This window comes from Mustelus asterias, chromosome 5 (assembly GCF_964213995.1).
Source record: "Mustelus asterias chromosome 5, sMusAst1.hap1.1, whole genome shotgun sequence".
In the NCBI taxonomy this organism is placed as follows: Eukaryota; Metazoa; Chordata; class Chondrichthyes; order Carcharhiniformes; family Triakidae; genus Mustelus; species Mustelus asterias.
In genome coordinates this window covers 94,431,548-94,503,636 of record NC_135805.1, presented here as the reverse complement: position 1 = coordinate 94,503,636, position 72,089 = coordinate 94,431,548, and the positions used below count along the sequence as shown (strand labels likewise).

Sequence of the window (72,089 nt, the reverse complement as noted above, 5' to 3'; positions counted from 1 at the left end):
CTTGCATGCCACACAATGGCATACCCCAGTCCAACGCCGGCATCTCCACGGCATGTTACAGTGCAGGTTCCACCCATTTTAAGGTACTTTAGATACAACCCTTTCTAACATCAGGCTTATCCTAAAGACAGTACAAAATATATGCCTCCTTCCAAGGGGTACACATCATGATTAGCAGCAGAAATGTCTGTGAGTTAGAAGGTGGTGGGTTCAAGATACACTCCAGAAGCTTGCCCACAAATATCAAGGCTGACGCTCAAGTGCAGTACTGAGGGAGTGCTGCATGGTTGGTGGTGGTGTCTTTCAGAAGAGGTGTTAAACCAAGGCCCCAGCTGCTCTCTCAAGCAGATGTAAAAGACCCCTTGGCATTATTCCAAAGAAGAGCTTTATTTTCTGTGTCTAGTCTCTACGCATTCTTTCCGAGCTTTAGTTGGGAAATCAGAAACTCTTCGTACGAGGTGTAATATTCCGCTGCTCTATAATGCACTGTGTTAGAATATCAATATCTGACAGATGATTTCTCAAGTTCAAAGGGAAATCTCACCAGCTGACCCTAAATACAGCAAAATTGTGATTGTACTACGAACAACTTTCCATCATTAAAATAAATGGGCAGCTCAGCTACAAGTTTGGTGGGTGAGGTTGCCCATCAACAACTATTATCTTGGAAAATCACCTCACCATTAACTTCTAGCTTAAGTGGGCTTTCTTTTACAATTCAATGGCAATTAATAATTATGTACATACTTCATTTTGGTCCGAATCCTAAACAGTGCTACTCATTAGAGGCATATGGCATGCACCAAACAAATCATAGAAGATAAAATGCTGTTACTATTTTTTTCATTTTGACATCAAGGTGCTGAACTAATATGTTAAAGAAGAAATGCACTGGGTTGTTTTGTTGTAGTAATTCTTATGTCACATGAGATAAAGGAAAATATATCTGAATTGTTAATCTGAGGAAGACACTAGCAAGGCTGTGCACTTTGTACACATGCTTCCCTTCAGATAGAAGCCAGTGCTTAACTGACATCTTAGTAGATCCATTTGAAGTTGTGCTAAATAGAGATGTCCCAGAAATTGCTTAATAACTTCAGCATTCTCTGCAGGTATTTGCATGAGTGAAGGAGCAAAATTATAGCTCCTCCTCTGATCCCTATAACCTATCTGTATTTATAATCATCCATATAGCCTTTTTCTTGACCTGACCATAGCCATAACAATGATTTTCACATCAGATTACCTGTATCTCAAAAATTAGCCAGTCAATGAGATCAGAAGAATCAGCCTGCATTCTTTTTTAACACCTCAGTTGGTAGTGATATCTTATGTATATTCCTAAAAACAATTTTCTTTCCGTCATTGTCGGAGGGATTTGTACAGCTGGCAAAATATCTCATCAAAAATATGCAAGAGCTGAGATGTTCAAGTAGTGGTTCCCCAAAATTTGAATATGATTTTACATCTGTTCTGAAAAATCAATTTTTATATATAGATGATGTTGAATTGTGATTGAAAATCTGTTCAACAAGATTGAAATTACTACAAATTTCAGTAAAACATATGATCTAAAAAGAAATAAAGAAATTTGTTTAATTGTGTTTTAGATTAATTGCATTACAAGAAGTCCAGATACTGGAGCAGGCTTCTGGAAATTTACACAGAGCCCATACTGTGTGGTGGATGTGCATATGTTATTTCGTGAATGACGTAAACATGTAAATGCACTGACCCACCTTGATTCTACAGTGGGCAAGAAGACGAAGCATTTAATCTGATGGCATGTGGTAGGTGTAGCACTCTCTACTTATCAACAGTACCACCAACTGTGGGATAACCACACAGCTATCGTGAACACCATGACAAGAAGCTGTATGAAACTGTGGTTTCACAGTAACATTGGAAGGCATTGAAAAGATTTCACAGCCACAAAAATACCACAACTCAATAAAGCAGATGGGATGCATTCTGCTCCATACATTTCCCTCAGGGAATAACTGTTAATGATTGAGTCAGAAAATAGAATGGCGATGTGTTTCCACAGGGAGTTCTCTGGTTTGTCAGCCATAATGTTAGTGAGAAGGCTGCAGAAGCTCTTTCTTAGAGGTTTTTGTAACTTTTCTGCCTCAATTACGACGGACAAGAAGGGGAAATCCCATAGAAATTCATCCCCAATGTCATATTTAAAACAGTCAAAAGAAGTGTTAGCATCGAGAATGTGATTTTCCTAATGTATGACAATTGCCAACAAATGGAAAGTAAAGATATTTGACCCGATCACAATCACAATTTTACAAACTCCACACAGTCATCTGAAGCCGGAATTGAACTTGGGTTGCTGGCGCTGTGAGGCAGCAGTGCTAACCACTGTGCCACCATTGCCTCCAAGGCGGTCTCATTTTTATTCACAATACCTTATATGGAGCCTTTGATTAATGCTTTATAAACTTAATTAAATAACATCCATTGACACTCTCTTATCAACCATGTTTGTTACCTCATCAAAATATTTATTAGGTTCAAGAGGCACAACTTAATAGATAGTAACTTGACCCTAACTGAAGTTAAAATAAGAGACCAAATTTCTTAGTCTTACACTTCTAAAATAGTGGAGCAATATTGACAGTTTTCCACTCCAGGGGACAATTCCTGAATGAAGAGACTTTGGAAGAACATGATAAATGCATTAACAATTTCCTCACCTACTTCTTTTAACACCTTCGGGTGGAGATCATCAGATCTTGGGAATTAAATCCAACTTCAATAACATTAGTTTCTGCATCATCATGTTTTTACTTAACATTGAATCTAGTTTGTGATTTATCTTAGTGTTCCTTACTTCTCTGGCATTTTATCCACATCCTTTACAATGAAGACTGATCGAAGTAACTATATAGTAAGTCTGCCATTTCCAGATTTCAATTACAATACAGGATCACCTGCATCTGTCATCAGGGGACCCACATTATTTTCAGCCACCCACTTTCTGTTAATACATTTGTAAAAAAAAACCTTTAGTGGTGTGCTTCATGTACTTTGACATTTTTTACTCATATTTTTTGTAGCACTTACCACATTCTTAATATCCCTTTGCTGTTCTTTATAGTTCCTCCAGTCCAGGGATCCCTACTATTTCTTACCTTAGTATATGCCCTTCTTTTAGATATCTCATTTCTCTTGTTGACTGAGGTTGTTTAATTGCACAATGAAGGTTCTTGCTCCTTAGGGGTGTGTATAGGTCTTGTATTCTACCAAGTATATTTTGAAATATTTCCATTGTTCATCTGTAATTTTATCAGTTGTAGTTCTGTTCAGTACATCATTGTCAATTTCTACCTCAATCCTCCAACTTAATTCTTCCTTTATACATTTAAAACCTTGGTTCATATTGTAGGAGGATGGAAATATGTTTGGGATAAAGACTTGGGGGGGGGGGGGGGGGGGCGGTGGGGTTGGTATATAGACTAAAGGGTTAACATCAGAAGCATACATGATGTGAATGTAATAAAGATGTCAGATCAAATGACTGAAATGTAAGAGAGATCTGGAAGGAGGAGAAACTCCAATCTCATGCAGAAATACAAATGTGCAAATACTTGCTGCAAATAAAGAGTAATGGCTTTAATAAACTACAGACTCAAGCAGCAGATTTTGGGAGAATAGATAATCCCCAAATCCCCATTTAGACTCCTACCAGACAACAAAAAACATGACTCATCCATCTTCATCTCACACCTATTTCTTCCATATCTAAGGGATGCTTCTAACTCCGCTGTTTCAATCATGGTAATGACCTCCATTCTCTCTATGTAGGTTATCAACATCAGTAAGGGCACTGCTACCGCACAGCACCAGGGACCTAGGTTTGATTCCCGACTTGGGTCACTGTCTATGTGGAGTTTGATGTGGAGATGCCGGCGTTGGACTGGGGTAAACACAGTAAGAAGTTTAACAACACCAGGTTAAAGTCCAACAGGTTTATTTGGTAGCAAAAGCCACACAAGCTTTCGAAGCTCTAAGCCCCTTCTTCAGGTGAGTGGGAATTCTGTTCACAAACAGAACTTATAAAGACACAGACTCAATTTACATGAATAATTGTTGGAATGCGAATACTTACAACTAATCAAGTCTTTAAGAAACAAAACAAAACATTGTTTTGTTTCTTAAAGACTTGATTAGTTGTAAGTATTCGCATTCCAACCATTATTCATGTAAATTGAGTCTGTGTCTTTATAAGCTCTGTTTGTGAACAGAATTCCCACTCACCTGAAGAAGGGGCTTAGAGCTTCGAAAGCTTGTGTGGCTTTTGCTACCAAATAAACCTGTTGGACTTTAACCTGGTGTTGTTAAACTTCTTACTATGTGGAGTTTGCACATTGTCCCTGTGTCTGCGTGAGTTTCCTTTGGGTGCTCCAGTTTCCTCCCATAGTTTGAAAGACATGCTGTTTAGGTGCATTGGCCATACTAAATTCTCCCTCAGTGTACCCAAACAGATGCCGGAGTGCAGTGACTAGGGGATTTTCACAATGACTTCATTGCAGTGTTAATGTAAGCCTACTTGTGACACTAATAAATAAACCTAAAGAATCTTAAAATAGAGATGCAAAGAGGTATAAGTTCAGAGTCAATCTAAACTTCCATCTCAGTTTCTGCTAAGTTCCAAAAAATGTGCTTTCTCTTCTTTTTGTCATTACCCTCACTGAAATCTAAATTTTCTATTTTATCTTAAAGGAATTAGAGTCATAGAGTCATAGAGATTTACAGCATGGAAACAGGCCCTTCGGCCCAACTTGTCCATGCCGCCCTTTTTTTTAAAAACCCCTAAGCTAATCCCAATTGCCCGCATTTGGCCCATTTCCCTCTATACCCATCGTACCCATGTAACTATCTAAATGTTTTTTAAAAGATAAAATTGTACCCACCTCTACTACTACCTCTGGCAGCTTGTTCCAGACACTCACCACCCTCTGAGTGAAAAATTTGCCCCTCTGGACACTTTTGTATCTCTCCCCTCTCACCTTAAACCTATGCCCTCTAGTTTTAGACTCCCCTACCTTTGGGAAAAGATATTGACTATCTACCTTGTCTATGCCCCTCATTATTTCATAGACTTCTATAAGGTCACCCCTCAGTTTCCTACGCTCCAGAAAGAAAAGTCCCAGTCTATTCAGCCTCTCCTTATAACTCAATCCATCAAGTCCCGGTAGCATCCTAGTAAATCTTTTCTGCACTCTTTCTAGTTTAATAATATCCTTTCTATAATAGGGTGACCAGAATTGCACACAGTATTCCAAGTGTGGCCTTACCAATGTCTTGTACAACTTCAACAAGACGTCCCAACTCCTGTTTTCAATGTTCTGACCGATGAAACCAAGCATGCCTAATGCCTTCTTCACCACTATGTCCACCTGTGACTCCACTTTCAAGGAGCTATGAACATGTACCCCTAGATCTCTTTGTTCTGTAACTCTCCCCAATGCCCTACTATTAACTGAGTAAGTCCTGCCCTGGTTCAATCTACCAAAATGCATCACCTCGCATTTGTCTACGTTAAACTCCATCTGCCATTCGTCAGCCCACTGGCCTAATTGATCAAGATCCCGTTGCAATTGGAGATAACTTTCTTCACTGTCCACTATGCCACCAATCTTGGTGTCATCTGCAAACTTATTAACCATGCCTCCTATATTCTCATCCAAATCATTAATGTAAATGACAAATAACAGTGGGCCCAGCACTGATCCCTGAGGCACACCGCTGGTCACAGGCCTCCAGTTTGAAAAACAATCCTCTACAACCACCCTCTGGCTTCTGTCAAGAAGCCAATTTTGTATCCAATTAGATACCTCACCCTGGATCCCGTGAGATTTAACTTTATGCAACAACCTACCATGCGGTGCCTTGTCAAAGGCCTTGCTAAAGTCCATGTAGACAACATCAACTGCACTGCCCTCATCTACCTTCTTGGTTACCCCTTCAAAAAATTCAATTAAATTTGTGAGACATGATTTTCCACTCACAAAGCCATGCTGACTGTCCCTAATCAGTCCTTGCATCTCTAAATGCCTGTAGATCCTGTCTCTCAATATACCTTCCAACAATTTACCCACCACAGATGTGAGGCTCACTGGCCTGTAGTTCCCAGGCTTTTCCCTGCAGCCCTTTTTAAACAAAGGCACAACATTTGCCACTCTCCAATCTTCAGGCACCTCACCCGTGACTATTTCTCTCAATTTCCACTTGTAGAGAAGAGCATGACCTGGGACCATTAATATGATAGCCACCAAGAAATCCAGTAGGGAATTCAGAAGTAACTTCTTTACCCAAGAGTGGTGAGAATGTGGAACTCGGATTGGTTGAGGCGAATACATTAGATGTGTTTAAGCAGAGGCCAGACAAGCATATGAAAGAAATGGGAATAGAGGGTTATGATAATAAATTCAGATGAAAAGTATAGGAAAAGGCTTGAATCCACTGCCAAAACGGACTGGTTGGGTTGAATGGCCTGTTTCTGTGGTGTTTATCCTATATCATAAAATCACAGAATCTCTCCAGTGCAGAGGAAGGCCATTTGGCCCATCGAGCCTGCACAGACAACAATCCCACCCACGTGCTATCCCTGTAATACTATATACTTACCCTGCTAATCCTCATGACATTAAGAGGCAAGTTACCATGGCCAATCAACCTAACCCGCACATCTTTGGACTGTGGGAGGAAACCGGGGCACCTGGAGGAAACCCACACAGACACAAACTCTGCACCATCAACCAAGGCCGGAATTAAATCTGTTTAAGTTTTTTTTTATCACCTAGAAACTGAAAAACTTCTCACCTACTTCAGTCTTTCCTTTGTAGTACAAGCTTCAAGCTTTTAAAACCTAAATTTCTTGCCACTCAAATCACTACTTACAGATCTGTTTTTTTCTCAACTTCAGTGGTGCCTGCACCACACGTTCCGACACTTCATGAAAGAAAGAAACGTGGATTTAACACCTTATCACATCGTTTGCGGCTTCTGCTTAACATCTTGTCTGAAGGATTGCACCTTTGATAATGCAGTACTTCCTTGGCACTGCACTTGGAATGTTAGCTTAGATAATTTCCACAAGACCTGGTATTCATCTTAAATCTGACACAGAGATGAGTGTGGTTCCGACTACCTTCAATACAATCCCTTAAAAACCATTTTCTCCCCTAAACGAAAACAAATTACAGTGATTCTTAAATCTTTTTCATATGACAATGAAAATAGTAATAAAAATGGTTCATGCAACCAAAAAGCATCTTGGGAAACTTGTGCAAGAAACAGCAGAGCAAACAGGGGCATGTTTGGTGACTGACGTGTACACCATTGTTTTTTCTGATTGCTGTTCCAGATATCCTTTCTGGAAAGGATATTGGTTTTCCTTAGCAACATCAAACAGTAAGTGATAAACTTCCACTGCTCTCTTTGCTGTTGTTAGTGTTACTCCTTCCTCTTTCTTCCTTACATCTGTATATTTGTAAAACCGCTTTGTTGTTTCCAAAGTATAATTCAACAGTGTTCCAGAAACCCAAGTTTAAAAATAACATCTGTGCAGTTTTTGTTCAATATAAAAAAGTTACAAATTCATACTTAATATCCCCAAATAAGGACATGAGCTTATTTCTGAAAAAAATATATGCAATCTTGTGCAATTAGCTTTTTTTAAGATTTTATTCTTCCATTCCAGAAGTTAGAATTGTATTCATTGGAGTTTAAAAGAGTAAGAAGGGATCTCTTAGAAACTTAAAATTCCAACAGGGATAGACAAGGTAGATTCAGAGAGAATGTTCCCGATGGTGAGGGAGTCCAGAACTAGGGGTTTGAGCACAGTAAGAAGTCTCACAACCGCAGGTTAAAGTCCAACTGGTTTATTTAGAATCACGAGCTTTTGGAGTGCTGCTCCTTCATCAAGTGAGTGGAGAGTCCAGTTGGACTTTAACATGGTGTTGTGAGACTTCTTACTGTGCCCACCCCAGTTCAACGCCGACATCTCCACATCATAGGGGTTTGAGGTTAAGGGGTAAACCTTTTAGGACTGAGATGAGAAGAAATTTCTTCACCCAGAGAGTGATGAATCTGGAATTCTCTATCGCAGAAAGTAGTTGAGGCCAAAACATTGTGTGATTTCAAGAAGAAATTAGATATAGCTCTTGGGGTTAAAGGGATCAAGGGATATGGGAGGAAAGGCAGGATCAAGATATTGATTTTGATGAATGACGGAATAGGCTCGAATGGCCTACCCCTGCTTCTATTTTCTGTGTTTCTAAGTATTTTTCCCGCATAAACTTTCTTCCTTTCTCTCTTGGTTCTTTGCTGGGGCCCATAGTACTGTTACTGGTTACTTAAATACCTTATTCCTCCATGCATGTTTGACATCTGATTTTTGACTTTTTCAGCAGGTTATTTGGTCTCAGGGGGTCACGCGGGTCACATTCAATTCTATTCTCATCCAAACCACCCCACCCCTCCCACCCCCCCCCCCCCCCCCCACTTTCAGAAAGAAACCTTGGGTAATTTTTCCCTCCATGACCAAGGGACACTAAGATTAATTGTAGCACTTCGCATGTTATCCCATTTCAGATTAACTAATCAAGGATTGAACCTGAGAGTTTTCTTATCCATATTGCTCAACTAACTTTTCACTAGTTAAACTGGCTGAATGGTCAGGGGCATCTACAGAGATTATTTTAGAATTAAGAGAGCAAGGTGAAATGTGGGCCATTTTCAAGAATCAACAGTGTAAAAATATAGGCAAAAGAATCAAGTGATTCCAATTTTAAAAGCCTGAAAATGGTAGGAGAAAGGAAAGACCATGGAAATTAAGGAGTTCAGCAATATGAATTCTGAGGAAGAATGAGTTGGAGATAAACACTGAAAGATTAATATTTCTACAAGGCAATAAGGAGATAAGACAGAGCAAGATTAGGGATGATGGCGCATAGGGAACCCTGAAGGAAATGATAGACACAAGTTCTATCATGGCGGCACGGTAGCACAGTGGTTAGCACTGCTGCTTCACAGCTCCAGGGACCTGGGTTCGATTCCCGGCTTGGGTCACTGTCTGTGTGGAGTTTGCACATTCTCCTCGTGTCTGCGTGGGTTTCCTCCGGGTGCTCCGGTTTCCTCCCACAGTCCAAAGATGTGCGGGTTAGGTTGATTGGCCATGCTACAAATTGCTCTTAGTGCCCTGAGATGCGTAGGTTGGAGGGATTAGTGGGTAGATATGGGGATAGGGCCTGGGTGGGATTGTGGTCGGTGCAGACTCGATGGGCCGAATGGCTTCTTTCTGTACTGTAGGGTTTCTATGATTTCTATGATTTCAAAGGCACAAAGCAAAATAGCAGTGATAAAATAATACTTTTAGAATATTAATTTGCGGAATGTGGGCATCTCTGCCTAGGCCATCCCTAATTGCCCCTGAGAAGGTGGTAGTGAGCTGCCTTGTTGAACAGCTGCAGTGGTGTAGGTGCATCCACAGTGCTGTTAGAGAGGGAGTTCCAGGATTTTGACCCAGTGACAGTAAAGCAATGGCCATATATTTCCAAGTCAGGATGGTGTGTGGCTGGGAGGGGAACTTTCGGGTGGTGGTTTTCCCATGTGTCTGAGAAATGGAGAAATGAGAAAGCTTGTGATTATAGAAAAGTTAGTGACTATGAGGATGATTTTCACAGTACTTTAGATTCCACCTTGTTCACCTTGGAGATTGCTAGCATCAGAACATGCTGCCAAAACTTTCCTCCTCATGTTGTAAGGACATTTGACTTTGAAGTACATTGGTGAACAAATTTTACACTTTGGTGATGGTAGTGATCCCACATTAAACTAGAGACATTTCAGCATCAAATCAAGTTGCTTATGCTCATTTGGCCAACCTACAGAGCAGGTTGACATAATAACATTTGAGCCATTATTATTGTGATCATAGTCCTATATGCTCTGTCTGAAGATGCCTCCTCCTGAGCCACTTTCTTGCAGTGTTTGCTTGCCATTACCTTCCACTCTCAGGGCAGGGAAAGGAGATTGGTACCAAGTCTACGTCAGTCAGAGCAGGAATCCAACCTCGCTGCTGTTGACATTATCCTGGATCACACACTAGCCATCTAACCAACTGAGCTAACCACCCCCCACAACCTAGATTGCTTCCCCCAAAGTTAACACTGGAATCTAATGTAGCCCCAATCTGAATTAAGTAACATCCTTCCTATTCCCCCTCATTCCCTCGGCAAACCACAGCTACCACCACCCTGAATCAACCTGAATGTTAGAGGAGACCTAACGGTCAACTGAAAAATATTTGGTGCCAAGAAGGTTGCTGAAATTTGAAGCCTGCGTAACAGGATATCATTTCCAGATTGATTTGTTTCCAAAGTATTGGCACTGAGGGTTCAATTCCTCGCTTGTTCCTCATTCATCATCATCGCTCACCAACAAAACTGTCATTGCGAACTAGCCCCCACATCGACTGTCTCTGACGGCCTTGTTCAAACAAGGATTTTATTGACTTAATTCGGCTCCCCTTTGCCAAAGTTCATCTAGGATCTTCCAGGAACATTGCACCGATTATATACAACAGCATGGATAATTATGCATTTTGCATCAGGATAAAAAACAGATTAAAAAATGAGTAGCACCAGAGCTTGCAAAAATGCTGTCACTCCCATGACTACTTCACCTGATCCCTAGATCTAGTATCTCTAATGTCTCTTTATTATATATTTACTTACATTTAATGTGGAAACTCAGTAGTTGCTCTTCCTCAGTTTCTTTACAGAATGTTTAAGAAGTTAGTGAGAAACAATGACTGACTAGGACTGATACGAGGAGAAATTTCTTCACCCAGTGAGTGGTAACCCTATGGAATTTGCTACCATTACAACCACAGAATGCAGTTGAGGCCAAAACATTTGTTTTCAAGAAGCAGTTAGATATAGCTCATGGGGCGAAAGAGATCAGGGATATGGGGAAAGGTGGGGTCAGGCTATTGAGTTGAATGATCAGCCATGATCATAATGAATGGCCTATTCCTGCTCCTATTGTCTATGTTTCTACGTTTCCATCTCAGTTATAGAACTGGCTAATTCGATGTTCACAAGGATTTATATTTTGTTTCTCTTGGTGCATGTTAATTGTTGCTCTGACTCAGATTATGCTTGCCATAATTTGTATAAATTACTCCCAAATGAATTGTTGCTGTTAGACACCTCTCTATAAGAATTAAATGTCAAAACTTCAGAAGCGAAAGTGGTGACTGCAGACAAATACTGCAGTTAATATGTTCAGACTAAAGTGGTAATTTTCTCCGCAGGTAAATAGTCATAATTTAGATGGCAGTCACAGAAACCTCAGGAAAATGACATTCATGTTGTGTTCTGGAGTTCTCATGGCTCTCAAGTCAAACTTACAGTTTTGATGAGTGGGAAAACTCCAAAGAATTTAATGCCCTTTAAACTAAAATTTGACACCATCCTGGAGGATATAAACTGTATTCCACAGTTAATTGTAATTTCTGACTTTGCATGAAGGCTGGATGCTGCATTTATTAGCAAGTCGTTCTCTCATTACTAAAACGGAAAGATCTTTGTTGTCAATGGGCCCTAAATAAAATGGTTTGCAGTTTGTAAATCTAAACCTACTGTCTAATTGGTGCAGATAAATAACAGAGAATGGTGCTAATTTAACAGCAATTAGCACTGATGTGACAATCTCATTAAAAAGGATCACCAGAACTGCATGAATTCCTGATTTGTTGGGTGGAAAAAAACACATGTTTGACGGCTGCTTTGTACTGAATTAAGATATAAACGAAAATACATTGCAAATAAAATTCAAAGGCATTGTCTTTAAAAATTTCCTTTGAAATGCCATTCCTGAGTAATTATAATGAGGATCCTAAAGACACAAAAGGCATTTAAAGTTAAACTTTTGAAGAGTTGTCACGTTTGAAACATCTATTTATTAGACAAATAACTGTTGAAAAAAAATTAATGTTTTCAATTATTTACATTTTACTTCTTTCTAAATGTATAAGAGACTGAAATCCTGTAGTCTAAATGGATCAAATTCTTTCTGATTTTATTGATCCATTGTGAATTTGATCTCTTCAGAGATTACGCATCATTCATTGTTGAATGTTATTAAATACCAAAGGGTGAATAAGATGGGTGCCTATGTCAGATGTCCATTTACACAATGAGTGATACAAAAAGACAAGAAGCTGTTGAAACATGCAACAGTGGAATGGAGATTTCATTGTCTAAATTTCCCACATGCCAAACTGCCAAGTTTAGATTAGAACATTTGAGCTGTAATAGTCTACTTCTCATGTGCCAATGAAGAAAAATCAAACATAAGTCACCTCTGTGTTCACTGTGTGTGACTCTAAATTGTTGGATATAGAGATCAAGAGCAAAGTACTGCCAACACTGGAATTCTGAAGTACAAACATTCTGACTCAAGTGAAGCATAAACAGTGGTATGGACTGGTTGAATCAAATAACCAGTTCCTGTGCCATATCCTTCTATGTAATCCTATGTACTCAGGAGATCTGATGTGGAGATGCCGGCGTTGGACTGGGGTAAGCACAGATATTCACTCCATCTGACGAAGGAGCTGTGCTCCGAAAGCTTATGGTATTTGCTACCAAATAAACCTGTTGGACTTTAACCTGGTGTTGTGAGACTTCTTACTCAGGAGATCTGGCAGCATCTGTGGAGAGAGAAACAGGGATAATGGGCTGAATTTTACCAGCCCTTCGTGGATGGGCTGGGAGGTAGAAAAGCTGAAAAAAATTATGTGGAAAGATATTAGGGGGCACGCCTGACATCTTCCCACTGTCATGCCATTTAGGTAGGCCTGCCTACCCAAAGCCTAATTGAACCACTTAGGTGTCCTATTTAAAGCCTCACCGTGTCTTTGCTTGCATTTGAGAAGCCCAATGCTTGGGCAAACAGCTGTTCTTTGACCCACAAAGCAACCCCCAATAACAACAATGGTTGTCACCCTATGGCAACAGTGCCACCTGTCCTCAGCAATCACACAACCTCCTTGCTGGGGCCTGGCCACCTGGCCCTGGCTTACCCAGATTCCACTTACTGATTTCAAGGAAACAAAGCCATTGTTGTACCCTTCTCCTCCAGGCGTAGTTCCTGCAATGGGCACTTTTCCTGGTGGTATTGCTGAATTGCTGAGGCTGCTGGTGGTCTTATTTTCTATGTTTATAAAGGATATGGGGGGGAACGTAGGATCAGGCTATTGAGTGGGATGATGAGCCTTGATCATAATCAATGGCGGAGCAGGCTCAAAGAGCTGAATGGCCTCCTCCTCCTATGTTTCTATGTTTCCATTGTCCTCTGATTGGCCAATTGGCTCCTGCCTCCAAAACATGACTGAGGGTCCCCCAAAATGGCATCATTCCCCATAACCCCCCGCCCCCCCCCCCCCCCCCGCCCCCCGCCTCCCGCCTCCCGCCTCTTCTACTTTCAGCCTTAGTGGTGGGGCTTCTCTTTCCTCTGTAGAATCAATGTTTCAGGGTGCTGGTTCTTCAATAGAACGGGCCATCAAGCAGAGATTTGTCTCCTCAACTGCACGCTCTCGGGTCCATCCCTCAAAGGTGCAAATGTGCTGTCATTCCCCTCCGTCCTCTCCCAGTCATCTGCACAAAGTTTATCTATATCTGTCTCTTGTTGCCCCATTTAAAAAGGTCTGTCTGTTTGGCTCTCTCTTTCTCCCTTTACATTCCCAAATAGTAATTATGCTTGTCTGGCTCACAAAGAGATATATTTTACCTTTGACTATTGAAGCAAAATGATTATGATTAAAGGGAGATTAAATTAATGCAGTTAGATTTTTCACCCTGTTTTCAAATTACTTGTCATAAATAAATCATAACTGTTTCCTCTACCTCTCATCTAGTTCATCACTGAGCTCACTTGTTTAATTTAAGTTGCCATGACAAACTGTTTCCTGCTAAGAATTAAGAGTTTTTGTAATCATTGTGGGTTTAGATCCTATCCAGGGGTATTCTGGGGTTTATAATGTATTAAGAAATTCCAATGAACTCTGTGATGGCTCAGTGGGTAAATTCATTGTCAAAATGGGACAGATGCACACAGACCTGGAAAATCCCTGGTTAGATAACAGGCTTATGCTGAATTAGATGATCTCAGCTAAGGCAATAAGGGAGGTGCTACATTATCCTCTCTTAAATCCCTTGGATAGACAGGAAAAACCATCTGGAATTCCTGCTCCAAATTACTTACTGACAACTCCTAATGGATAGTAGATGATGACAGGGTTGAATTTAATGTTAATCTTCCAAGTTGGCAGATAGACTATCAACACGCTTTCAGATTTCTTGACCATATTGGGAGTTCCACTGCTCACTTTGCAAGATCACCACAGCCAGAAAATTATATGTAGTGTCTGGCCAAATTTCCAATTGAAAGCAAAATCAGCATATTACCCCTACTGACTAGTCAGACACACATCAAGATTGACCATTTGGAAAGCTGCCATCTGTAGAACTGTACCCCAACATGAGCCAATGCCCTCAGAAAGAAGAGAGGAGAAAAAACATTGACAGCATTCAGCAAGCTTTGCCAGAATTCTCAGAGACAAGACTATTTCAATAAATCCTGTTGTTTTTATACAGAGTAAATCCAGTGACTATATTAATGCAATGTACAAACCACAAGGAGAAGTGTTTATAGAGATTTTTTAAAATGACAACACGTACATCATGAAAGATTGTAATGGCTCCAGAGCTCAGCTGTGCATCAAAGTATCACATAATGTTCAGGGGAGGGGTGATGTAGTATCAACATGATGTTCAATCTAAACATTTGTATTCACGGCTGTAGAAGAGCAATAGATTTTATGAGTCACAACACAGGGAATTGCATTGCTTAAGGAAAGCCTTGCAGACCAAAGGCAGAGTTGGGGATGGGTGTGGGGGGAGGCCAAAAATCAACAGTCTCTATCATGCATTTTTGCCATAACCTCAGCAGGAGCATTGTGTTAGGGCTGTAAATTGGGAATGGGCCCAAATACTTGAAACTTTCTGTATTGGCCAGTTGGAGCCTCCATTTACCACAAATCAAGTTTTTTTTAAAGTTTAAAGTTTATTTATTAGTGTCACAAGTGGGCTTACATTAACACCGCAATGACGTTACTGTGAAAATCCCCTAGTCACCGCATTCCGTGCCTGTTCGGGTACAGTGAGGGAGAATTTAGCACGGCCAATGTACCTAACCAGCATGTCGTTTGCACTGTGGGAGGAAACCGAAGCATCCGGAGGAAACCCACACAGACATGGGGAGAACTTGCAGACTCTGCACAGACAGTGACCAAGCCAAGAATTGAACCCGGGTCCCTGGTGCTCTGAGGCAGCAGCGCTAACCACTGTGCCACCATGCCGCCTACTGTCAAGTGGGAGAATGGGGGTGGGGACTAACTCCCAACCCACAACCCCACCCCCAGAACCTCTTAAGATTCCAACACAGTATCAATGATAGAAACATAAAGATAGGAGCAGGACGAGGCCATTTGGCAATAGAAGAGCAATAGGTGCTCCACCATTCATTACAATCATGGCAGTTCATCCAACTCAATAACCTAATCCTGCTTTTTCCCCATAACCTTTGATCCAATTCACCCCAAGTGCTATAGCCAGCCGCCTCTTGAATACATTCAATGTTTAGGCATCAACTACTTCCTGTGGTAATGAATTCCACAGGCTCACCACTCTTTGGATGAAGAAATGTCTCCTCACCTCCGTCCTAAATGGTCTACCCTGAATCCTCAGACCGTGACCCCTGGTTCTGGACTCCCCCACCATCGGGAATATCCTCCCTGCATCTACCCTGTCTAGCCCTGTTAGAATTTTATAAATCTCTATGAGATCCCCCCTCATTCGTCTGAACTCCAGCGAAAACAATCCTAACCTAGTCAATCTCTCCTCATATATCAGTCCCACCATCCCCGGAATCAGCCTGGTAAACCTTCATTGCACTCCCTTGAGAGCAAGAACATCCTTCCTCAGAAAAGGAGACCAAAACTGCACACAATACTCTAGATGCGGCCTCACCAAGGCCCTGTATAATTGTAACAACACATCCGTGCTCCTGTACTCGAAACCTCTTGCAATGAAGACCAACATGCCATTTGCCTTCTTTACTGCTTGCTGCACCTGCATGCTTACCTTCAGTGATTGGTGCACAAGGACACCCAGGTCCCACTGCACACTCCCCTCTCCCAATTTACAGCCATTCAGGTAGTAATCTGCCTTCTTGTTTTTGCTTCCAAAGCAATTTATCCAAATTATACTGCATCGAATGGTATCCAGTTATTGAGCGACAGCTCTGGGTCCTACTGTTCGTTTATTCTATCATGGGATCTGTGAGTCACTGGAAAAGGCCAGCATTTGTTGCACATCCCTAATTACCCTTAAGAAGGTGGTAGTGAGCTGCCTTCTTGAACCACTGCAGTCCATTTGGTGCAGATGCACCCAAAGTGTTATTGGGAAGAAAGTTCTGGAGATTTGTCCTGACATCAGTGAAGGGACGGTGAGATAGTTTCAGACTTGGATGGAAACTTGTAGGTGGTGGTGTTCACATGAAACTTCTGCCCTTGTCCTTCCAGGTGATAGAGATCACGGGTTTGGAAGGTGCTGTCAAAGTACCTTTGATGGGTTGCTGCAGTGCATGTTGCATATCGTACATACTGCTGCTACAATGGATCAGTGGTGAAGGGAGTGAATGTTTAAGGTGGTGGATTGGATGTCAAACAAGCAGGCTGCTTTGTCTGGATTGCGTTAAGCTTCTTGCTTGTTGTTGGAGCCATATTCATCCATGCAAGGGGAGAGTATGTCATCATACTATAGAAGCAATACCAGCATTTTCTGTTTTATTTCAGACTTCCAGCATCCACAGTATTTTGTTTTTATTTTAGTATTCCATCACACTCCTGGTTTAAAACATGCAGACGGTGGACAGACTTTGGAGAGCCAAGAGGTTAGTTGCTCACTGCAGAATTTCCAGCCTCTCACCTACTCTTGTAGTCATGGTATTTATATGATTAATCCAGTTATGTTTCTGGTTATTGGTAACCCCCAGGATGTTAATGGTAATGCCATTGAATGTCAAGCAGAGATATTTAGATTCTCTCTGCCTGGTACTTCTGTGGTGCAAGTGTTACTGGATGTTTGGCTAGGTTAGGATACTGAACTCCAAAAGATAATGCAAACTTTTGAACCATACTTAGGCCTGTTAATAAAGGGTGCCAAAGGAACATGACTTGCTCTTTTTGAGAAGGGTCACATATAATTCCTACCCCTTCTGGAAAGGCAGGCTTCCAATGCAATTTGCAGCTTCTGTGAAAGGTGGGTTTTAAAGTCAGACCTCTAATGCAGTAGGTATCTGTTGGTACATGCAAATGCATGACTTCCCACTGATCCTGAAAACTCTTGCAAGACAAGAAATAAACACCACTCCTCAACAATATTCTAGTGTAAACTAGGATATCAGTTCCATAATGTACACAGAACTGTACATTTCCCCATATACTGTATATATTTTATATTATGTGACACTCTTATTACAGTGTTCAGGAAAAAATAGTAAAAGATAAATTCACTACCATGTACACATCATTCAAATAACAGATATCAGTGAATTTAAGATGGTAGTTTAATTGGTAGATTAACATAAACCATCTGAGCTTTTATCTAATGGTTCCCGACGTTGTCCAACATTTTTTAGTTGGATTACTGTCTTGTATTTCACAAATAATATGAGTAGGTACGGCAAGAATAATTCTCTATCACAAAATTACATTAAAATATCTCAAAGGAAGATCATTTATCCTATTTGACTTCAATGGTCCACAAAACCCTTCCAACAGCTTCCCATTGCCATATCCAATAGTTTCTTAAATAATTCCAAATTTTTATCTTGCATTAACTTTATCTAGAAGTGAATTTCAAAGTATTGATCACTCTTCATAAGAAGAGAACTGCCTGCTCATCTGAATTTGCTTTTTGTTGAGTTGAGTCTCCTTATCCTACGCTTCCAATTTAAATTCAAATAATTTTCCCATCCTAACATTTCCATTACTATGAGAGTTAGGGGAAGTGACTGAAAACTTCGTCAAAATAAGGAAGTAATTGAAAGTATACAAAAAAATGGGATTGGTGGAATACTTTGGAGTGTTGTGGAGGTAGCCAAAAGCTCTGCCACCAGTGGTGGAACAAATTGAAGAGGGTGGATTGTGAAAGAGACCAGAATTGGAAGACCAAAGGGTTTGGGAAAGGATACAAGGCTGTAAGGCGTTGTCAAGAAACTTTGAAAAATAATGATTTAAAGTCAATGTAGGTCAGTGAGGACAGAAATGATTGACAGGTGAGCTTGGATATTGGTAGCTGAATTTCAAACAAATTGAAGTTTATGAGGGAATAGTCAATGGGAGGCCTGCAAGGACATAAGAGAAATCGCAATGTTATGTGACAAAAGCAGAATGAGTTTCAGCATGGGTAGGGGCAATATTGCAGAAGTAAATGTTAGCCACCTTGATAATGTATAGAATGTGTATTTCAAAACGTTTAATTCCATCTAAGCAGGTGATTGGATAGGGGGATGGCAAGAAAATTGAATTATGACAAACTTCAGTTTCCTCATCATAAGTTGGGAGAACATCTTGCTCATCCATAAAATGATTTCAGACTGGTGGACGTGGTGCACAGAGTTGGTTCTGGAGGCAAGGAACTGGTAGATGGATAAGACTGGGTGACATCAGATCAGATATGGAAGCTGACTCTGCAGCTACAGCTGATGTCACTAGGGCACAGCATGAAGTAGATAGGTAGGAAAAGATAGATCTTTGGTGCACCCAGAGATGATGATACAGGTCTGATAGTGCTCTGACTGTGTTGGAGAAGTAGAAACAAAATTTTACAAGCGTAGTTTATCTGGCTGGATAACTGAAAGAAATTGACATGATTGACTGCATTGAACGATACAGAGTGGTTGAAGCGAAAAAAAGTGATAAAGCATGAATGAAGAAGACAGATCAAAGCAATCTCCATGTTGAAAAGCTAAATTGAAGGGAATTAAACATTGAATTTTAGAAGAGATGGTCTGTGATCCTCTATACAATAGTCTTCTACTTTGGGATCATCTACATATTTACCACTTTGCACTAAGTTCCTGAATCTAATTCAAGGGTATGAGAGACATGTGCACACAATATTCAAATAGTGCATTTTAGGGAGAGACTTAGAACTCCTTAGGTGGTCCCTCAGGATTGAAGTTGATAAGCTTCCACTCTGGATTGATGAGTTCTTAAATGGCTGATAAGTTCAATGAATGATTGGCAGACTTTGCCAGGGCAGTATTAGCATCTCCCCGATGATTTTTTAAAAATTCTTTCATGGGGGCATCATTGGCAAGACCAGCATTTGTTACCCAGCCCTAATTTCCCCTGAACTGAATGATTTGCTAGAGTCAACCAAATTGTTGTGTGTTTGGAGTCACATGTGAGCCAGGCCACACAAGGATGGCAATTTCCTTCCCTAAGAGACCTTTGTGAACCAGGTGGGTTTTACGACAATCTCTGATAGTTTCACGATCACCATTATTAAAAATAGTTTTCAATTCCAGATTTTATCAATTGAGTTTGAACCCCTGCTCCCAGAACACTACCCTGGACCTCTGGCTTACTAGTCCAGTAACATTACCACTATGACACCATATCACTACTACTTGCTAAAAACTGTGGGGTCGATTTTACATTTGCTGCCTGGAATTAAATCTGCCATTGTGGTTCAGCTTTCTATAACAGATGGTTGATATGCAATACCAATGTCACAGCCAGATGGCAAGATGAAAATCTAGCTCAGTATATAACTGTGCTCACATGATTAGAACGTTCTAGTTTTGATTCATGGTTTGTGTGGAGTTGTTAATTGTTCCAGACAATTTACAGAACAAAGGTGCTGATTTTCATCACTCAACAATAATTTAATACTGTCGCTAAGTACAGTGAGATCTAAATCCATAACAGGGAATGTGGCACATCAGAATGAACAGGTCCAGGGGCTATTTTAAATTAGTTCTTGGACTACATCATCATCAACCCGCTGGTGCCAATAAGGTATCCCAATGCAGTTCACCAGCCTAGGTCTTATTAATCTTTAACTGTTTTAGATGAAAGCCAAAACATGAGAGTCTGTGAGGCAGGGGAAGAAATTGAGAGAATGCAGGTGAAGATTAGCAGCACCCGCAGCATTAATACAGAGGTAAGAGCACACTGAAAAGGACGTACGCTCTAACAAGTTCAACAATTGATGGAACAGACTGTACTTCAGGCAACCGCCATTGCCATCTAAATAAACTGTGCCAAATTCAGCAATGGCCCAGGCACAAATTAAGTGTGGGTTTTCCCACTGCTAAATCATAGTTGTGTTAATTATATGCTCATAAAATAAACACAATCATGCTGAATTTAGACTCCACTCCTCTAATAGTTCAGCCAGAATATCATTGTCTGTTGTTATACTAAATGAGTCGAGATGAAAATCCTAAATTCAATCCTTGCTACATGCTCACTCAGCTGGGGCGGTGGGTAGCTGATTTCAAATTTCCAGCATGCATAGTATTTTGGTGGGTGGGTGTACTCCATTTGGACCGTGAGACTCAAAAGGATAGGGTAGGTTAAAATAAAAATCAGCAAAGGCTCCCTACTTTTGATCAACATCTACACCTATGGAACAATGCGAGTTATTGGAAATGACAGAAAGGGAACGACAATTCCAGCTTGTGTCCTGAGCTAAAATTTGATCTCTGCTACATTTAAAGTACACGTCAATGATTCCAATCCAACTTGCCTTTGCAAGGGGGCAAAGGGGCAGCACTTAGGGGGGAGTGCACCTTGGGGAATTACAACAAGCAGCCATTTTAAATGGATTTAAAAGTACAAGCTGTGTGGCCACGATTTCCCAGTGCTGGTTCCTGATAACACTCTGCCTCATGCACAGAAACAACTCTATGAGGGGTGGCTTTTTGGAAAACATTCCAGAGAACACCAGCTGCCTGGTATAAATATCTGAGCAAGAACTATTAATCTGGGAGGAAAGCAGAAAAACGCCATTCATTGAGTTTTCCTACACAGGTCTGCCACAGATTAATGAAATATGGATAAGGTAACAAGCAAATACAGTCCAATTGACCAGTTCATTGCTTTGCAAGTTGATATGAAGAGATTAGATAAAGCAGGTCCAATTTTAAAAAGTGAGATTTATCAATTTGAACAAAATCCTATCACCCTTTATCCAGAAAATACAAAGTGCTGAACATAAAGCAGTGTTGTAACTCCTTTTTGCGGTAAGAGATGGAGACCCAGTATATGTCACAATGTGAGCTGTGTATGCACCCCCTCCCCCCACCGAGTAGAACTTCAGTCATCTACCATAGATGGACAGCATAGGGACCCAACAAGGGAGGAGGAAAGAATTGTAGAAAAAAGAGATGCAGTCCAAATTTAATTGTTTGATTTTTATTCTTCAAAGCGCCCCTGAAGGTACCTACCATTCATAATGGAGGTCACAGATAGACAATCTGCTCGTTTGACCTACCTGCGGGATGCATAAGAGCTTGGGGTGATTAAAATGTTCTGTCTCTCGAGAGGCGGAAACCTCTGGCTTTCATTCAGTACATCATCCCAAGCATATGGCCAGATGAGAAATGAGATTTGTAAATGAATGTTATGGATTAAAATTAATAACTTTCATACAAATTTGCATTGTTTTTCCAGGGTTTCTTCCAAAGTTACCAAGGATGATACCAGCAGCAATTGACTCATTTAATAGGAAAATATTTTCTCCCATTAGAGTGTTGTGATATATTTCAAGCAAGATTAAGAACCATGCATTTATAATGCCTTATGCATCCCTTGGTACCTCACCCATAATTGTTTTGAAGTAAGTGACTCATGTACACAAACACAAGGTGACCTCCAAATCAGTAATTACTTAGGCAATAGGTTCATGAAGATATTTTGATGTTCAAGGATTGCACTCATGTACTGAATGCAGCTTCATTTTTGATTTACCCAGTAAGCCTCAATTACAGCCCAGTAAACTTTTGCAGAGGCTGACAGACCTGTTGCGTATTTCTAAAATTTTCAGTTGACCAGAATTTCAGAGGTTTAGTTTCCATCGTGCTCTGTCAGAGGGTCAGTTGTTCAATAGAGACATGGATATATTGAATTGCTACAGTGCAGGAGGCTACATTTGGAGGTGGTAACTAAGTGTGTTGATGAAGGTAGGGCAGTTGATGTCATATACATGGATTTTAGTAAGGCGTTTGATAAGGTCCCCCATGGTCGGCTTATGAAGGAAGTGAGGAGGTGTGGGATAGAGGGAAAGTTGGCCGATTGGATAGGTAACTGGCTGTCTGATCGAAGACAGAGGGTGGTGGTGGATGGAAAATTTTCGGATTGGAGGCAGGTTGCTAGCGGAGTGCCACAGGGATCAGTGTTTGGTGGGGGCTGAAGGGTGCATCAGTAAATTTGCTGATGACACCAAGATTGGTGGAGTAGTGGATGAGGTGGAGGGCTGTTGTAGGCTGCAAAGAGACATAGATAGGATACAAAGCTGGGCTGGAAAATGGCAGATGGAGTTTAACCCTGATAAATGTGAGGTGATTCATTTTGGTAGGACAAATTTAAATGTGGATTACAGGGTCAAAGGTAGGGTTCTGAAGACTCTGGAGGAACAGAGATCTTGGGGCCCATATCCACAGATCTCAGGGTCCATATCCACAGATCTCTAAAGGTTGCCACTCAAGTGGATAGAGCTGTGAAGACGGCCTATAGTGTGTTAGCTTTTATTAACAGGGGGTTGGAGTTTAAGAGCCGTGGGGTTATGCTGCAACTGTACAGGACCTTGGTGAGACCACATTTGGAATATTGTGTGCAGTTCTGGTCACCTCACTATAAGGAGGATGTGGAAGCGCTGGAAGGAGTGCAGAGGAGATTTACCAGGATGCTGCCTGGTTTGGAGGGTAGGTCTTATGAGGAAAGGTTGAGGGAGCTAGGGCTGTTCTCTCTGGAGCGGAGGAGGTTGAGGGGAGACTTAGAGGTTTATAAAATGATGAAGGGGATAGATAGAGTGAACGTTCAAAGACTATTTCCTCGGGTGGATGGAGCTATTACAAGGGGGCATAACTATAGGGTTCATGGTGGGAGATATAGGAAGGATATCAGAGGTAGGTTCTTTACGCAGAGAGTGGTTGGGGTGTGGAATGGACTGCCTGCAGTGATAGTGGAGTCAGACACTTTTAGGAACATTTAAGCGGTTATTGGATAGGCACATGGAGCACACCAGGATGATAGGGAATGGGATAGCTTGATCTTGGTTTCAGATAAAGCTCGGCACAACATTGTGGGCCGAAGGGCCTGTTCTGTTCTATGTTCTACTAAGCCCAACAACAACCTCATCTAGGCCCCATCCCCATAACCTCATTAATCCCTCTAATCTATGCATCCTGAGACACTAAGGGGCAATTTAGCATAGCCAATGCACCTAACCTGCACATCTTTGGACTGAGAGGAAACCACCGTGCTGCCCTATTTTTCTAATAGCACCATCTGACCTGTACATCAAGTCAGTATGGCTCAAAGAGGAAAACTAAAAAATATTGACGTGCAACATTTAAATTGGTATTAAAAGGAACAGTTAAAATTTTATTAACAAACCCAATTCTCTTCAAAAACCATATTCCCCCTTGAGAATAAGGGTTCAAACAGCAGGAAGTCTCAATTTTCATGTGGCATAGACATTAGTGGAACAGCATACATGGAAATAAAGAACTGGCGAAGCAATAGTCTAACTTACTGAATGGCAACACACAGCTCCCACACAATGCTATTACTGAGTACTCCTGTCAGTCGTGATCTTTTGTTCAAAAAAATCCATGAATGGGGCAGTCAGTCACAGACTGCATGTGTAAAATAGATGTAGTTATTCTGTTCAGTGTGGGAGAATTTGTAAGGATTCCAATCGGCTGTCACAACTTTTGGCAAAATAGCCATTGGAATAACCAGAAAAAAAAAATAGAATGTGCTGTTCTGCCCCAGTCACAGACAAGAATGCCACATGGGAAAAACAAATCACCCCCACTTTGGAATCAAAAATACTTTTTCAGGAAGGATGTGACTGATTAAAAAAAACAGCACTGGACCTCTGTTTAATCATGAGCAGCATCTCAGATGATTCAATGCCTCCTCACTCCATACCTATTATCTGCACTTCCAGGCAATAAAAGATCAGGAACTTTTCAACACTGTCTGCTACTTCTGAGTATGGTTACACCAAATGAAGCTGAAACTGGGAAGTCCCTGTGAATAGGCCATTGGATGTTAATTAATTTACCCGTCATTTTGGCAGAAGAATGCAGTCCAACTGCTGGTCAGTGTAAAAGTTTAGCAACAGAATTAGTTTCCTCAAGGCTACTGTTTTTAGTCTTCGCAGTGTATTGCACGTTATCCAAACTATATTTTCCAGCACAGATATCAGTCAGATTCCTGTATTTGAAGCAGATAGCACTGTAAATGTTAAATCAAGATATTTCAATGCATCGATGAACACATTAATTGAAAAGGGCAAGGCTAATAAACTTAATCGAAAGACAAGCCATGTTGTGTGTGTGTGTATACGTACACACACTTACAGGACAGTTACACGGTTCACTATGAAACCTGTAGGCATTAGGACCCAGCGAGTGCTCGGCAGAAAACTTGACCGCACCCATTCCTTCACAAAGACTGATTCAGTTCGCAAAAAAAAACTCATTGCTATCAATTTGGGGGTACGGAAGTTGAAGAAAACCAGCGCATTACAGCCCTTAGTTAAAAATAATTAACCACTTCATTAAAATCCCGGAACAGCGCGCAGATTCAGACACCCGGTGTAAAGTTACTTCTGAAAAAAAATACTCCACATTTTGCCAGTCAAGAAATATAAACAACTAGAAAAAAAATACAAAGTGGGAGTCCAATTTGATTATATTTAATACCTTTTTTCGTGAAAACGAGTTTTTTTTAAACACAGCTTACAATTCAGTATATAATCTTGTAAACAAACGTACGCCTTGGCGTCAACTCCAAGCTTCGCCATTTTTTTCCTTGTTGGGTTTCTTTTTTTCTTTTAAAACTGAGACAATGAGTAACCTCAGTACCACTTGGGAGACGTATCAAAAATAGCAATGCACTTTTAAGCCTCTTTTAGAGAACAGTATACAGATTTTTTCCGAAAAAAAAGTGTTATTTTCCAATTTACCTCCCTAAAAAGTATCCCCAAAGCTTTTTTGGGAGGGGGGCTGCGATGCCAGAGCAATATTTGCTTTAAAAAAGTTATGTATGACGATGAGTAGTTAAGTCAGTCACTCACTGTGTGTGGGTAGGGAGGAGGAGGAGAAACAATTTGGAGATGTGTCCCACCAGTGTGTCCCAGAGGTAAATACCTCAAATGTGCTCCTTGCAGTAGTCTCGATGCGACTTTCCCTGGGGTGAAGTCAGCGGGCAGCCCCCCCCCCCCCCCCGTAAATCATCCTCCCGCCACAGGATCATCCCATGCAGCTTCCTCCCGTGTACCAGGTGCAGCTAGGAAGCAAACTTGGGGAAAAGGGAAGGGGAAAAAACAACAAAAAAGTCCTGATCGCAGTTGAAAACAAAAAGTAATGCTCAGTTTGTGTGGGTTTTTTTCAAATAAAGTCATGGGAACACTCCCTTCCAAACCAGCCCCAGGCTTGCCGCATTACAATAGGTGAACCCCTCCTCTCTCAGGGGGTCACTAGTCCAGTCCCTTCGGCACTCAGTCAATATGATGCCATGTGAAAAGCTTATCTTCCTTCAAGTTCGTAGATCTGTCAAGTGATCGATCGGCCCTCGCCAAATAAAACAATCCCTCCCCCCCTCCCCACTCCCCCCATCGTCAGTGTTTTATGTTTTCCCCCCAATGTGTCCGCTTCTCCTCTACACAAAGAGAGATAGTTCTCGGCTTCAGTTGCTTTTAGTAGCAATAATAATAAATAAAGACGGGGGGGCATCATAAGACGGTGCAGCAGTTAGTGCAGCCACTGCTGGGTCGGGCTCTCTTCTGCAGGGCTGCCCGGGTGGCGGTCTCGAACACCTCCCGCACCCCCTCCTTGGTCTTGGCCGAGCACTCTAGGTAGTCGTAGGCTCCGATGCGGACGGCCATGGCGCGGCCATCCTCGGTCTTCACCGGCTCCTGCTTCATGCGGGCCAGCTCGTTCCGCACATTCTCGTCGTTCCGCAGGTCCTTCTTGTTGGCCACCAGGATGATGGGCACGTTGGGGCAGAAGTGCTTGACCTCGGGCACCCACTTCTCCGGGATGTTCTCCAGCGAGTCCGGGCTGTCCACCGAGAAGCACATCAGGATGACATCCGTGTCCGGGTAGGACAGGGGCCGCAGCCGGTCGTAGTCCTCCTGGCCCGCCGTGTCCCAGAGCGCCAGCTCCACCTGCTTCCCGTCCACCTCGATGTCGGCCACGTAGTTCTCAAACACGGTGGGCACATAGACCTCGGGGAACTCGTCCTTGCTGAAGACGATCAGCAGGCAGGTCTTTCCGCAAGCCCCGTCTCCCACCACCACGAGCTTCTTCCTGATAGCAGCCATGGCTCCGGACAGCTTCCCCCTCCTGAACTTCTCTCTACTCTAGCTTAAGCAAAAAAAACAATAGAACCGGAGACTCCCTGCGCCCAGTTAAAAGTACAAAACAGAGGGGCTCTCTTTCTACATCCGTCTTTCATTCACTCAATGTCCGGGTTGCGGCTCCTCCGCCGCTTTTTAAAGGGGCAGCGCTTTCTCCTAAATATAGCAATCCAATGGTAGGCTCCTGGTTGAGCTCATCGGCTGCAAGCGCCCACTGATTGGAGGCGGGCGACTGGGAAGTGCAATCGATTAGTCAGCTCGCAGGCAGGAGGAGATCTCAGCTAAAACAGCCTTTCATGTATGTCCCCCCTCAGTAAGGAAACTTTTTACAGGGGGTGACCAGCGTTTTTACATCCAAATAGACGGATGTTAATTATTAAAACAGGTTTCCGCAATGCCCACATGTTTGCTTCTCTGTTTCGTCCTGCTTTGTGTAAACGGTATTGAGTCACCCAGCCGTAAAGCACACCCGAAGCTGAAAGCCAATGTGGGCATTTTATTACACACGGGGTCGGGCGGGGGTCACTAGTTTGCACAGCATGGCAGCAATTATTCTTCCAACTCCACGACTCCAACCGCAGATGATCCAACCTAAGCTTAAATAATTTCGATCTGCTTACACTTGTGTGAAACGTTGCTGTAATGTTGAGCAGAATTTGAAATAGCAACAAAGGACGATTATCAATTGCCCTTAAATGAGAAGATTGAAAACATGCACTCATCTTCCCACCCTATTCCAAATTAATGGGAGTTATTTTCTCCGAATGGAAAATTCTCTAACGAAGTTGTATAAAACGCGTTCACAATTTAGTCGGGAGTGCTGAGTGGATTCAGTCACCGCATGCCTAAATTGATTGCGTTTCAACTAAATAGATTTATTAATTTGTTTTCCCAATCAAATTAGTATTCTTTTTCGATTATCATTCCCCTTCCTCCCTTATTATAGAGTCATAGTCATAGAGGTTTACAGCATGGAAACAGGCCCTTCTGCCCAACTTGTCCAAGCTGCCCTTTTTTTTAACCACTCAGCTCGTCTCAATTTCCCACACTTCATCCATATCCCTCTATACCTATTTTACCCATGTAACTGTCTAAATGCTTTTTAAAAGACAAAATTGTACCCGCTTCTACTAACGTCTCTGGCAGCTCATTCCAGGCACTCATCATCACCCTCTGTGTGAAAAAATTGCCCCTCTGGACCTTTTTGTATCTCTCTCCTCTCACCTTAAACTTATGTCCTCTAGTTTTAGATTCCCCTACCTTTGGGAAAAGATGTTGACTGTTATCTATGCCCCTCATTATTTTATAGACCTCAATAAGCCTCCTACCCTCCAGTGAAAAAAAAGTTCCAGTCTAAACAGCCTCTCCTTGTAAAACAGTCTGGGTCTTCACAGCCCTGGGCTATCTGTGGATTCAATCATGTAAAACCAATTTTCTGCAAACTTGATGTTTTCTTCTGGACATCAGTAAAACTGGAGGTGGAGCTAGGAATTTGGGTGTTAAGTACTAAATTATGATTTATAGGGCCATGAGTATGACAGTGTCTGTTCTGGTAAGACAGTGGAATTTTCCTCTCATGTATACCACAAATGATTTCAATTTCAGAGAATTTCAAAACACAATTGACATTGCTTGATTTGCATAATGTTTGATAATTTTGTTGGTCCCATTTCTTTAAATAATTAAAGTTTCACTGACTTAGAAATAAAAAAATCTCTAAACTAATCTCTTAAAATCAGCTCTGATGAAGGGTGATCCAGATTCAAAACGTTCTCTCTCCATAGATGCTGTCAGACCTGCTGAGATTCTCCAGAATTTTCCATTTTTGTCTTACAATCACTTGTAGTTTTTAAAGTGCATTTGCAGTTTTAAAATACTGTGCAACTATTTCTGATTCAGTTGTCTGTAACTGAGACCTGATATTGTACCTCAGCAGTTTATTCAGATACATAGGGGTAGTCAAAACAGTTCAAGGGCAGGATGATGAGTCTTTCTTTCAAGAAAAAGGTTCAACAATCCTTACTTTGTCAAGAAACACAAGCACAATGGCAAAAGTCATGTGAAAATACACAACCATTCCTTATGCATCATAATTAAGAGAAAATGTCATACAACATTACTGTGCCTCCTTCAGCACAAACTTTTGCCAATTTATGAAATGCAGCTCCTTTAAGCAGTACATTGCTTAAGGCCTTATGTTTTTAAACACACGAGCAAGGAGGTATAATCATTTCCTTGCATGGTGAAAAGAAGCTCAGATCTGAACTTGTCAGTTAAATAGTCACAGGAAAGAATAGGACACATCTATTGGAAACTATTTATGCTGATCTGTACATTGAAAACCCCTTATTACAAGATGTATAGAACGTAACGTATAGTTTGCCCACCATTTCTCTCACCATGATAATCGCCCAAAGCTACAACAGATGTTTAATCAGTACACTGTCGAATTGTTGTTGCATAAAGACATTCACAGTCTTTCTGTTTAAAAGAAAACATTCAATTTGATTGTATCTCAATGAGCTTCTTGAGAAGCATCCTCTTGTTTTCAAAATTATTTCAAAAGGAAAACTGCTGAAGTGTACATTTCCACTCCATCTGACGAAGGAGCAGCGCTCCGAAAGCTTATGGTATTTGCTACCAAATAAACCTGTTGGACTTTAACCTGGTGTTGTGAGACTTCTTACAGTGTTAGATCCTGAAGGAAACTATACTATGAGCACAAATTGCTGAAGAGTGCACATGCATCCCAGGCAATAGGTGCCTGCCATAATCCATATGCAGCTCAGGAAATCACCAGTCTAGCAGAATGATCAAATCCAAGCCAAAGCTTTTGGGAGGGATTGCTAAAAGGAGAGTTAAAAATTTGAATGAAAATATTAAAAGACAATTCAATACGCAAATGTACTTACGTTATTGCGATTTTTTGCTTTTTTAAAATTTTATTTAGACTACTTTGTGGGAATTGGAAATTTAATTACTGAGGAAATACTGACAAATAGAAAATCTTCAAAAAACATTTTAATCAGAACCCAGTGGCCTGATTATACAAAGACAGTGAAGAGTTTACACCAGTAAAGCCCATTATCAACAGGGATCGAGGAATTCATAATGGAAATAAGCTAGCAAAAAGTGTACAGAAAGTGACAATGGGAAGCAGACTTCTAGACAGCAAGTGTATTTTAAAATATTTGAATGCATATAACAATAAGCAAGCAAAAGCACAGTCTCTGTAGCCACGTAATAAATAATGAAAAAATGTTTGAGTTACTTGATGCAGTGACATGCATGTGTTTTTTGTCCCGGAACTTCTTATGATATTAAATTTCCTCTCGTGTCATTGTGTTCAATGGCGAGTGTAAAGCAAAAGTTGAGTCTAAAGAGCAATTAGGGATGTTCAATACATGTTGGTCTAGTCAGCGACGTCCACATCGCATGAATGAATATATTTTTAAAACTCCTCAAACTTGTGTTAGGCAAGACCAAAATCACTTTGTATTCAATCTATGGGGTATAACTGGCCACCCAATTAATTGATGTGGAGATGCCGACGTTGGACTGGGGTAAACACAGTAAGAAGTTTAATTTGTGTCTTTATATGCTCTGTTTGTGAACAGAATTCCCACTCACCTGAAGAAGGGGCTTGCAGCTCCGAAAGCTTGTGTGGCTATTGTTACCAAATAAACCTGTTGGACTTTAACCTGGTGTTGTTAAACTTCTTACTGTGTTCACCCAATTAAAGTCATGAAGTTCTCTGTACAAAAATGGTAGTCTTAATTTGGCAGGAGATCTTTTCTTAAAATCTCATTGTATGACAGCACTTCTGTTTGTCGTGACTTTAATTCTTAACCTGAAGAGTGATTTTCTGACCAGTGAAACCTATAGAATTCTTCTTGTTTTTTTAAAGAGAAAAACTTCAAGCTGGACAAGAGCGCCATCCACAGATAAAAAGCGGTATGAATCATATATATATATGGAGTTAAAGCTATCAATGGTGTTAGAGCGTAACGGGAAATCAAGGGATGGGAAATTGAGAACGTGATTTACCAGATTTTCATCTTTTATGTGTCCTGTACGATATTCTGGATATTCAAAATTGCTCTTGTTAAAATAACTCAAGTTATATGAAAATCGACGGCAATATGCAAATTGGAAGAGGCGTGATTCCCTGATTTATTTCAGGGGTTAACGTGCATTTATGTGCTCAATTCACCCACATATAAAGCCTGATCAAGAGTCAGGCACGATGGTGGCTGAAGAAGTCCGAGTCTGAAGGAAGGGCAGTTTATTGAGAGCATGCACTAAAGGAGATTTTAACAAGCAAATCATGCACCCATCCTGTGGAGCAAATGCCCTGGGATCCCAACAGGGCAATTGCCATTTGTTGCATTTCTTTCAGAATACCTCCGGGGCATTATCCGCTTAATAAAGCGATCTGCATCACCTGATTTTTAGTTTTCTGTCTAACAACAATGAGGCAGACCTTTTTAAATAGTGAATGCAGCCTTTTGAGGGCTGGAGCTGCACGTGATTTCCTGTCCCCTCGACACAGGGTCAATTGGGCTGGGAACGTACAATGGCTGCACAATGAGGTTGACGTCAGAAATCCCACAAGTGTGGTCCTGCATACTAATAAGCCTGGGAAAAATCAGCTCTGAGACATTCACATTAGATTTGGTGCCAACAAGTAATTTCAAACAGTAATTAATAATAGATATAGTTAATGAAATAATACTAATTAAAAAGGATGGGTGCATGATTTGCCTGAGGGAATGCTCATATATACATCTGGCAACTCGCAGTTCTGAAGATGAAACATCTGTAATGGCAATGTGAAATCTTGTCCAGAGCTACAGTTCGCATCCTTTGGTTTCTCCTGGCAATCCGCGCTAACCCAATTTGCATAGTAAAGGTAGGGCTGGCACCAACATAATTTCTCTTTGTGTTGGGTGATTTATATAATTTTATTCCATCAGTATAATAAATATTTCATCAACCTACACAAATGTACCTGCTCACCAAATGTGTTAAAGATTTTTTTCAGGAAAGTAACATTTTTATTCGTTTAAAATTAAATGACATTTTATAGCATAGAATGCTACACAGTGCAGGCTACTTCCCAAACCTCTTAACCCCAAATGGACCATTAGCAAGGGCACAATAGTGCAGGGATAGAAGGAACAATAGATGGAGAATTGCATTGGGCTGTTCTCATGAGCTGCCTTAAGGTAGGTTACCTTTTGTTTTTAAGTGACCAGCTTTCATTTTTGCATATCGTTAAGGAACAGTTTCTCTGCGTGTTATTTGTAGCTAAATCATAGTTTTATGGTCTGTAACTGCATACAGATTTCACCATAAATAATGCAAACAGCAAATACTAATTAAAAAGACAAAGCTTGAGGTAATGCTAAAAGAATCTTTAAAAATTGTGCTGCTGTAACATCTTGTTCGCTCCATAAATGATATCCGAACAATTGCGTGTCTCCATTGTTCGCTGTTTTTGTGTGTGATTTCCAGCATACGCAATATTTAGGATTTTGACCAATTAATCTAGGTTTGTCCGTGCTGGTGTAACCTCCAGTAGCAGCTGCAGAAACACCGTGACCCGGTTCATCGAGCCAGCACATAATTTGAAGTGAATCAGTGGCAAATAAACCAGGAGACCGCTCAGCAGGAACAAAAAAACAATCAAGTATTCAATCCGAGGATCGCCTATGATTGGCGTCACCACCAGGATGACTGAAACAATGACCATGAACACTGGAATAAATATCGGCACCTAGAAGCGGAGACAGAAAGTTTTCAATCAATGCAGTATAAAACCTTGATTTTGTTCTGCCATCATTCAGTAAATTTTAACATTTTTAAAATGAAGGCAGTAACTGTTACAATATTTTATTAGAAAGAATTACACTTAGTCCGTAGGAGGTCCTAACACACTTCGGAATTTTACCCTCTCGCCCGCCACAGGAATCGGAGCGGGCAAGGGACGGACCGTAGAAAGGTCCGTTGACCTCAGGCGAGATTTTATGGTTTCGGGACGAATACGGCTGGAAAATCCCGCCCATGGCGTTTCAGGAAAGAGATAGAGAATCTAGTGAACTGGTGTGATGACAATAATCTCTCCCTCCAATGTCAGTAAAACGAAGGAGATAGTCATCAACTTCAGGAAATGTAGTGGAGAACATGCCCCTGTCTGCATCAATGAAGATTAAATTTAAAGTTTCTTTATTAGTCCCAAGTAAGGCTTACATTAACACTGCAATGAAGTTACTGTGAATTTCCCCTAGATGCCACCCTCTGGCGCCTGTTTGGGTCAATACACCTAACCAGCACATCTTTCAGACTGTGGGAGGAAACCGGAGTACCTGGCAGAAACCTACGCAGACACGGGGAGAATGTGCAAACTCCACACAGACAGTGACCCAAGCTGGGAATTGGGCCTGGTGCTGTTGGGCAGCAGTGCTAGCCACTGTGACGCCCCAAGTGGAAATGGTCAAGAGCTTCAAGTTTCTAGGTGTCCAGATCACTAACAACCAACAACCTGTCCTGATCCTTCCACGCCAACGCTATAATTAAGGAAGCCCATCAACGCCATTAGTTTCTCAGGAGGCTAAGGAAATTTGGCATGTCCACTATGACTCTTACCAATTTTTATAGATGCACTATGGAAAGCATCCTTTCCGGATGTATCACAGCTTAGTACATAGAACATAGAACATTACAGCGCAGAACAGGCCCTTCGGCCCACGATGTTGCACCGACCAGTTAAAAAAAAAACTGTGACCCTCCAACCTAAACCAATTTCTTTTCGTCCATGAACCTATCTACGGATCTCTTAAACGCCCCCAAACTAGGCGCATTTACTACTGATGCTGGCAGGGCATTCCAATCCCTCACCACCCTCTGGGTAAAGAACCTACCCCTGACATCGGTTCTATAACTACCCCCCCTCAATTTAAAGCCATGCCCCCTCGTGCTGGATTTCTCCATCAGAGGAAAAAGGCTATCACTATCCACCCTATCTAAACCTCTAATCATCTTATATGTTTCAATAAGATCCCCTCTTAGCCGCCGCCTTTCCAGCGAAAACAATCCCAAATCCCTCAGCCTCTCCTCATAGGATCTCCCCTCCATACCAGGCAACATCCTGGTAAACCTCCTCTGCACCCTCTCCAAAGCCTCCACATCCTTCCTGTAATGTGGGGACCAGAACTGCACACAGTACTCCAAGTGCGGCCGCACCAGAGTTGTGTACAGTTGCAACATAACGCTACGACTCCTAAATTCAATCCCCCTACCAATAAACGCCAAGACACCATATGCCTTCTTAACAACCTTATCTACTTGATTCCCAACTTTCAGGGATCTATGCACACATACACCTAGATCCCTCTGCTCCTCCACACTATTCAAAGTCCTCCCGTTAGCCCTATACTCAACACATCTGTTATTCCTACCAAAGTGAATTACCTCACACTTCTCCGCATTAAACTCCATCCGCCACCTCTCGGCCCAACTTTGCAACCTGTCTAAGTCTTCCTGCAAACTACGACACCCTTCCTCACTGTCTACCACACCACCGACTTTGGTGTCATCAGCAAATTTGCTAATCCACCCAACTATACCCTCATCCAGATCATTAATAAATATTACAAACAGCAGTGGCCCCAAAACAGATCCCTGAGGTACACCACTTGTAACCGCACTCCATGATGAATATTTACTATCAACCACCACCCTCTGTTTCCTATCCGCTAGCCAATTCCTGATCCAATTTCCTAGATCACCCCCAATCCCATACATCTGCATTTTCTGCAGAAGCCTACCATGGTGAACCTTATCAAACGCCTTACTAAAATCCATATATACCACGTCCACTGCCTTGCCCCCATCCACCTCCTTGGTCACTTTCTCAAAAAACTCAATAAGGTTAGTAAGGCACGACCTACCTGCCACAAAACCATGCTGACTATCACCTATCAATTCATTACTCTCCAAATAACTATAAATCCTATCCCTTATAATTTTTTCCAACATCTTGCCGACAACAGAAGTGAGACTCACCGGTCTATAATTCCCGGGGAAGTCTCTGTTCCCCTTCTTAAACAATGGGACAACATTCGCTAACCTCCAATCTTCTGGTACTATACCAGAGGCCAACGACGACCTGAAGATCAGAGCCAGAGGCTCTGCAATCACTTCTCTTGCCTCCCAGAGAATCCTTGGATAAATCCCATCCGGACCAGGGTATGGCTCCTGTTCTGACCAAGACCACAAGAAACTACAAAGGGTTGCAAACATAAATCCCATCCGGACCAGGGTATGGCTCCTGTTCTGACCAAGACCACAAGAAACTACAAAGGGTTGCAAACATAACTCAGTCCATCACGGAAACCAGCCTGCCATCCATTGACTCAGTCTATATTTCCCGCTGCCTTGGAAAAGCAGCCAGCATAATCAAGGACCTCATGCACCCTGGGCATACGCTCTTCCAACTTCAGGAAAAAAATACAAAAGTCTGAGATCGAGTGACTCAAGAACAACTTCTACCCTGCTGCCATCAGACGTTTGAAAGGATCTACGTTATATTAAGCTGATCTTTCTCTACACCCTAGCTATGACTGTAACACCTATATTGTGCACCCTCTCCTTTCTTTCTCCCTTCTGTACTCTACAAATGGTGTGTTTTGTCTGTATAGCGTGCAAGAAACAATACTTTTCACTGTATCCTAATACATGTGACAATAATAAAATCAAAATATTGCATTCCAGTTCTGAAACTACATGCTACCAGTAATAATATCTGCCTGTGCAACTTCAGTTCTGCTGCTGCACCCTTCTCTCTTCCCAAGGAAACTGCTGTCGCCTCTTTAACTCTTATTTTGCTCCCACTAATTTCAACTCTGCGTCTACTGACAGCATTCTGCACAGCGCCCTCTGCCTTTCTCACAAGTAGCTGCGTGAGGGATGCATAAAAATCAGCACAAACTAGCCCAAGAAAGGAAGAAAACCAAACGAGGAACAGTGTAGATTAGCCAAGGGAAACCATGACCCCAATATTGGGCAGAGATGCCAGTGGAGATAGTGGCATAGAGTCGCAAAGTGAGAATTTGTTGCAGCTCTGCAGAGGAGTCACCCAGAATATCAAGACAGTGAAAAACCCATAGCAGGTTGTAATGGACAGAAGACATAATCAGCTGTGTGGACCGCTCTGCACTGCATTCTAAAATCTTGCAAACTTTCCCAAAAAGCTTCTCCTCAACCCTAGATTTGCTCATGCTTTCTCTCAGTAGAATACAAGTGCCATATAATGGCCAAAGGAACACTCGATTGGTGCTTTTATTTCTAGATTCTCTAGATATCATACCAAAGAAAAACAGAAATAACGCAAGAGAGTTGGCAATTGCCACAATGCTTATTCTTATCAGAAGCCACCTTGTATTCAATGAACAAAATGCAAATGCACAGCATTCTCCATCCAACCATTCTGCAACCTGTCCCCCAGCCTTAACAGCTGAGAGAATTATTATTTTTGAAGAACATTTGCTTTTCACCCTACCTCCTAGCTTTCTTTCCTTTCCAGGGTCTTCGAATGTATTGTTGTTTCACAAATTTCATGGTTGACTCCCGCCAATCAAGTTCCTGTCACCACCAGCAAACTAAAATTGCCCTAATCAAAGTCACAAATTACATCCTCTCTGACTGCCCTGCACTATTTTCCTCATTCTTCCCTTTCTCTTTGCAGTCTATTAAATGGTCAGCCAGTCTCTAATAATGACTTAGCTTCCAGATCCCACACTGCTACCACTTGAACCACAAGGATTTATCCTTTGCTTGAACAAGTATGAGAATTTTAAGATGTTGGTGGACCTGGAGCCAATTTGGTCATCAAACATCAGAGTAATGGATAAATAGGACTTGGTGCAATTTATGATACAGTAGTAGAAGAGGACAGCTGATCTGTGGTGGTCAGTTGCACATTGGTTTTCATTGTCTGTCTAAATAGGGAAGGGTGCAAAGATAATCTGTAATAGTATCCATTTGTTGTGCCTGGTGGCACTGGTGAACTGATAGATCTGGCAAAAGCATTTGGAATTGATTCTTGCTTTGAAAGAGAAATAGTTGTTCTGTTGTAGTGCAGGCCTCCAGTAGAGCCTGTGAAATCCAGTATAGTTTGGTCAGCTTCTGAAAAATGCAATTGCATCTTTAGGATCTACTCCAATTAATATGTCATTTTTATTTTAGCTCAAAACATTTTAGTAATCTATAAGTTTGGCTAAAACAATTTTGATAAGACCAGCACAAGAGGCAATCTTCAACATTGAATTAATTGGAATAGACTGCACAGTAAATATAGGACCTCCAAAGTAGAATTCAAAACTGAAACTAAAACAAAATTAAATCCCACCCAAAGATGCAAGCTTTTCTTTTCGTACATCTGAATATTTCAAAATTTCTGCAGCTTAAGTTTGTTTAAGTGCATATTACATATGCGCTTAAATGTGTTTGTCCATTGTCCAATAGTGAATCCATAACCACAAGGTTGCGCTATACCAAATGAAAAATTGTATAATTTTACTTATTATTGTGGGCCTTTTGACTAAGATCAAGTGTAGTCTGGTGATGCTGCACTTGGTTGTGGCTATTGGGTTGCATTTAAGCTTCATTTTCAAATGAAGCAATTTTTAAGAGCGGCATCTCGGCTTTTTGGCTAAGATGCAAATGAGATCAAGCCTTGGGGGGCGGAGACGTCTGCCTACTCCAATCAGCTTGGCTCATGTAGATCAGGCCCAGGACAGGGTAAATGGTCGCTTGCCCTGTCTTGTCAGCTTGGATCGGAAATGTCTCAACTTGTTGAGACTCTGAATTGGACTTGATTTGATTGAATTGGAAAAGTACAAAAAAAATTATTGTTACAAGTAGGCTTACATTAACACTGCAATGAAGTTACTGTGAAAATCCCATAGCCACCACACTCCTGTGCCTGTTCAGGTACACAGAGGGAAAATTTAGCCTGGCCAATGCACCAGATTGTGGGAGGAAACCGGAGCACCCGGAGGAAACCCACACAGACACAGGGAGAATGTGCAAACTCCACACAGACAGTGACCCAGACCGGGAATTGCACCTGGGTCCGTGGCTCTGTGAGGTGGCAGTGCTAACCACTGTGCCACCACCATGCTGCCCATATTTGATGTAAACAAATAATTGAAATTGCTGTTAGAAATGTGAACATTCACAAATGTATGAAAGTAATTGGATTAAAATAAATCTTACTTTGAAAGACGCATGAAGATCTTGCTTCTTAATTTTAATTTTCACCAATGCAGCAAATGTTAGACAGTAAAACATCCAAGCTATAAAACTTTGAGGTAAGAAAAATACATTGTTAATGAGTAGACAGGTATTCTAGCAGAGTCTGCACAACATCAAAAATAAATTGCCTAATAAATTAATGTACTTTGACTTATCTTCCAAATGTTCACATGAATCATGGTGCCTCACCTACTAGGGTACACATATTGGGAAAATTGAGTTGCTGTGCAGGAACCCAACCAAATATTGGTCTTTTAGACCAGTCTAGACACTGTAAATGTTGTTTAAAATCGACAGAACACCTTGGGATACATTTTCATTTTCAGCATTCCTGACACTGGGTTTTGCTCTGCAGGAGCACTGTGGTAGCATGGCCCCTTTTAGGGATGGTTCATAGGATCATAGAATCTCTACAGGGCAGAAGGAAGACATTTGGCCCATCGAGTCTGCACAATCCCACCCAGGATCTATTCCCGTAACCCCTCATATTTACCCTGCTAGTCCCCCTGACACTAGGGTTAATTTATCATGGCCAATCAACCCAACTCACACATTTTTGGACTGTGGGAGGAAACTCAGACAGGCACGGGGAGAATGTGCAAACTCCACATAGTGATCTGAGGCCAGAATTGAACCCGGGTTCCTGGCGCTGTGAGACAGCAGTGCTAACCACCGTGTAACTGTGCCACCCATCGGAAAGACGCATGCGAAGCTCAGCCTATTGGATACAAAGAACAATACAGCACAGGAACAGGCCCTTCGGCCCTCCAAGCCCGCGCCGCTCCCTGGTCCAAACTAGACCATTCTTTTGTATCCCTCCATTCCCACTCCGTTCATGTGGCTATCTAGATAAGTCTTAAACCTTCCCAGTGTGTCCGCCTCCACCACCTTGCCCGGCAGCGCATTCCAGGCCCCCACCACCCTTTGTGTAAAATACGTCCTTCTGATATCCGTCTTAAACCTCCCCCCCTTCACCTTGAACCTATGACCCCTCGTGAACGTCACCACCAACCTGGGAAAAAGCTTCCCACCGTTCACCCTATCTATGCCTTTCATAGTTTTATACACCTCTATTAGGTCACCCCTCATCCTCCGTCTTTCCAGTGAGAACAACCCCAGTTTACCCAATCTCTCCTCATAACTAAGCCCTTCCATACCAGGCAACATCCTGGTAAACCTTCTCTGCAATCTCTCTAAAGCCTCCACGTCTTTCTGATAGTGTGGCGACCAGAACTGGGCGCAGTATTCCAAATGCGGCCGAACCAACGTTCTATACAACTGCAACATCAGACCCCAACTTTTATACTCTATGCCCCGTCCTATAAAGGCAAGCATGCCATATGCCTTATTCACTACCTTCTCCAACTGTGAAGTCACCTTCAAGGATCTGTGGACGTGCACACCCAGGTCCCTCTGCGTATCTACACCCTTTATGGTTCTGCCATTTATCGTATAGCTCCCCCCTACGTTAGTTCTACCAAAATGCATCACTTCGCATTTATCTGGATTGAACTCCATCTGCCATTTCTTTGCCCAAATTTCCAGCCTATCTATATCCTTCTGTAGCCTCTGACAATGTTCCTCACTATCTGCAAGTCCAGCCATTTTCGTGTCGTCCGCAAACTTACTGATCACCCCAGTTACACCTTCTTCCAGATCGTTTATATAAATCACAAACAGCAGAGGTCCCAATACAGAGCCCTGCAGAACACCACTAGTAAGAAGTCTCACAACACCAGGTTAAAGTCCAACAGGTTTATTTGGTAGCAAATACCATAAGCTTTCGGAGCGCTGCTCCTTCGTCAGATGGAGTGGAAATCCACATCATGAACACCACTAGTCACAGGCATCCAGCCGGAAAAAGACCCTTCCACTACCACCCTCTGTCTTTTGTGACCAAGCCAGTTCTCCACCCATCTAGCCACCTCTCCCTTTATCCCATGAGAGGATGTTAGGGCACGGGTCCTGGTAGGAGGAAATCTGCAGTGTGAGCTTGGGTGTTGATGGGACGAGACCTGTATCTGTACTAAGCTTGTTTGTATATCGTTTTAACTATCGTCCAAAACCCGTTGTGATTTGAGGCTTCCTCGTTGTGTTACAATAAGCACATTTTGGGAATTGAGCTGACTGACGTGGCATTCACTAGACCCCCACATTCCATTTTGGGAATTACTCTGTATCCAGAGATAATTCTCGTAATGGTTTTTCATATTGTACCATCAGTTGAGGTAAATTGTTCATTCGGCAGCTCAGGAAATGTTCTCAAATGTTTAGCTGATAATTCCTTTGCTGGCAGAACAGGGAAGATGCTGTGGGGGGTGGCGGGCGCAGTTCATGTGAAGAATCTAAGGTATAATTACATAAAGGAATCCTGACTCAGATCCTACTCCGAGTCGGGGGCTCCACACAAAACCTCTCCTTTAAGCCCCCTTTGCCCACAGACAGGAACTTCTGGCAGACAAAAAAACTTATTCAAAACAGAGCTGCAATAGCTGCCAATTCCTTTAAATTATTTTGCTCTTTATATTTATAATTTATATAGGTATAATAAGGAACAAGCCGACCTGCATGAATGCTATGAGACCGATCGCAATGTAAAAGATTGGGGGGGAAAATGTTCTTGCCAAGGCAGTGCTTTTTTAAACAATCTAGGCTGATCTCCTTTGTTAATCAGATGAAAATACTATTTTGTAATGACAAATGCATATACCATGTTACACACATGGGTGTATTAATTTGCTACTAAGCCAGAGTTGCGCTTAACCTGGTCACTCCCTTGAAGGACAGAAGTTCAATTGCTTTAAATATAAATAGATTACTCATGCCATTGCTTATAGCAAATTAGGTTACATATTGTTTTTAAATATGAAACTGTGAAACAAAAGGTTCAAGCCATATGATGCACAATGTGTTATTATAATGTGGCACTATGCCCCCGAAGGCCACAAACAATTGTTGAGCAAAAGCAGCATCATATCATTGTTCATAAATTAGAGTACAGGCACTACTTTTAGACTTCAGTGAAGAAGGACACAGCATTTTATAATTTTTTTTGACCTGTAAGCAAAGTAAGACACCTGCAGGACGATGCCTGTCTTTACCATGTGGGGCTTTTCTGGTTTTCTAACATAACTCAAGCAGGAGATTGGAAAAGTTAGATTGTACTAAGGTTCAAACATCACTTTGGGGAGTTTCACCAGAGTTATGGTGGGGGACTGGAACAGTCCTGTGAGAATTTCAGGAATTGAATATATTAATAGATACTTTTTTAAAAAACTTCTTACACAAACCTGAAATAATTGACGATGGACCCAAAATCCCCAAGGATTAGCATTAACAAAGCAATGAAAGCCGTAAACATAAGGGCAGGCAATGGTGTCAGATGATGCACATGAGCCATGGACAGAATATCTGGCTGGGAGAAAAAAATACAATGATCAATAATCTGTTTTCACCTTGTGATTTATGAGTTCCATTTTGTAAAAAAGAACATCTTAATATCCATTGGTTCATATGGAAATCATAGAAACCCTACAGTGCAGAAGGAGGCCATTTGGCCCATCGAGCTTACAGTGACAAAAGTTCCACTCAGGCCCTATCCCCATAACCCCACGTATTTACCCTGGTAATCCCCCTGACACTAAGGGGCAATTTACCATGGCCAATCCATCTAACCTGCACGTCTTTGGACTGTGGGAGGAAACCGGAGCACCCGGAGGAAACTCACACAGACATGGGGCGAATGTGCAAACTCCACACAGACAGTGACCTGAGGCCGGAATTGAACCCGGGTCCCTGGCGTTGTGAGGCAGCAATGCTAACCACTGTGCCACTGTGCTGCCCATGTTAGGTAATTGATGCGCGATTAATTCACTCGGGAGGCTGGATCGTACCCGGGAAATAAAGGCTTTTATTAGCAACAAGAATAGAGCATACTGCTTAACAATACAGTCCCAGACTAAAGGGTCACTAGGAAGTGCAGTGACCTTTATACTCCTATAGGAAGGCGGAGCCAACCGGAGTGTACCACAGAACAATGCCAACAGGTGGAACACCCCAACCCTAACCCCAACAGTAACAAGAGTAACATATGTACAAGTACCCATAGTGATAACCATCTATGGTTCAGTACCCATAATGGTAACCATCTATGGTTCACCACAGTAATCAAAAGCATATTAGTCTTGTCACACTTTTGAATCTATCAATTTGTGTTTTGTGCTGAAAACAGTGAGTCCATGCCAGGTTCTCGATACAACTTTGCTCAAATGGTCATTAGTCATGAATGAGCCTATACATTGAATGTCTCTAGACTGGAATGAAAAAAGAAAATGCTGGAAATATTCAGCAGGCCTAGCAGAATCCATGGAAAGAGAAATTCCTCAGGTGATGGCCTTTCATCAGAACATGAAGATGTTAGCAACTTGATTGGGATCAGCATAACAGTCTAGCTAGTCTAATGCTGCTGCCACCTGATGTCCATACCCATGCATTTTGCATTAGGCCTCACCCAATAGCAATAAGCAGTAGGAATCATCCATAACACAAGGGTGTCAAGTCTATCTGTGGCATCCTTACAACTTCCCTACCAAAGAGCAGCTAACTTAGCAGACAATCAAGCTTGCAAATGGTAGGGATAATTCTGTGTTCCCATATTTATAGCAAGAAGCTCTGGCTGGTTCAAGGCTGCAATGCTATGCTGTAGCTTCAATTTATGTTCTATATACTGCACTCAATTTTCTTTTCTAATGACTTGTCTTCCTCCAAAAGTTATTTTTTATGGCACTCTGCATGACTCGTGATCTGTTAGCAGCATCAGGGTATAATGTCAGGCTGCAGTGGCCAGTGAAGAGTGGTTGGCTGGCATGGGGAACAGCTCTTGACACAGAGATACACTTGGCTAGAGTATCCAGGAATTCCAAAAGATTCAATCTCTTTGAATCCTTGAATAATTCCCTTTTTTTGTGCCCATTCCAAACACTTGTACCAGACAGCAAGCACTGTCATTTGATTTACAATAAAGTCGGACCTCATGTGTAATGTCTATTCTGAATTTTTTGGTACCTGTTGCTTGTTCTTTTGAATGTGCAATGCCTTTTCTTGTGTGTGGCCTGTGGACTTTGCTATCTTGGAGAAAATTTGCAACTTGCACAATATCTTCCAAGCAACATACAGGAAACATTGCTAATAAACGTGGTGCACAGTTTACGTGCAGATTCTTAGTCCCCAACTGATTATTAAGGAATGATCATTTTGGATTCAAGATTAAAGAAACATTCAGGAATCTTGCTTCATTTATCCTTCAGGGGTGTGGATTAATGAAATGTTGTTGAACCTTTGTTAGACAATTTAATAGATTTAATAGCATTCCTGGTAGAAAAGATTATATTTGTTTTGTGGAAGGAATAACCTTGATAGAATGCGTGGTTACATCTTGTTTCATGCTTTTATGTTTCTTAGTTAACATTACTTTCTGTATAAAAAATGTTTACATTGAGCTTTGCGTGAAGTTTGAACATTGTCCCTCATTTTTCCATCTTCTGGCAAGTATGAAAAAACAAACTGGGGTATCTCCTGCAGGCCATTACCTCTTCACCTCTCAATCCTGAAAGCTTTTCCTTTAATATCCAGCCAGTATCACTTTTTCCCCCTATTCTATCTCGCTCAGTTAACGGTGTTAGAGGCACACTGTTCTTAATTGCCAAATATGTTTTATGTGTGAGGCACAGTAACAGCTTTATGTCCTTACCATTGAACCTTCTCTGGCTGCTACGTAGCAACTGCGACCTCCAGTGAAGAAACTACCATTAACAGACCCAAATGTGGAAAGTACAACTGACAATGGCATAATCCATCCCCAGCTGCCCAGCACTTTGTTTCTGAAAATAGAAAACATTTAGAAGAAGTTATGAAAAACAATAACCATTTTTCACAGTTGTCATTCGGACTTGTGTTAATTGGACTGATATTAAATTATTGCTTTGTTATAACATTACTCAAAAATTATTAGGGATATTTCATAGAAATCATAGAAACCCTACAGTACAGAAAGAGGCCGTTCGGCCCATCAAGTCCGCACCGACAACAATCCCACCCAGGCCCTACCCCCACATCCCTACATATTTACCCACTAATCCCTCTAACCTCCACATCTCAGGACACTAAGGGGCAATTTTAGCATAGCCAATCAACCTAACCCGCACATCTTTGGACTGTGGGAGGAAACCGGAGCACCCGGAGGAAACCCATGCAGACACGAGGAGAATGTGCAAACTCCACACAGACAGTGACCCAAGCCAGGAATCGAACCCAGGTCCCATGGAGCTGTGAAGCAGCAGTGCTAACCACTGTGCCACCGTGCCACCCTCCATTCAGCAGGGATTGGGATGGTAATGGAGTTAAAGTCAAAGTGATCCAATTTGCCGCCCTATTCCTTTTCTGTCGTAATTGTTACTGGGTTTTCCATTTAGGAGCACAGATACTTACTGAACCAAACTGGGGCCTCATTTATCTATGCAAATTGAGGTCCTATCACATTGATGGGGCCTCAATGCAATTATAATGGCATTTTGCATGGAGCTTATTGATGCGCGATATAACTCACGAGGCTAGAGGTACTCGGGGAAATAAAGGCTTTTATTGACTACAACAATAAAGCTACCATATATAATACACGATCCCAGACTAAAGGGTCCCAGACAGAGCAGTGACCTTTATACCTCTCCCAGGAGGCGGAGCCCGACTGGGATGTACCATAAGAACTATATTACAGGTAGAACAGCCCAACCCTAACCCCAACAGTAACATGTAGAACAGCCCAACCCTAACCCCAACAGTAACATATATGTAGACTCATAGTACTGGCCAGACCCTGGCTCAGCACTACCTGGTGGGAACCAACAATGGTTCACCACATTCACCCCTCCTTTGAAAACAAAGGCCGGCGGGGTACAAAACACAGAACAACTGTTCATCAGTCTATAAGTTCAGATGGTCTGGGGGACCGCACCGTCGCTGTGACCTCCTCAACACCGGCGATGACACCGGTGTAGGCACTCGCGGTGGCGTTCTCCCCAAGGCGGTGTCCAACGGCTCCTCCAATGTCTCACGGGCCGGTAGACCCCGAGGTGGTGACAATCCGCTGAACTCGGGCACGCCTTGAAGTGGCAACCATCTCCTGGACTCAGGCAAGCTGTACACGGGAGTAAAAGGGTTAAGTGATGGTCCCGATGCTGCCCGCGCCGTGTCAGGAGGGGAAACAATAGTTGGGGGGTCTCTAACAGGAGGTATGGGAGCGACAGGGGTTTCCAAGCCCCCTGCTGGCGCCAGGTCTCGAATCGAGACCGTATCCTCTCGCCCGTCAGGGTATGCCACATAGGCATACTGAGGGTTGGCGTGGAGGAGATGGACCTGTTCAACCAAAGGGTCGGACTTGCGGGTCCTAACATGTCGCCGCAGGAGGACAGGTCCTGAGTACGTCAACCAAGACGGTAATGAGGTCCCAGAGGAAGACTTCCGAGGGAATGAAAACAGTCTCTCATGGGGAGTAGCGTTGGTTGCCATACACAGGAGTGAGCGTATGGAGTGGAGCGCATCAGGGAGCACCTCTTGCCAACGGGAGACTGGAAGGCCTTTAGACTTCAACGCCAGTAAGACAGCCTTCCAGACTGTAGCATTCTCACGTTCAACCTGTCCGTTACCCCTAGGGTTGTAGCTCGTGGTTCTACTAGAGGCAATTCTGTATGAGAGCAGGAATTGCCTCAAGTCATCGCTCATGAACGACGAGCCCCTATCACTATGGATGTAACAGGGGTAACCGAACAGGATGAAAAGATCACGAAATGCCTTGATAACCGTGGCAGCGGTCATATCGGAACAAGGAATGACAAAGGGGAATCGTGAGTACTCATCAACCACATTGAGGAAGTACACGTTCCGATCTGTCGAGGGAAGGTGGCCCTTAAAATCCACACTCAGTCTTCCGAATGGACGAGTGGCCTTAACAAGTTGTGTCCTGTCAGGTCGGTAGAAGTGCGGTTTGCATTCCGCGCATACCCGGCAGCTTCTGGTTATAGACCTGACATCCTCCACCGAGTAGGGTAGATTCCGGGCTTTTATGAAGTGGAAGAGCCGAGTGACCCCCGGATGGCAGAGGTCATTGTGGAGAGCCTGCAATCGATTCTTCTGCGTACTAGCGCATGTTCCACGCGACAGGGCATCCGAGGGCTCGTTGAGTTTCCCTGGACGATACATGATGTCGTAATTATAGGTGGAGAGTTCGATTCTCCACCTCAAGATCTTATCGTTCTTGATCTTGCCCCGTAACGTGTTATTGAACATGAACGCCACGGACCGCTGGTCCGTGAGCAGGGAGAACCGTTTTCCCGCCAAGTAATGGCGCCAATGCCAGATGGCCTCCACAATGGCCTGGGCCTCCTTTTCCACCGTCGAATGTCGAATTTCGGGGCCTTGGAGGGTGCGAGAGAAAAAGGCGATGGGTCTGCCCGCCTGGCTAAGTGTGGCCCCGGAGCGGAGAAGCTACGGCATCTCCTCCGGAGCCTTCAACATGTCATTGATGAAGACGAACATCTCGCCAAGGCCATCCCCACACCCCCACTTCTTGCCTTCAAACAACCGCACAACCTCAAACAGACCATTGTCCGCAGCAAACTACCCAGCCTTCAGGAGAACAGTGACCAAGACACCACACAACCCTGCCACAGCAACCTCTGCAAGACGTGCCGGATCATCGACACAGATGCCATCATCTCACGTGAGAACACCATCCACCAGGTACACGGTACATACTCTTGCAACTCGGCCAACGTTGTCTACCTGATACGCTGCAAGAAAGGATGTCCCGAGGCATGGTACATTGGGGAAACTATGCAGACGCTGCGACAACGGATGAATGAACACCGCTCGACAATCACCAGGCAAGACTGTTCTCTTCCTGTTGGGGAGCACTTCAGCGGTCACGGGCATTCGGCCTCTGATATTCGGGTAAGCGTTCTCCAAGGCGGCCTTCGCGACACACGACAGCGCAGAGTCGCGGAGCAGAAACTGATAGCCAGGTTCCGCACACACAAGGACGGCCTCAACCGGGATATTGGGTTTATGTCACACTATTTCACATAAATATTTCTGCTTTTTTCCTCCTGAGTCTTTATCATGCGATCCTAGAATCAGAATTTATGTCACACTATTTGTAACTCCCACAGTTGCGTGGACCTGCAGAGTTTCACTGGCTGTCTTGTCTGGAGACAATACACATCTTTTTAGCCTGTCTTGATGCTCTCTCCACTCCCATTGTTTTGTTTCTTAAAGACTGGATTAGTTGTAAGTATTCGCATTCCAACCATTATTCATGTAAATTGAGTCTGTGTCTTATAAGTTCTGTTTGTGAACAGAATTCCCACTCACCTGAAGAAGGGGCTCAGAGCCTCGAAAGCTTGTGTGGCTTTTGCTACCAAATAAACCTGTTGGACTTTAACCTGGTGTTGTTAAACTTCTTACTAAGTGTGGCGGCCAGGGCGAAATCCGATGCATCACTCTCCACCTGGAAGGGGATGGACTCATCGATAGCGGGCATCGTGGCTTTCGCGATGTCGTCTTTTAGTTTTTCAAAGGCCAAACGAGCCTCTGGTGCTAGGGGAAAAGAGGTAGACTTGATGAGCGGACGGGCTTTGTCCGCGTAATTGAGAACCCACTGTGCGTAGTAAGAGAAGAAGCCTAAGCATCTTCTCAGTGCTTTTGCGCTCGTGGGCAGGGGAAGTTCGAGGAGGGGACGCATACGGTCTGGATCAGGGCCAATGACCCCGTTTTCCACCACGTATCCGAGGATAGCTAGGCGGCGCGTGCGAAATACACACTTCTCCCTGTTGTCGGTCAGATTCAGGCGAGATGCAGTGCGTAGGAATCTAAGAAGGTTGGCATCGTGGTCCTGCTGGTCATGGCCGCAGATGGTGACGTTATCCAGGTACGGGAAGGTAGCCCGCAGTCCGTTATGGTCCACCATTCGGTCCATAGCACGCTGGAAGACCGAGACCCCATTCGTGACACCAAAAGGAACCCTTAGAAAATGGTACAAGCGACCATCCGCCTCAAAAGCCATGTATTGTCAGTCCTCTGGGTGAATGGGGAGCTGGTGGTAAGCAGACTTTAGGTCGATGGTGGAGAACACCCGGTACTGCGCAATCTGGTTGACCATGTCAGATATGCGCGGGAGGGGATACGCATCCAGCTGCGTGTATCTGTTAATGGTCTGACTATAGTCTATGACCTTCCGGGGTTTGTTCCCACTCTTGACCACCACGACCTGCGCTCTCCAAGGACTAGCGCTAGGTTGTATGATCCCTTCCTTGAGGAGCCGCTGAACCTCCGATCGAATGAAGATCCGGTCCTCAGCGCTGTAACGCCTGCTCTTAGTCGCGATGGGCTTGCAGCCTGGCACGAGATTCTGGAATAGGGAGGGTGTGGTAATCTTAAGCGTCGAGAGGCTACAGATGGAGCGCGTTGGGCAATTTAGAGGCTGCGAGTCTCCCACTGAAAGCGGAGGGAGTGGCCCATCGTACTGTAGGGTTTCACTCTTCAAGTGGACCATGAAATTTAGTCCTAGGAGTATTGGCGCGCAAAGGTGCGGTAACACCAGGAGCTTGAAGCTCTCGTAAACCGTGCCCTGCACCGTCAGATTTACCACGCAACTCCCTAGCACGGTGACAGACCGGGACCTTGACGCCATCGAAATTGTCTGCATGACAGGCTGAATCCGGAGGCCACACTGCTTCACGGCGTCTGGGTGAATGAAGCTCTCCATGCTCCCGCTGTCAAACAGACAATAAATCATGCGTTTGTTTACCTGTATGTCCATCATGGACTTGTCGAGTCTGTGAGGCTTTGCCTGGTCCAGGATGATCGACGCCACCGTTGGTTCGTGGGCGCCACTGCAGGCAGCTGAGATGGATGATGACGACCCCTGCTGGTCATTCGCGGTCGGTGCCGACCAAAATGGCTGCCCCCATAGGTCGCACGTGGGCGATGGCGCCAAAACCAGCAGCCCCTGGTGGTCGCGCGTCTCTTGCGACTCCGTCGTCTGGAATGGCGATGTCCTGGCCTCGCACGTGGAAGAAGCCCTTGACGATGCCGACGACGAGGAAACTGGCTCCGCGGAGTCACACGCCGCACTGCTGTTCCTGGATGGAAGTTTGGATCGGCATACCTTCGAATAATGCCCCTTCTTGCCGCAGGCGGAGCACAACACCGCTTTAGTGGGACATCGCTGCCGAGGGTGCTTCACTCCCCCACAGAAGTAACACCGCGGGCTGCCTGGAGCTGCTGCCGTCGTCAGGCCCGAGGGTGGGAACGCAATCACGCAGTTTTTCGATCCCGCTGAATGAAGTGGGGTCTGTGACTGCCCCTGCCACGCTGTCTCCACGTGGTCGTCGGGGTACATCGCCAGACTTTTGGAAGCCGTTTCTAGCGCATCCGCTAGCTCTATGGACTTAGTGAGATCGAGATTACCTTGCTCCAACAGCCGAAGGCGGATGTAAGATGAGCCGATTCCCGCCACAAACGCATCTCGAGCGAGGTCGTTCATGTTCTGGTCTGCCGACACTGCTTTACAGTTACAGCCCCTGGCTAGCTGTAGGAGCTCGCACGCGTACTGTTCCGTCGTTTCGCCGGGCTGCCGCCGTCGAGTGGTTAAGAGATATCGAGCATGCATCTCGTTCGGCGGTTTAATGTAGCGCTTCTTAAGAAGTTTGAGGGCCCCTTTGTAGTCGGTGGCCCCACGGATCGCTAAATATACAGCGTCGCTTACCCTCGCGTGGAGGACTCGGAGTCTGTCGGCGTCGGTGGTGACCGCTGCGGAGGCTTCGAGGTAATCCTGAAAGCATTTCAACCAGTGGTTGAAGGTGTTCGAGGCGCCCACCGCACGTGGGTCCAACGTGAGCCGTTCGGGTTTAAGCATTTGCTCCATGTTCTCTGTGTCGTTTTTTTTTTCTCAACGAAGAGAGTTCAATTGTAGTCAATAAAATTGATGCGCGATATAACTCACGAGGCTAGAGGTACTCGGGGAAATAAAGGCTTTTATTGACTACAACAATAGAGCTACCATATATAATACACGATCCCAGACTAAAGGGTCCCAGACAGAGCAGTGACCTTTATACCTCTCCCAGGAGGCGGAGCCCGACTGGGATGTACCATAAGAAATATATTACAGGTAGAACAGCCCAACCCTAACCCCAACAGTAACATGTAGAACAGCCCAACCCGAACCCCAACAGTAACATATATACAGACTCATAGTACTGGCCAGACCCTGGCTCAGCACTACCTGGTGGGAACCAACAATGGTTCACCACACTTATAGATAATAAGAGTCGCAGGGAATGAAATGTGCATTGGGCAGTAGTGCAGAATGGGCAATAGCTTACTTTACATTCTACCTATTGTTGTGTCCAAAAAAAAGCATATCATATTCCTAACTTTAAAAATAGACTGCACTTGGTGTATCATTTTCTGGAACTGCCTTTTCTTTTAGAAATAAATATAAAAAGTCTGCTAAGATGGCTGCTAAGGGTCAGGTGACTTTGTAACTTGTGCAAAGGTTCCAGAAAGTTCCTAATTGACCATGGAAGGAGTGCATCCCCTGAATGGATGTACCAAGACAAAATCACTTGTGGAATTCACACCTCCTATTGTTTGTGGATTTACCCAAAACACAACACGTATAGCTGCCTCAACTGACTATCGCTGAGCTTGAAACTTAACAAAGAAAGCTGTTTCTCTCCCACGTTTGCAGATGGTGGGCTCCATAGTGAGCCCATCAGCAGCAAATATGGAGACAGACTGTGATTCGAGGAGCAGTGAATACTGGCAAATGCGAGCATGTGAAGGTAGAGACAGAAGTGCTGTGGCACGTAGGACCTCCACTCACCATGCTTTCCCATGGCGCTGGCTTCTTTCCCCCAGACCCTAGTTCTGTGGCCTGGCTCCTGCTGTTTGTTCAGACACCCCACATCTCCTGTAGTTCCCCTGCTTCTCCTGGCAATCCTATGCTTATTGACACCTCCCTCAGCAGACACCCACATTCGGATGCAGCTAGACCTCTTCAGATCCCTCCCTGTTCTTCTGGCCCCACCCCAGCTGATATAGTGAGGGTAGGTGGTTGAGCAAATGAGTCTAAGGGTGTGTGTGTGAGTAAATAAGCAAGTGTGAGGGTGGAGGGCTAGGTGAGTGGGCAGGTGGATGTGAAGGCAGCTGAATGTGTATGGGGTCAGTGAGTGTGCCTGTGTGTTTGTGGGGTCAGTGTGTGTGTTTGGGGAGGGTGAGTGTGTGTGTGTTTGTGGGGCGGGGGGGATGGTGTATGGGGGATGTATGTTAATGGAGGGTGTTGCAGGAGAGGTTTGTGGGGTGTTTGTGTGTGTGTGTGTGTGAGAGTGAGAGAATGGGGGTTGTGAGAGGGAGAGATGTGTGTGTGTGTGGCTGGCTCACTCCTAGTCTCCAGATCATCTGTATGCACCAATATACTCTCTCACCATGGGTGAGGATGAGTGAGCACCCTGAGACTGGGAGTGAGCAGGACACATACGCCCTCTCATCCTTTCACACTCCAATTTCACACGTATTTTATTACTCACTTTTTAATCGCCAATTTAGTGGGGTTTTTTTGCTTAGCAAATTGTTTCTTTTCCTACAGCAGATTTTTTTTGCAATTCATGTTTAATGTTGTGTCAAACCTTAACTTTCAGAAATTTGTCCATCGGTTCTGAGTGTGAGAAAAATTGCAATGTGACCTCCCATGTGAACGGGTTGGACAAGGTCACCAAGTCCGTTCCTTTTCAAATCCACAGAAAATCAACGGAGTGGGGTTTGTGCAAGTGAAGAGTGAAATCTCCTCACTTTGGGAATCAGCCACAAGAGATCTTCAATTTAAAATAATCACTCAAGAGATAGACAAGAATGGGGGTTAGAGAAATTTCTTTACACAGAGGTTTATGAGAGCATTAAGAGTTTTGCAATAAGCAGTAATTGAGGCAGAGATCATATCTTTTAATAGAACAATGAATGAGTATTTGAAGCTGAAGTCGATTCAGGGCGATAGCTGGGGTGGGAGTAGGGGGGTGGGGGTGGGGGGGGGTGTTGTTGTTACCGATATTAGTTTCACATTACTTTAGCAAAGAGCCAGCACAAATATGATGGACTTAAAGGCATCCTCTGGGCTGCAGATCATTTTGAATCTATGGGATTTGCTGAAGAAAGATCGCCAATATAGATAATTCATTTGCCATCGGCATTAGAGTCATAGAATCCTACAGTGCAGAAGGAGGCCATTCAGTCCATCGAGTCTGCACCGACCACAATCCCACCCAGGCCCTATCCCCATAACCCTATGCTTTTACCCTAGCTAGCCCCCCTAACACTAAGGGGCAATTTAGCATGGCCAATCAAACTAACCCACACATCTTTGGACTGTGGGAGGAAACCAGAGCACCTGGAGGAAACCCACGTAGACATGGGGAGAACTTGCAGATTTCATATAGACAATGAATCGAACCCGGGTCTCTGGCGCTGTGAGGCAGCAGTGCTAACCACTTTTTAACTATCATTCTTTAAGTAGATATACAAATAGAATCGCAACTTATGTTGGCATAAGTAACTTACCCCCATGTTACAGCCACAGCACCAGATGTCATCATCTCAGCTGGACTCATGGCTGCCAGATAGCTGATATTTACCAATAAATACAGCAATGTCACCAGTGGAAGAGAAATCAATAAAGCTCGTGGTAAGTTCGTCTGAAACAGAAAATTCAATGCATTCTTGATCATAGGTTTAGATTGGTGAACATTTTGAAAAATAAAAATGATTGACTAGTTTGGCGTGCAATCATCCCCCCCCCCCCCCCCTAGAATGTTCTCACCACTCCCCCAGCAGGATGTCATGGGGGTGTAAATACCCTTAAAGTGTGGACCAGCACCATGGATTACGAGGGCGAGCAAGAGATGAGTACTGCTCAGCACTAACCTCCCAGGTGAAAAGGGCAAGTCTGCTGCTGCCATGGTGTGATGTGGTTGGGGAGGGGGGGGAAGGGGGGTGGTTGGGGAGGGGGGGGCGGTGGTCGGGGTCTTTCAAGGATGTAGGAGTTTTGGGGGGCCCGGGCTGGGCTAGAAGTTCTCAGGTGGGGGGAGAGGGGTCACCGCTGGGTTGGGACTCATGTGATGAGTATTCGCTCTGCCTGCTGAAAGACCTTTGAGGGATTTCATATGAGGTTGAGTTCGAATCCCACTAATGTGACACTGGTTACTCTGCCCTCTGTCTGCTGGACAGGGTATTGTTGACATTCCATTTCAGGCCCCGCAAACAGTTACAAACATCAGGTCTGACAGCTGTTGCCTCAATCAAGGGAGCTTGTCAGATATTAACATAGCTCTTCGCACTGCATGAACCCTGCAATGAGCACCTGTAATGTCTAATCACATGAAAGTTAGAAGGGTTTTTTTTTCTATTTTCTGTCTGAACTGCACGCCATTCCTGGAAGCTAGTTTGCACCATACGTCCAGGAGAGTGCACTCAGAAATTATATTGCAGGAGTTCCTGAGTGAGGACCCCCTCACAGCCACTCTTATTCTCTGCGTGAGCACTGAGCCCAGTGTCGGATAGCAAACTTGGAGGTGTGGTTGTCAGTGAGGATGATACAAATTGACTGCAATGGGGCAGAGACAAGCTAACAGAATGGGCAGACCAGTGGCAGGTGGAATTTATACAAAGAGTGAGGTGATGAATTGACAGAAGGGATAGGGAGAGGCAGCATAAAATTAATGAGTGTGCACAAAGGGGCCGGGGGGTGGGGGGTGAGGGGAGGTGCATGAGCATTGATCTTTGAAGGTGGCAGGGCAAATTGAGAGAGTGGTTAGAAAAGCACTGGGATCTTAGACTTCATTAATAGAGGCATTATGTAACTCTCAACTCTAGCAAACAATTCCATCCATTACCTGCTTTATGCATTTATAGACAGCTGACTGAGAGAGTCATAATGTTTCTCCAATGCCACAGGGGAAAATAAATTGAGAGTGGTGGTGCTGGTGATTTTGACAGCAATGGGCATTGCATGGCCGTTTGATCCAGCAGCAAGCAGCTCCTCTTTAAGGTGGCTACAGATGATGGCAACCAGTTACAATGTCTACCTCAGCTTGTGGAAGCATTACGCTTCAGATAGGTCAATAAAACCAAGCCCCTCTCGTGTGGGGAGCCGTTTACAGCCTTGGTCCTTCCGTTGGTATTCTCTCTTTTGTTCTGCAACTGCCTCCTATGCATCACCTTCCCGTGTCTCTGCCTCCTGTGCCTTTATCCCTCTTGTATACCTCCTTAACCTTTAACTCCCTCTTGTGGACCTGTTGATCCCACCACAGCATGTTGGCGCTGCCATGCATGGTGATTGACTTCCTTGCCTATTGTAGTATTGAAAACATCTGTGATGGTTCACATCCTGATGGTGTCTGCTTGAAAGCCTCCAAACTTCTCGGAAAACCTTATGCTGTCAAGAACTCTGCAAAATATTTGTCGGAGGGAACTGACACAGCAGCTGTAAGCACTGAGCCTTTGTTGAGATTACACAATATGAACTTTAAACATCTCTGTGAGCCATGGCTCAGACTCTCTTCCTTGCCACGAGCAAGTTTCACAATCACTGGGGAAATTCAAAAGACTGTTTAAATCAATTGAAATTCCCTCATTATTACATTGTAATTATGATGTTAAAGTCTGTGTTCATTATCAGGTTACCTATCCTAATCAACACAGCTCTGTTAAACCCAGAAGAGGGAGCTGGTTTGTACTTCAATTTTCACTTCCTACCTGATTCAAGCCCATTCTTTCTTGGGGCTCAAAATTCCTCAAGGTATCTCTCTTTTTAAAAAAAAACCTCAGAAAGAAATTTGTCAACACTGAATGTCCCTTGAACGAATGGGCAATTGTTTGGGCAATCTTGGGAAACTACTAATTCATAAGAGAGCTCTGTCCAAAGTACATATTAAAACCATTGATCACCAAGCCCTTTTTGTGGGGAAAAAAATAGCTACAGAATCCCCAACCATGACAGACAGTTTATGATAACCAACTAAGTTTCTGCTCACAGCTATACATTTTTATCATTATTGAAGATGCCAGGTGCCCTTCATAAATTGGAGTTGCAATAGAATATGCCCTGGTGTTAGCAGCTTACACAAACATCGAGGTTCAGATGAATAGAAATGTAGGAACAGGACTGACATGACTAAAATTAATCTTTAAACTAAACTGACATGACGAAAGATTATTCTTTTCCAACTTAATTTTATGGATGAGGAAAGAACAACATCTTTCTTCATTTTTTCATGTTTGACAATAACTTGCATTTACACATACCCCAATTTTAAGTCTACCTGTCCAATGAGCAGGTGGATTAAAAGATGCGTAGGTTAGGTGGATTAGGCATGGTAAATGTATGGGGATAGGGTGGGGGAAAGGGCCTGGGTAATATGCTCTGTCAGAGAGTCGGTGCAGATTTGATGGGCTTAATGGCCTCTTCTGCACTGACTGCATGGGATTCTTTCATTCTCTGAAATTGTTAATGGATCTTTTCTCACTTTCTCAATGCACTCCTGTGTCCTGACATACTGAGTAAAGGCCTTTCACAAGCAGGTGTTATCCCTGAGAAGACATGAAAATCAGGTCCCACAACATAATTAGCACTCTAACTGAAATTCAAAGCAGTTCCACCCGGTGCCGGTTTTGCCAGCAAAAGCTGTACAATGATACCTGAGAGTCACTGAAGTACTCATTTTAAAGGGGCACTCCCCTACAGCATAGTGGATCACAGGATCATTGTACTATTTGGATTGCCAGGAGAATTTCCTGCTTCCAGATCACTTCTTTCTCACTTTTTTCTTTGGCTTATCACCTGTGACAAGTTTTATTTATTTATCATGGTGCCCTATTACTAGTTGTTTGATTTAAATAGAAACAGGAGGAAGCCATTCAGCCCCTCATGCTTATGTTGTCATTCAGTGAGATCATGGCTGATTTGTATGCTAACTCTATCCATACAACTTGACAGCGAGATGAAGAACAGCCAGCAGAAGCAGCAGCTGGGCCTGTCAGAAGACAATGGGTCAGAAAGGGAACTCAGGAGGCCAACACCCAGCACACTGGGTATACAGGCCATGAATCCTCAACACTGATCCATCTGAAGTGCAATGCACGAGGGGCCCCTGCTGTTTCAGGGAGACAGTTGTAGGTCCTTGACGCCTTCTGCAACAGGACTTTGGCAAGTAGTGGTGAGGAGTCACCACAGCCCTTTTCTCCTTTGCCATTAGGTCCTTTCAGTCAGCTACCAGCTGGTCTACCCAGTCTGCAGTAACAGATCACTGACGCCTTGTTAACCAGGATTGAGTTGTGCATCACGTTTCCCACTGACTTCAAAAGTCAACACAAAAGAGTTTGAGGGTTTGCAGCAGAAAGGGAAAAAAAGAAAGACTTGCATTTATATCAAGCAATACACAGTGTCAGGATATCCTAAACCACTTTACAGTCAATGAAGGATAGTCACTGTTGTGATGTAGGAAACCTGGCAGCCAATTTGCTCACAGCAAGGTCCCACAAACAGCACAGTAATAATGAAAGGATAATCTGTTTTTGTCCAATATTTAATCTAAAAGATGACACCTCTGACAATGCAGCACACCCTCATTACTTCACGAGAATTGCCTAGATTTTTGTGCACAAGGGCAGGATTTTCCATTCAAACCAGAATCCATATCTACACAATATCAGAATTTGCTATTAAACCACGTGACAGATTAAAATATCAAGTGTGATCAAGGTGATTAATTCAATGCTAAATATTGTCTTCAATTAATTTCTCACCCAGGTGATCAAACTACAGTGCTTTTCTGAAAAGAATACTTGCTGACTCCTGTGCTCCCCTCGCAGCCTCAGCAAAGCTGAGTTCAATTTGTTGGACTCCTGAGATGCTTGTGTCGATGTTTGGCTGCTTGACGTTGTGAGATAATGTCAAGCAGAATGGCCACGCTGACTTCCAGGTATTGGCTTTGGGCAGGGGGGGTGGGTATAGGAGATGTGCTGTCAGAGTAGTGGTGATTGTCTACACACACTGATCCCATGGTCTCACTGTCATTTCCATGACATTGCAATACATTGGTTCCATTTTATTTAAATTAAGTAAAAGAATAAAAATATTGGTACAGTAAATATATCAAAATTGTGTCATTGTTTTGAGATTTCATATTTTTCATAGTTTTTGGCTTCGGAGAAGATGATTGAAATATATTTGCATTCATCAGTTTATACCTTTTGCATATATATCTGGGTTGTAACTGTGTGCCTGAAATAGATTTTAGGTCAAATGTAATGATTTATAGTTGTTTTCAGTGCTTAGTTACCATGTTGCTACACAATAGTTTTCTATTGTAAGATCAGCAAAGAATAAGGTCTATGATGTGTTTCTTAAGCTGTTGCAGAAATTAGAATGTGGAGATGCCAGCGTTGGACTGGGGTAAACACAATAAGAAGTTTAACAACACCAGGTTAAAGTCCAACAGGTTTTTGCTACCAAATAAACCTGTTGGACTTTAACCTGGTGTTGTTAAACTTCTTGCAGAAGTTAGAACCAAGGATCTTTCTGTAGGAGTTCAGAATAGGATGAAATTTAATTCATAGATATCACTGCTGCAGCAATTGCTCCAACAAAAAGCTGGAAATAAAGGATACCAGTAAAACTTGTTTGAATTGGTCTTGTATACCTTAATGTGGAACTCCAGTATTACTGGTGCCGGTATTACTGATTTTACTGGGATTTGAACATTTTGAACTGTTTTTTCCTTCTGCGAAAAGTTTTGTGCGAAATGATAATGTTGATATCAAGGTTGAATCAATCTTGATTAATAAGGGGATCAGGGGTTATGGAGAAAAGGCAGGAGAATGGGGATGAGAAAAATACCAGCCATGATTGAATGGCAGAGCAGACTCGATGGGCCGAGTGGCCTAATTTTGCTCCTATGCCTTATGGCCTTATGATAAGAGTAATGAGGATCTGTAATTGAACCTTACATTTAGAACAGAAGCAAGTAGATGTTCATAACTTTGTGTTTTTAAAAATGTATTCTGAGATGAAGCATTGCTGATAAGGTTGGCATTTATTGTTCACCTTGATGGGCCGAATGGCCTGTTTCTGCACTGTAGGGTTTTTATGATTTTATGATTTATGATTGAGGGGGTGGTGGTGGGCTTTCTTCTTGAATTGCTGCTGTCTGTTTGGTGAAGGTGCTTCCTTCCTCAATGCTGATAGATATGGAGTTTCAGGATTTTGACCAAAAACATCGACAGAATAGTGATATGTGCCCAAGTCAAATCTGGCTACCCAAGAACCAGTGGTTTCCAAAAATTGGCCATTTTTATAATCTTCCATATATCAATTTTAATCAAGTGAAATTAAATTAAAAATTTAATTCAGTTGGACGCTGCATTGCACAGTGTTGCTCCAGACTTGTTCCCAGCTTCCCTGATTCACACGCCACTCTATCCCATGGTCCAAGTGGCCATTAGCTCCACCCAACCCAGTTTGACCCAAACTACCCACAGCCCAAAACCCCCAACCCAAAATCCATGAATATCCAAAATCTGGCACACACTTTGTCTGAAGGTGCCAGATTTGAGGTACTGAAACTTCAGTGTGTGAGTTGGAGGAATATTTGGAACGTCCCCATAGAATCCCAACAGTGCAGAAGGAAACCATTTGGTCCATCAAGTCTGCACTGACCTTACAAAACCTTACTTAGGCCCTTCCCTCCACCCTAACTCTCTAATCCTGCACATTTGATATGGCCAATCCACCCAACCTGCACATCTTTGGACTGTGGGAGAAAACCGGAGCACCCGGAGACAAGGGAACATGCAGGTATGGGGAGAACATGCAAACTTCACCCAAGGTCAGAATCAAACCTGAGTTCCTGACGCTGTGAGGCAGCAGTGCAAACCACTGTGCCACCGTGTCGCAAACTTTGAAAAGCTTTCCAGTTTGAAAACTACCTCACCGTTGCAGCACCAGCTTTAGCTGGTCAAGGAAGTAAAGGTCTGATATGCACATCCAACTTAATTACAAGGAAATCACTGAACTGCTAAAAGTTGTGATTTCTATTAGTATTTATTCAACATTAAATCATTAAAATTATCTTCCCACCTCACGTCTTTGTCATTGCTGACCCGCTTCCTCGCCCTGGATAATTCAGTGCTCCCATCCCAACATAGAGGACTTGACACTGCACTTCCCTCACTATTCAACAACCTGCCTCTTTCTCCCCGTCTCTCAGCAGCATCAATTTCCACCCCTAGGCCAAAATCTTCCGTCCTTGTTTGTGGCTGGGATATTCCGGTGCCACTGAAAGTCAATGGAGTTTTGGCTGTAACACCAAATTCCCCTTTCTCACTCGCAATGGATCTTGCCATGGATGAGATGGGAGAATCCCGCCCACTGTCTCTATTTTCTGAACTTTCTCAATATTTTAGAAGAAGTCAAATTTATCTGCACTTTTTGGCAGAAGGAAACTGTCCAAAGTGGCGTAACTAATTACAACCCACAGAAAGCGTTCCCAGTTTGAAGGCAGGATTATAAAAAGTAGTAACGGTCAATAGTTTGCATGGATTTGTACACTGGCTCAGCACTAGGTGCTCAGCATAAACTGGAGGTTTGACTTAATGCTGTTAATAGTAATTAGTACCGTAATGAAGTCGGTTTTCTTTAAGCATCAGGTATTAACTAAAAACTATTTATTTTGCACATACCTCAGGGCGTCGGATTTCTTCAGTCACATAATTTAAGTTATTCCATCCATCATAAGACCACATTCCATGTTGGAATGCCATTCCCACTGAGCCAATTCCTCCCATTGTTCCTTGAAAGGCATTCTGAAAACTACGTGTGTGGCCCTTGAAGATCATCACTATTCCACCAGTCACAATGATAAGTAGAGATACTAGCTTGGCAAAAGTGAAGATATTTTGTATACGAGTTGCCAGTTTCACACTAAGGCCATTAATGATACCCAGAATTAAAATGCTAGCAGCTGCTGTGCATTTTACCACAACTGATGGTGGTTGACATTTCTCATAAAATGGAGCTGCAATGTACTGCGCAAGACTCAGAGACATTGCTGCAATACCAGCCGGTCTAGCTATAAACACAGAGGTCCAGGAGAACAGAAAGGCAGGGATGTGACCAAAATTTCTCAAAATGTATATGTACTCTCCGCCAGATTCTTTTATGACCGTCCCAAGTTCTACATATGCGAAAGCAGCTATTGTGCATATCAGCCCACTGGCTGCCCATATCAAGAGGCTGGCTCCAGGACTCCTAATATATTGCAAAACCCATTCCGGAGACATGTAGATGCCCGAGCCAATCATTGTCCCGACAATCAAACAAACAGCACTAATTAATCCTACTTCACGTTTTAAATGTAATTCTCTTGTAGTTGCGTCCATATCCAAAGTTGAGTTAACAAGGACTCAGCTTGTTCCTTTCCTCCTTTTCTCACCTGTAGCAATACTGAATGTCTGTTACAAAGTTCGAAGTTGATCAGCATTTTGTAAACATTAACTGTCCTGTTAATGATCAGTCCTACCTTCAGATAAATTGCTATCATGGAAAGATAAAACTTTAGTCCTAATATTTAGGGTATTATAGCTATTGCAGTGCTGTGAAGGCTGGGGTTGTTCAGGGGTAACTTTTTTACAGAAGGTTGTGTGTACATCGAATGAGCAGCCGGAGGAGGTGGTAGAGGTGGGTACAACATGGTCTGCCCACCCTGCCCGCTACAATCCCCGTGATGGTTGGGACAGGAAAATTCCGCCCTATGAGTCTATCTGGTACATCAATATAAAAGAGCCCTTGCTCTAACTGTGGTTGTGCACAACCTTTGCTGTCATCTGTATTCTGAGCAAAACCATGTTCTTTCTTCATTCTTGGGACGTGGATGCTACTGGCAAGACCAATATTTATCGCTCATCCCTTACTTTCATGGGAAGGCTAGGCCACTTGAGGACAGTTAAGATTCAGCCACATAAGGTGGAAGTGCAGTCACTTTTGTGGCCAGATGAGGTAAGGGCAGAAGATTTCACGAAGAATGCTCATGAACCAGTTGGGTTTTATGACAATCTGCCAGGTTCATGGTGACTTTTGCTACTTTCATTACCAGAAGCTCCATGGTGGCTAATCATCAACTAAAGATCATCGACTAAAACTAAAGATGGAAGAACTGACAAATTTCACATTGTACTAAGTGACACTCCAAGTATTTGAAGCACAAAACAATGATTGAAAATGACAATTTACAGGAGGCCAGCAGAAGTATCAGGGCCAGAGTGCTGGATGTAAATACAGTGGAGGACACCACAGAAAGAAAATAAATCATATCCAGCATGGGGAAAGCTAAGCTTCAGTTGTGAGAAGCAGAACCACTTTGCACACTGGTGTCTTGCTGGAAAGATAAAAAGCAAGCTGATAAAGATGGTTACTGGAGAGATGTCGGATCGTGATTTGGATGAATCACTCTATACCCATAAACTTGATGCTTTCCTTCAGCCGTAATAATTTCAACCGTCAAGCAGCAAGGACAACCAGTTGAGTTTACATCCAGAGAGTTTGTTAATGCAAATAGAACAAGTCTACGCACCAATCTAGAAAGAGTGTCTTTGCTTGCGAACATTTCAACCAGTACCTGTTTGGGAGAGAAAAAGTGATGGTAGAATCTGACCACAAGCCTTTTCGAAGCATCTTTCTCAAACTGCTTCTTTCTGTTCCAAAACCTTTGCAAAGGAGTTACTTTGTTTGTAGAGATTGGAAGTGAAGTACAAACAAGGGAAGTAGGTGCATATTACTGACATGCTGTTGAGAGCAGCAGTGAAGGAAGTTGATGATGCAAATACAGAGTGTGAAACCTTCCAGATTCATCTAGAAGCAGCAGCATGAAATCAACCCAGCAGAGACCCCTGACAGATGAGTGTTTTGCTCAGATCAAACAAATTGCACAATGAAATGCAACTCTTCAAGTGCTACAGGAAGTTGTGATGAATAGATGGCCTGAAACCATCAATGACATACTTGAGAGAGAGAGAGTATTAGGCATACAGGATAAAGTAATCATCCAAGGTTGCATCTTGTACAAAGAAATTAGAGCCATCAGACCTAGAGAGATGAGAAAAGTGATGCTGAAGCTCACCTATGCAAGCCATCAAGGAATTGAGTCTCGTCTGAGGAAGGCAAATGAGGTGTTCCACTAGCCAAACATGACCAATGAAATTAAGGGTCACATCAGTGCATGTAATGAGCATCAAGCAAAGCAAGATAAAGAGCTGTACATGACTCATTACATCCCAAACATGGATGAAGCTTGCAGTAGACCTCTTCACTCTCTTTAGAACTGAATATTTCATCACAATTGACTATATTCAGACTACTTGCATGCCAAATGGCAAAAACAGCAAGTGATAGACAGAGCTAAGCAGTCCCACAACCAACGGGCCAGATCTAAGCTCTGCAGCCCTTCCACATCTGGTCGAGAATGGTGGTGGACAACTAAACAACTCACTGGAGGAGGAGGCTCCACAAATATCCCCATCCTAAATGATGGAGGAGCCCAGCACATCAGTGCAAAAGATAAGGCTGAAGTATTCGCAGCAATCTTCAGCCAGAAGTGCCGAGTGGATGATCCCATCTCGGCCTCCTCCAGTGGTCCCCAGCATCTCAGGTGCTAGTCTCCAGCCAATTCAATTCACTCCACGTGATCTCAAGAAATAGTTGGAGGCACTGGATACTGAAAAGGCAATGGGCCCTGATAACATTCCGGCAATAGTACTGAAGACTTGTGCTCCAGAACTCGCCGCTCCCCTAGCCAAGATCTTTCAGTACAGTTACAACACTGGCATCTACCCAACAATGTGGAAAATTGCCCAGGTATGCCCTGTATGCAAAAAGGAGCACAAATCCAACCAGGCTAATTACCGCCCAATCAGTCTACTGTCGATCATCAGTAAAGTGATGGAAGGAATCATCAACCGTGCTATCAAGCAGTACCTGCTCAGCAATAACCTGCTCAGTGAAACCCAGTTTGGATTTCGCCAGTCATTCAGCTCCTGACCTCATTACAGCCTTGATTCAAACATGGACAAAAAAGCTGAATTCCGGAGATGAGGTAAGAGTGACAACCCTTGACATCAAGGCCACATTCGACCGAGTGTGGCATCAAGGAGCTCTAGCGAAACTGGAATCAATGGGTATCAGGGGGCAAACTCTCCGCTGGTTGGAATCATACCTGGTACATAGGAAGATGGTTGTGGTTGTGGAGGGTCAGTCATCTCAGCTCTGGGACATCTCTGCAGGAATCCGTCAGGGTAGTGTCCTAGGCCCAACAATCTTCAGCTGCTTCATCAATGACCTTCCCTTCGTCATAAGGTAAGAAGTGGGGATGTTTGCCGATGATTGCACAATGTTCAGCAGAATTCGTGACTCCTCAGATACTGAAGCAGACCATATTCAAATGCAACAAGATCTGGACAATATCCAGGCTTGGGCTGACAAGTGGCCACACAAATGCCAGGCAATGACCATCACCAATAAGAGACACTCTAACCGCTGCCCCTTGACATTCAATGATGTAACCATCACTGAATCCACCACTGTCAACATCCTTGGGGTTACCATTGATCAGAAACTCAACTGGACTCACCACATAAACACAGTGGCTACAAGAGCAGGTCAGAGGCTAGGAATACTGCGGCGAGTAACTCACCTCCTGACTCCCCGAAGCCTATCCACCATTCTCAAGGCACAAGTCAGGAGTGTGATGGAATACTCCCCACTTGCCTGGATGGGTGCAGCTCCAACAACACTCAAGAAGCTTGACACCATCCAGGGCAAAGCAGCCCACTTGATTGGTACCACATCTACAAATATTCAATCCCTCCACCACCTACGCTTGGTAGCAGCATTGTGTACTATCTACAAGATGCACTGCAGCAATTCATCAAAGATCCTTAGATAGCACCTTCCAAACTCACGACCACTTCCTTCTCGAAGGACAAGGACAGCAGATAAATGGAAACACCACCACCTGCAAGTCCCCCTCCAAGCCACTCAGCATCCTGACTTGGAAATATATTGCCGTTCCTTCGCAGTCACTGGGTCAAAATCCTGGAATTCCCCCCCTAACGGCATTGTGGGTCAACCCACAGAACATGGAATGCAGCGATTCAAGAAGGCAGCTCACCACCACCTTCTCAAGGGCAACTAGGGATGGGCAATAAATGCTGGCCAGCCAGCAATGCCCATGTCCCATGAATGAATTTAAAAAAGCCTACTGGAACTTAGACCAGCTGACAACAATGACTACCAGTGAGATGGGAGAATGTCTGAATGTTCACATCAGCCATTATGGTATTCCTAACATTGCAATCAGCGACAATGGCCCTCAGTTCACGAGTAAAGAATCAATCACTTCAGGAATGTTGGGAAATTCAGCACCACGCATCATCTCCACCCAATCTTCAGTAAAATAGAAAGCCTGAGGCAGTGGTGAAAATTGCCAAAGAGATTGTCACAAAACTAAGGATTCAGCAGAGATGTGTACAGTGTAATCTCAGAGCGGGGAAATACACCAACTGAAGTAACAAAGTTGGTATACTTCAGGGACTAATGTCATGCTGCATTGAACCAACAGCTACTAAAACTACTGAAACCAGGGGTTGTAACAGGAGTGAGTGACAAAATCAAAAGTGAAACATAAGAAAGACAAATTCCGCTTTGATAAAGCTGCCAAATCATTGCCAGAACTGAGATTTGTGGAGCCGGTCAGAGTGTAAACAATCAAAGTACACACAGAAAGTCAGCCCATTTGGCAACTTGTGATCTGTGTGGAGAAGTGGCCACCTCGATCATACATGGTGAAAGTGAATGACCGGATCCAATGCTGTAACTGCAGATATATATTTGCAACAGGTGAATCAACTTTACAGCAGATTGCTGATGAAGGAGATTTGATTTCTCCGACTGAGAACGAAACTTAATGACCGTGAATCCGAGCGATAAACCATTCTTCAAAAAATGCAATGGAGCAGCAGCAACAGTCACAGCAACAACATTTGCCACACAGCAACATTCCCCATGTCACCCCAGGTACCAACAATCACCAGATTGACAGCCAGCAACAACCCATACACGTGCATTGACAGAACTGAATGCTTTAAAGAATTTTACTGAGGTGAGAGGAGTCTCAGCCGCATCTGGAAAGCAGGTGAGAGACCGACATTGCCATCTTTGGGCATGGCCCGCCGAATTAAGAGTCAATCAGGCTATTAACAGGCACTGGTGGACCTTCCATGGGGTTAAGACCCTGGCGGGCATGGAGTGCTGAGAACTGCCAACCAATTAGAGACTGGCAGCTCTTTTGCTCAGTAAATCTCACATCAGCTGTCAACAAGTTTCTGACCAGCTAATGGTCCCACTGTTTCAGCATACACTAAGATCACAAAACTCCACTCTATGGCTGGAATTCTACCGTCCCGCCCACCACAGGAATCAAGCGGGTGAGGAGCGGACCATGGAAACGTCCGTTGACCTCGGGCCTCAGGTGGGATTTTACGGTTTTGGGACGAGCGAGATCGTAACATCCCGCTCTTTACCTCCAATATCAATGGATACTGGGAGGAAAGACTGGGGAAGTAGAGATGATACCAATCTTAATGGCAGAGCCTCTGTCGTGCCACTTCCACCTGACAGACAGTCAAATGGATAGCCTGAAAATTGAGATTTAAATTGAAGATTCATTTATAGAAACCATATCTGTTCAAATGTCTCAAAAAGCTTCAACCAATTCATTGTTTTTGAAGTGACTGCTATTCTTTAGGTAAACAAAAATGTTTTTATAAATACATTTGGTGCTCAATTCTCCTAATAGTACTTGTATAGCTATGGGGAGTCGGCCATTACTTGGAGCACAAACTCTCAGCAGCTACTATAACAGAAGAAACAGCCATGAGATTAAAGGGGCAGAAATGTCCCAAAGATCTGGACAGGAGTTGCTTTGTAGACTTCAGCAAAGATCAAGTTCTTATTAAGTAAAATCAGTAATATTCAATGGGGAAGACCTCATAACTACTTCCCATGCTATCTAGGGTTTACCTTCATCCTGGAAGCAGACAAGAGGGAAATCCAAGCCCCATTCCCGACATTTGAAATGCAGCAGGTGGTGAAGGAATCACTATCTTGGGACAAAGGGGAAGGACTTGCAGACCACATGGATAAATGATGTAGTTCAAATTGTCGATCATTCTCTGTCACTACTCCATCCAAATTTAGCAGGGATTGTAAAGGAGGTCATTAGTTCCTACGACTAGAGAATCCAGTCTGTGATTTGAGAAGTTCTACTTCGAGTCAACAGTTCAATAAATAGTGGAAGTCTCCTGTCTGAAAATAGTTATAAAGAAATTAGCCTAACAATGGTGGGTGTGCTGTAATGTTTTTCCACAGTCATTAAATAGCGATTGAAATTATCTTGTTGGTATTCATTCATTGGTACTAATTAGAAAAGCAAAAACAGTAACTTAGTGACTGTAAGTCAGATTACATTAGAACTCGTGATCAGAGCAAAAATAGAATTCAGCTCCTCATTTTTAAAATAGTAACTCTAAGCTCTCTGATTATTGTAGTAATTGAACCTTCTTCTGCTATTTTTATCGTGGTTTGAAGATTTACTATTCAGGAAGAGCAATTGACTTCACCGTCTTATAATTGAAAGAGAAATCCTTAAAACTCTGGAGAAAAGGTACAGTAATCATGAGTTGATGTTTGTTTCAAACATAAATCAATAAAAACAAAAATATCAGAATTGTCCAAAATGAAACCAAATCTTCTTGTAAACTGTCAAATATTAAGCCATTACCTCATTTGCCCTCTGGAAGAAATACCATAGTAATATGGAAATCTAGGCAACACTTAACAAATTGAAACATTAACCCTCCTGCTTGGCTCAGTAATCCAGTAGAGATTACTCTGAAATAGGAAAACAGAAGCCAACAGAGCTGGAAAGCCTGCTGAATGCAAAATGTCATTATTTGCACAAATAGCTTCTGTGAGAGCTGGTTCTTAAATATTAGGTGTTGGCACCTTGCTAAATAATCTTGGAAATACACATAACACAGGCTTTACAAATCTTTCACTAATCTTCCCCAGTGAAATATCGCTGGAATATGTGGAGCATCAAATCCCCGTCACCCCCCATACTAGAAAGTTGGCAGGGAGCCCACCCACCCAAAAGCCAGCAACCTAAAGTAAAAGTTAAAGTTTATTTATTCGTCACAAGTAGGCTTACATTAACACTACAATGAAGTTACTGTTAAAATCCCCAGGTCGCCACAATCCGCACCTGTTTGGGTACACTGAGGGAGAATTTAGCATAGCCAATGCACCTAACCAGCACATCTTTGGAGTGTGGGAGGAAACTGGAACACCCAGAGGAAACCCACGCAGACACGGGGAGAAGGTGCAAACTCCACACAGACAGTAACTCGAGTCGAAAATCGACCCCGGGTCCCTGGTGCTCTGAGGCAACAGTGCTAACCGCTGTGGCACCCCTCACATTTATTTTATGCTGAAACCAGTGTTAATTATTGAAGATCTAGACCTACTGTATTTTATGGGCCCTACCCAACTTCAAATATGCAGTCGGGAGCAATAAAATCTGGTCTACAAACAATTCAGAGAAATTGAATTAAAGTTGTCTGAAATTTTACAATGTTTAAAGCTCATGCAGATCTGATCACTAGGTGTGGTAAAACAGCATCAATCACTAGACACTGGAGGTTGTATCATCTAAGTGGCCAGCTTCTGTTTGTCCTTCTACCTTAACTGAGACTGGGCAGGACACCAATGCTATATCCTGAGTGCAGGTTTCCTTTGTTTTCAGCTAGCACGGTTTGCCTGCTGGGTATTGGGGATTGTGTAATGGTGGCTGAGGTAATGGACAGGCTGCATAGACCTAAGGACCACCATTCATAGTAGTCAGAATTCTTATTCAAACCACACCGCCATAAGGTGAGATTATATCATACTGCAAAGCAACAGAGTGAGAGAGAAAAAGATGTAAGTGTTGGGGGGCGGGAGTGGAGAGGGGGAAGCAGCAAGTTCTTGACAGAATGAGACAAAAATTTACATTAAAAATTTCCACAGCCATTAAGTGCTGCACCATTTTGTTGAAGCAGCTTGCAAGTCTGTTTCATTGTGAAGTGCATTTCAGGACACCTTCAGATACAGCCCAACAAGGCCTATCCACTCCACAACTACTTAAACAGCTGTCCCAGTACACTTAGGAAAATCCTTGGCCTCTTTCACAGGAACATGTTTGTGGTTAGAAAAATAATTGTGAGATTTGAAAACCTTATTGCGTTGATCACGGGCAAAAATCAGAAATAGAGGACGTAATCTTTCGAAAAAAGATTCTAAGTGCTGAACAAGTGAGAAAACAGGAGAGAAAGGCACCAATTTTTTGGTGAGCTGTGAATCGCAATCTAATGGCACTTAGTGCGATTCTCACCAGCAAGGTGGGGATGGGAGGTGGTGGTGGTGTAGACCCTGAGCTCAATGGGGAAGTCCCCCCAAAGCAATCACCTCCTGTGCTGGTCTACCACCTCCCACCCACCCCCACGGATATCAGACCCACCACCCCCAAGCCTCCTATTGCCTCCGTGCCGGTCTACCCGTCCCATAGACATTGGACACCCTCCCCTTGCTGATTGCTCCCATCTGAAGAGTTCACTTGCTCCCTCCCACCCCAGTAAACACCCCTGCGGAACTCCGATTCCCTCCCACCCCAGTCATAGCTCCACCCCCACATGCTCCACCCCCACTCAGGCCCCACCCTCTTGGCACTGCCCTGGCACAATTCTGGTGCCCAGTGGGGAGTGCCAGGGTGCCAGGCAGGCAGTGCCATGGTGCCATACAGGTCCTGCCAGGCTAGCACTGCCTCATGGGCACTGCCAAGCCCTGCCCCCAACCACCCAGGGAGCTTCAAAGGCCTCAAATCCCCCTCAGTGGGGCCATTACATCTGGTCTCCGCTGGTGGTGACTAGCTGTGATTTTCACCGTTGAGAACCTCGAACAGCAAGAAGGTTAAGTTAAGTGAGCCAGGATTCATTAATGACATTTAAATGATGTCATTAACGATCGGGTGAGGTGAGAAACTGGATGCGTTTCTTGTTTTTCGCCTTTCGCTCAATCTTACCACCTCGCTTTGCCGAAAGTCGGGTGGGATGAGGTCATATGATCGCATCCAAGAGTCTTTCACAACCAATTTGCAAATAGCTGGCATGTTTAGCTAGTACACCCAGGCCACTCCACTGTTTGAGATAATCAGCTCTTTGTTACCCAGTAAAGAAAGACTAGTTTGAACCAACACAAATGTATATCCTGGATACTGAGGTACGTGGATTAATAAATGGCATTCATTCAACACTAAAGTTTCTCTCAGACATCTTTATTACTTTCCTTCTTCAGCTTCAATACTAAAAGACTTCTCAGCCTTGGTGGTTTCAACTCCATCTGAACTCATGATATTCACCCCCATTGTGAGTTCACTGCCCTCTTATCCTCCTTGAATTTCTCCCTCCATGTCAACTGCCCAAATACCTTCATAAACATCACCTTGCCATTTCACTTGGTTTTGCTACTGCCATTGTATCATCCATAGATAAATCTGCTCATTTCCTTGTATCACTCTCTTCCCACACCCTGACTTCCACCTCGTCTCCACTGACTGTATCTGTATTTGCCTCTGAAAAACATTATTCCCCAATTCACTTATAACTGTATTTCCAAAATCCTGACCTGCATCCTCCATTTGGCACAACAGTTCTGCAGCTACTGATTTGCTTAAACACACCTTTTTTTCCACCTTTGATGCCCTGGCTTCCAATAAAACCATTAATCTCTCTCACCCTGGCCACTTTCCTAGTACAGCCTTCATCTCTACTCCCTTCAGTCTAAGGGTTGCAGACCTGAAAGGATATGGAGAACAATTGGTTTAGCTATCCTTTGCCAGATCTAGCTGGACCACATTTAACTACCAGGTCTTGCTCTCATCTAAAACTGCTGACTATTCCAGAATCACCCTGGAATGCAAAGATAGCCCCCAGCTCTTTTTGTTTTTTGCTGCTCTCCCATCCCATCCAACTACACTTCCAACAATAAGTGCAAGGAGCACATGGATTTCTTTGTCAATAAGATTCGGACCATCTGATCATTGGCTTCTGCTGTTCCCTTCTCTTGTTTACTGTGTCCACTGTGTTTACCCCAGTCCAACGCCGGCATCTCCACATCACCCCTCTCTTTCACCAGTGCACTGGGCTAAACTTCCACTAAAGTTCCTCCCTGCCTTAGTCTTGAACTCAAATCTTTCTCTTGTTTCTCTCTATCTTGATTCTTGCCTCTTCCAGTCCATCTTGTCCATGAAACCTTCCTCTTTGACGCTATCCCCACTAAACTGTTAATTACCTAATTTCCCCTCATCATCCTCATGATGGTCAATATTGTTAATAGTTCTTTTGCTTCAGTGTTGTTCCTCTATCTTTTTAATCTGCTGTCATCACCCTCCCTGTAAAGAAACAACCTGGACCCAGCATTCTTTCAAACCACTGTCCCATCTTTGACTTTCCTTTCCTCTCCAAAGTCCATGAGCACATTGCACCACCCAAATCTGTACCCATCTTTCCCAGCCTCCATTAATTCCCTCCAAATCCCTGCCACATTACTGAAACGGCTCTTATCAAAGTCACAAATCATACCCTTTGTGACCATGACAAACATAAATCTCCTCATCTTTCTCGACCTGTCTGCAGCCTTTGACATGCTTGACCACACTAATGCCTCTCCACTGTCATCTAGCACAGTGGGACTGCTCTCACCTTGATTCTGTTCTTAGCTCACAAACTGTAGCCAGAGTATGGGGCGGCACGGTGGCACAGTGGTTAGCACAGCTACCTCACGGTGCAAGGGATCCAGGTTTGATTCCCGGCTTGGGTCACTGTCTGTGTGAAATTTGTACATTCTCCCTGTGTCTGTGTGGGCTTCCTCCGGATGCTCCAGTTTCCTCCCACAGTCGAAAAGACGTGCTGGGTTGACCCGAACAGGCGCCGGAGTGTGGCAACTAGGGGATTTTCACATTAACTTCATTGCAGTATTAATGTAAGCCTTACTTGTGATTAATAAATAAACTTTAAGTATCATTTGCAATGGCTTCTTGTTCTGTTCCTGCACTGCCCTCTCTCATGCCTATCCTTTGCCCCCTCTTATTTCTCATTTACATGCTCCCCCTCAATGACATCATCCAAATGCATTAGTTTTCATATGTATACTTATGTCACCCAGCTCTCCCCCACCTCTTCCTCAACCCCCTCCTCTGCTGTTAAATTATCAGACTGCTCATTCAACATCCAATACTGGATGAGCAGAAATTTCCTGCAATTAAATATTGGAAAGACTGAAGCCATTGTTTGAGGTCCATTGCCTCGCCACTGACTCCTTCAATCTCCCTGGCAACAGTCTGAGACTAATCTGTTTGCAAACTTGGTGTCATATCTCACCCAAGATGAGATTCGGACCTTATATTCCGACCTTACAGGGATTTTCACAGTAACTTCATTGTAGTGTTAATGTAAGCCTATTTGTGACACAAATAAATAAACTTTAAAAAAAAAACTTTAAAACTTTTTAAAATCTGAAACCTATATTCATGCCTGCCTGGTTATTTTAACCTCACCCCTGTCTCAGCTCTTTTGATGTTGAAATCCTCATTTCTGCCTCTATTGTGTAAAAGACTGTGTGCCAAAGAAGCAAATCCATGTGCTTCCCAACTGGAGACCATGTATGAACAGGGATACCGACTGCTTGCTGAAGTCCAGGTCTGAGGT

At 43.2% G+C, this 72,089-nt stretch overlaps 2 protein-coding genes across 2 annotated transcripts; both read right to left on the bottom strand.

The window, feature by feature from the left end:
* Positions 1-23,740: 23,740 nt before the first annotated feature.
* LOC144493705 (rho-related GTP-binding protein RhoB) lies at positions 23,741-26,877 on the bottom strand. The gene has a single exon (XM_078213076.1). The coding sequence runs from the start codon at positions 26,718-26,720 to the stop codon at positions 26,130-26,132; it is 591 nt and encodes a 196-aa protein (XP_078069202.1). The 5' UTR covers positions 26,721-26,877; the 3' UTR covers positions 23,741-26,129.
* Positions 26,878-32,214: 5,337 nt separating this feature from the next.
* On the bottom strand, positions 32,215-60,617 carry LOC144494001 (b(0,+)-type amino acid transporter 1). Its single transcript, XM_078213574.1, has 6 exons — positions 59,919-60,617; positions 52,743-52,876; positions 43,825-43,954; positions 41,366-41,490; positions 38,037-38,124; positions 32,215-32,535 (listed from the first exon to the last, which is right to left on the bottom strand). Exons 1-6 carry the CDS (start codon positions 60,615-60,617, stop codon positions 32,302-32,304), a joined length of 1,410 nt encoding a protein of 469 aa, XP_078069700.1. The 3' UTR covers positions 32,215-32,301.
* Positions 60,618-72,089: the final 11,472 nt, after the last annotated feature.

Bases quoted from the DNA above. Each gene is read 5' to 3' on its own strand.
- LOC144494001 (XM_078213574.1), bottom strand. From the start codon at position 60,617: ATGGACGCAACTACAAGAGAATTACATTTAAAACGTGAAGTAGGATTA. The intron at 43,955-52,742 runs GTAAGTTACTTA...TTCTATTTTCAG, and splicing joins GCTGTGGCTGTAACATGGGG to AAACAAAGTGCTGGGCAGCT. The intron at 32,536-38,036 runs GTAAGATTTATT...CTCCGCTTCTAG, and splicing joins ATCTTCATGCGTCTTTCAAA to GTGCCGATATTTATTCCAGT.
- LOC144493705 (XM_078213076.1), bottom strand. From the start codon at position 26,720: ATGGCTGCTATCAGGAAGAAGCTCGTGGTGGTGGGAGACGGGGCTTGC.